Here is a 72089-nt window from a genome sequence, read left to right as displayed (position 1 = left end):
TACCACCAAAATCCGCTAAACCAAAGAAAAAAAGGAACAAAGGTATGTTGCAAACTTGCAAGCTACATAATGTATGCATGATGTTGTTATTCCAATCGAAACTAATTGGTTGAATTTTTATTAGCAGCCACAAAATAAAAATGATGTTGTACATCCCCAAGTTGAATTGGAAAATGATGGCAGCAACAGAGATGAAGTTCTGGAGTCTCAAGATTACAATGTCATTGGCAGGTTTACTCAGCTCATAATAGCTCCAACTTGTGCCGAAGAAAACCTTCAGTTCTAGTGTGTATAGGCTGGTTAGATAGCATTTTGGACAGGGCTAACTATAGTCTTTTGGGGTCTAATTATAGTCTTTTGTGACTTAGCTGTATATCTAAAATGGCCTATATAATTTCAGTAGAAGCACATGTGCTGGTTCAATAATAGCACAAGTTGTCAGGGAGCAGCGTCAGATCAATTCTTCCAGTGTGTCCGGTTAATGGAGTCAAAGTGCTTTTAATCTTCTTATTCTGTCTGACGCATAGGAACCACACTTCCCAATTTAGCAACCGCCCTATGTTTACTCTCTCCTCTATCAATCGAGGCCCGCATCCCTTTCTTTTCCTCATTCGGAAGCAAGCCGCGCCTAGCTACCCCTCTGTATGCCGCCGTGCGCCCGCTTGCTAACCTTAACACCGTGCTACCATGATTTTTGTCTGTTCTAGCCACCGTGCCTGTGCCACCACATCTGCCTACCATGTCCATGCCTCCCCTTGCCATAGCAATCGCCCACATACACCTCACCCATGCTGAGCCACCGCACACATGTGTTCGCCGTGCCTTCACCACCACGTCATGCTCGCCAGTGTTGCCGGTGCACTTCCTTCTGCTAGCTCGTCGATGGCTAAACTCACCCTGGTGACCTCACTCCTACCATTCTCGACATCCAGGGCTCTCTCCCGGGTGTTTTCTCTCTGGCTATTGTCCTTGCCCTAGGTGAGTTCCCTAAACGCCCGTTAGGTGCTCGGCATAATGTCTAAACCAAATTTAGTGCACTGTCTTGATCCCTTTCTTTGCTGACTCTATTGTAGTGTCCTATTCTATCATCTAGTAGCTGTGCTCTGATGTTTCCTTAGCCATAGTAGCTATTCTTCGGGTGATCCTCCACCTTGCCCACTTTGTTTGGTCAATTGCCTAAACCAGCGTACAACTCTGTTTACCCCCCTGTGCCATTGTTTCTACGTGCAGTGGTTTTGCCTTGACCTTGTGGTGCCCCCATGATCAACATCTTATCCCTTTGTAGGTCCTAGACTCATCCTAAGGTAGCAAGCCATATTCGCTCTTTTCTTCCCTATTGCTTGCTTCCAATAGGTTCTTGCTTCCCTAGATACATATGTTGCTTACATGTATATCTATCTTTCTATCTTCTGTGCAGCGAGTTGGGCAGTGAGGCAGTTTGATAGTTGGTAGTGATAGACAACTCAAGGCCAAGCCCGCGAGTATGGATTGAGGCCAAGCCTCAGTGAAAGGTCCTAATATGGCTAGAGGAGGGTGAATAACCTATTTAAAAATCTACAAGATCACTAGAGCAATTTGATTAGTATGACAAATAGCTCAATGCAAACTTGCTCTAGCTTTGCAAGGGTTGCAAGCTACCTATCCAATAATTCTAGTTGCTATGATCACTAAGCACGTAAATTGCTAAGTCACTACTCACTAAGAGCTCTCACACTTGCTCCACTAAAGAGCTCCACTAGATGAACTTAAACTACAAAGCAAGCTCTCAATTCTAGCTACACTAAAGAGCTTGATACAACTAGTTTGCAGGAATATAAATGAGTGAGTAGGGTAATTATACCGCAGCATAGAGGAGTGAACCAATCACAAGATGAATACCAATTCAATCACCAGGAGAATACCAAAGGGCAAGAGACAACCAAATTTTCTCCCGAGGTTCACGTGTTTGCCAGCACACTAGTCTCCATTGTGTCAACTAATACTTGGTGGTTTGGTGGCTAAGAGGTGTTGTATGAACCTCGTCCACACAATTGGACACCGCAAGAACCTACCCATAAGTGAGGTAACTCAATGACACGAGCAATGCACTAGAGTTACCTTTCGGCGCTCCACCAAGGTAGGCACAAGACCCCTCACAATCACTGGGAGATGGCCACGAACAATCATCAACTCGTGCCAATCCTCCACTGCTGCTCCAAGCCATCTAGGTGGTGGCAACCACTAAGAGAAACAAGAAATCCACAGCCAAAATGATCTCCAAGTGCCACTAGATATAATCACTCAAGCAAATGCACTTGGAATCACTCCCAATCTCATTATGATGATGAATCAATGATGGAGATGAGTGGGAGGGTTTTCTTAGGCTCACAAGGATGTCAAGTGTGTCAAAGTGCCAAGAAAGAGAGCCCCAAGCCAGCCACCAACTATTTATAGAGCCATTGGCTCTGTCGTGGGCTCACCGGACGCTGCGACCGGACGCCGCCCTGCGCCTGGTCGAGTGAGTCTAGTCACCTAATGGCTACCACATGTCCCACCGTTCAACTATGTTCGTTAGATTTCAACGGTAAAAAATGGTCAGCGCTTAAGTTAAATGATGACCGGACACGACACTCTGGTGCTCCTGACGCTGAGCAATGCGACATCTGTTCATTTCCAGTAAGGGTCCAGATGCAAAAATTAGTGACCGAACATGTTTGATCAGAGGTGACCTGACACACCTGGCATCTGGTCAGTGTCTCGCCCTTCACCGCACGCCTGCGACACTTATGTCACCTTATGTCAGCCATGACCTGACGCATGCTCTGAGCATCCGGTCGTGCGCTGGCGCTTGAGTCCGTTCGATTGAAAAAGTGACCGGTCACTCTTGGCCATGCCACTGCTCCTCGGTATAAATGACAGGAGGTGCCTGGGGTGAGTCCGATCACCCCGCGGCCAGTGGCCGGTCATGGACTGTGTCCTCCTTTTCTTTTTCTAAGTCCACAACTACTTCACCCTTGCTTGCAACTTGCTAACCACAAAGTGTAGAACTTATGTGCACGTGTGTTAGCATTTTTCAAAGCATTTTACTAGGGTCAAGGTTAGCACACTAGGTTCCTAAATACATATGCAAAAGTCATGTCACCTAGTGGCACTCGATAAACCATTTAGTCAAAGATTTCCCCACTTTATAGTACGGCTATCGATCCTAAGTCACACCCTCTATGGCGTCTTGAGTGCAAAATAAAAGCCTATCTTATACCTTTGCCTTAATCTTCTTGGTTTTTATTTTTCTCTTTCTTCTTTTCTAAGTTAGAGCTTGATCATCGTCAACACATGTCCATCTTCATCACCATGGATCTTATCTTGCTCAATCACTTGGATCGCACCAACCTAGCTCATATCACCGCTCATGACAAAGGTTAGTGCTAGGTTTCATCAATTATCCAAAACCAAACTAGGGCTTTCAATCTCCCCCTTTTTGATAATTGATGACAACCTATTTACAAAGATATTCAATGAAATTTTCTTGGATTCATGTTGCTTGCCAAAGCATATTACCATGTGTAAAAGATTATGGACAAGTTTTATCAACCCAAATTGGTAGTATTAGCTCCCCCTATATATGTGCTAAGAGTTTGGATTTGAAAGCTTACACATATGCATGAATAGGAAGTTTGGGAGAGTAATAGCTACCAAATGGTGCTAAGATATAAAGAAAGGACCTTTGAAGCGTGATACCAATTAGAGTTGTCAATATACACCATCCTTAGCACCATTAGTAACTAGACATTCACAAAAACTAGAAAACCCTATGAAATCAACATTATAAGAAAGGGTCTAGTTTTTACATGATAAGCACAAGTCTAGTTACCTTTCCTATGCATGCTAGTTTTTCATTTCATCAATCATGTTTTATGATCTAGCATACACCACACAAGCATGGATATAAAATTTTAAAACTTGTGCCATGCAATCAAATATATGTAATGCACATACAAATGCCACATACAAGTTTATGAGCTTGCTCCCTCTACTTGTGTGCTTTAAATTTTAATTGATCCCCTTACAGTGTCTTTTCATTTGTTTGCTCCCCCTATCTCTTGCTATCTTTGTGTATTCTCTCCCCCTTTGTCAACAATTAACACAAAAGTTGAGCTCAAATTTTAGATAGGTTGGGGTGAAACCATATGAGGTGAGGATCATTTTCACAATTTGGTTCAATCTAGATCACTTGCAAAAGATATTTAACTCGGTTTGATCCAAGGGTAAGCTTCTTCACACCTCCAAATAAGGGTTATCATGCACCATGTTGAGTTAAACACTTATAGCTCATTTTCTAGATCAAACACTAGGTTCACAAGCCCACAAACATGTCATATGCTACCACTAGATAATTTCAAGCATACAAGCAATAGTGGTACTATACAAGCATCAAATTCATTTGATTTTCATGAATGAACCTATTTAACATGTGAGGAAGGACTAGATGCACTAAACAAGTCCTTAGCAATGGATGAATGACATGTCAATCAACTTTACCTTGCTTTGCTCAAAGGATAGGCATGTCATATATGGTGGTGCATCAACACATATTCAAGAAGTCAAGTATATTCAATTCATTTCTTAGCTTGCAAAACCTCTTCTCATCAAGTGGCTTGGTTAAGGTATCGGCAAGTTGATCATCGGTTCCCACACTCTCAATACAAATGTCATCTTTTTGTTGGTGATCTCTAATGAAATGATGGCTGACATCTATGTGCTTTGTTTTTGCATGTTGAACCGGATTGTTGGTGAGCTTGATAGCACTCTCATTGTCACAAAGCAATGGCACTTATTTCAACTTGATTCTAAAGTCACCCAAAGTAGCCTTCATCCAAAGTAATTGAGCACAACAACTACCGGTCAAAATATATTCCACTTCAGCGGTTGAAAATGCTACACTATATTGCTTCTTTGATGACCATGACACAAGTGATCTTCCCAATAGTTGACATGTGCTCGATGTGCTCTTTCTCTCAACTTTGCATCCCGCATAATCAGAGTTCGAATATTCAATCAACTCAAATCTTGCTCCTTTGTGATACCACAATCTAACATTTTGTGTATGCTTCAAGTACCTCAATATTCTTTTTGTTGCCTTCAAATGACTTTCTCTTGGTAAGGTTTGAAATCTAGCTCACATGCATACACTAAACATCACATCTAGCCATCATCCATTTAAAACTTCTTGAGCATGTCTTTGATGTACTTGACTTGACTCATAAACGTGCCATTCTTCATTTGTTTGATTTAAAGACCAAGAAAATAACTAAGCTCTCCAATCATGGATATCTCAAACTCACTTGCCATCATCTTTCCAAACTCCTCACAAAAATCTTGATTAGTTGATCTAAATATGATATCATCAACATAGATTTTCAACACAAATAAGTCATTACCTAGCTTCTTGGTAAAGAGAGTGGTGTCAACCTTTCCCATCTTGAATCCCTTAGAGAGTAGGAAATCCCTCAATCTCTCATACCATGCTCTTGGTGCTTGTTTCAATCCATACAAAGCCTTCTTCAACTTATAGATATGGTTAGGTTTCTTCTCATCTTCAAAATCGGGAGGTTGCTCAACATACACAAGCTTATTGATGTACCCATTGAGAAATGCACTTTTCACATCCATTTGGTACAACTTGATGTTGTGGGCACAAGCATAAGCTAACAAGATCCTAATTGCTTCCAATCTTGCAACCGGGGCATATGTTTCTCTAATGTCAAGACTTTCAACTTGAGTGTAAACTTGAGCCACTAATATTGCTTTGTTCCTTACTATTATCCCATCTTGATCTTGCTTATTCTGAAAGACCCACTTTGTTCCAATCACATTATGATTCTTAGGCCTATCAACTAACTCCTATACTTGATTTTTTGTGAAGTTGTTTAGGTCTTCATGCATAACATTCACCCAATCAACATCCTTCAAAGATTTATCTATCTTCTTAGGTTCAATAGATGACACAAATAAGAAATGTTCACAAATGATGCTAATATTGATCTTGTTTGCACACCTCTTGAGATATCACCAATGATAGAATCCAATAGATGATCTCTTACAACATTGGTTGGTTGGAGCACTTGCACTTGATTGCTTGCATTTGATTGATCATTTGGTTGAGATGATGAACTAGCCACTTGTTGATTTTGCACTTGAGAGGATGGACTAGCTTGATTTGTGTCAACTTGCACATTTGAGTTAGAGAGCACTTGATCTTTGTTATCTTCAATATCAATCACCTCTCTAGGCCTTATATCACCAACATCCATATTCTTCATTGCATTGACCAATTGAGTGCCTCTCACATCATCTAGATTCTCATCTTTCTCTTAGGAACCATTGGTTTCATCAAATTCTACACCATGAACCTCCTCAAGAGTACCACTAGCCAAATTCCAAACTCTATAAGCCTTGCTAGTAGTGGAGTAACCAAGCATGAAACTTTCATCATATTTCTTCTCAAACTTGCTCAATCTAGTGCCTTTCTTCAATATGTAGCTTTGCAACCAAAAACCTGAAAGTATGCAATATTGGATTTTCTTCCATTCAAGAGCTCATATGGTGTCTTCTCCATCATGGGATGTCAATAGAGGCAGTTGCTATAATAGCAAGCCATATTGATTGCTTCAGCCTAAAATAAATAACTCACATTGTACTCACTCAACATTGATCTTGCCATGTCAATCAAAGTTCTATTCTTCCTCTCAACTAGGCCATTTGGTTGTGGAGTGTACTTGACCAAAAATTAATGTTTAATTCCAAACTCACCCAAATCATCAACTCTTATGTTCTTGAATTCACTTCCATTGTCACTTCTCATTTTCTTGATGGTTGTTTCAAAGTTATTGTGAATTCTCTTGATGAATGTCTTGAAGGTTACAAATACATCACTCTTGTCAACAAGAAAGAACACACATGTATATCTAGTAAAATCATCCATAATCACAAATCCATATTTGTTTCCACCAATGATATTGTATGTGGTTGGTCCAAACAAGTCCATATGCAATAACTCGAATGCCTTAGATGTGCTCATCATGCTCTTCTTAGGATGTGTATTATCAACTTGCTTTTTGGCTTGACATGCACTACAAACTTTATCCTTCTCAAATGTGACATCTTTCAAGTCTCTAACTATGTCATACTTGATCAACTTGTTCAATTGTTTCATTCCAACATGATCAAGCCTTCTATGCCATAACCAACCCGTGCTAGACTTAGTGAGCAAACATGTTGATAATTGAGCTTCTCTATCATTGAAATCAACCAAGTATAGATTCTCATATCTAAATCCTTTGAATATCAAGTTAGAGCCATCTACACTTATGATCTCTACTCCATCCACACTAAATATACACTTGAAACCAAGATCACATAATTGAGCTACCGACAATAGGTCAAAGTTCAAGCTCTCTAGTAGTAGCACATTAGAGATGCTCAAGTCATTGGATATTGCAATCTTACCAAGACCTTTGACCTTGCCTTTGCCATTATCACCAAGTGTGATACTATCAATCCCATTGCTCTCATTTTCATTGATTGAATTGAACATTCTTGAATCACCGATCATGTGTTGTGTGCACTCACTATCAAGCACCCAATACCTTTTTCCGGCTTTATAATTAACCTATAAAAGAAGATCAATTCTTTTTAGGTACCCAAACTTGCTTAGGTCCTTGAAGGTTAGTTACCAAGGTCTTTGGTACCCAAATGACCTTCTTCTTTGAGCCCACAATTGGTGTACCAATGAACTTAGCCTTCACACTATTGGCACCCTTAACAAGCAAGTAATAAGAATCAAATCTAACTGAGGAAATATTAGGTTGCTTGTTCTTGTTAGTCTTGCAATATTACTCTATATGCCCAACTTGCTTGCATCTATTGCAAAACCGACCATTACCCTTCACAAAGCTAGCTTTGGGAGTAATAAAGGCTGCATTGCCTTTCTTGGGGGTATAGCCTAATTCCTCTTTATTGAAAGAAAACATTTGGCTACCCAAGCACTTTAGCAAGCGGGCATCTCCACCATAGGCATTGCCTAAGGCACGAGTGAGCTCATTCACCTCCTTTTTGAGGGTCTCATTTTTCACCATTAGTGAGGCATCACAAGTAAAACCATTACTTAAAGGTGAAGTAAAAGTGGTAGTGCTACAAGAAGGATTAGTGGGAGCAACAATAATAGACTTATAAAAAGATTCATCAATAATATCACAAGTTAATCCCACATCACATATAACAATCACTTGCTCCTTCTTGGCTTCCTCCATCTTGGATTGCTCGATGAGAGAGGAGTGAGCCTTTTCAAGCTTAGAGTAAGCTTTGCCAAACTTCTCATGGGCTTCCATTAGCCTCTCATGAGTGGCATTGAGCTCATCAAAGGATTGCTCAAGAAATTTAACTTTCTTGCACAATTCTTTGCACTCCTTTCTCTTCATCTCAAAGCAAGTGTACACTTGCTCACATATGTCCATGAGCTCCTCCTTGGTGTACTCCTCATCATCATCATCACTCACATGATATTTTACCTTGGTAGGCTTTGCCATGAGGCATGTCGATGGAGTGTCGAAGATGGAAGGCTTGTTGTTGATGGCGATGCTTGCTAGTGCTTTCTTAATGGATTTCTTGTCATCATCACTAGAGTCATCACTATCCAAAGAGCCATCACTATCCTAAGTGACCACATAGCCTCCACCCTTTTTCTTCTTTTGGAAGGTCATCTTCTCCTTCTTCTTCTCCTTTTTCTTCTTGTCCTTCTTGTGCTTCTTCTTCTCATCCTCGTCATTATCACTATTGTAGGGATAATCCACTACAACGTGATCGGGTCTCTTGCAATTATAGCATCTTCTCACATATTGTTTGCTCTTGGTGTGATCTCTTCTCTTTCTTGCACCATAGCTCTTCTTCTTCATGAATTTCTCATCTTGCGCACAAAGAGAGCCATAGCTTCATCATCAATGTCACTAAGATCTTCATCATCACTTGATTCTTTCTTGGACTTGCCCTTGTTCTTGGATGATGAGCTAGACTTGAATGCCACACTCTTCTTCTTGTCTTCTTCCTTCACAGGCTCTTCACCATCACTATTGTATTGGTCCTCAGTCATCACATCACCAAGCACCTCATTTGGAGTGACATCCTTCAATCCACCTCTAAAGATGATGGTTCTCAATGTCTTGAATCTCTTTGTCAAACACATCAAGAACTTGTGAGAGAAGTCCTCATCCTTCACCTTGTCACCAAAACTCTTAAGATCATTGATGATGACTTGTAGCCTATAGAACATATCCGTAATGGACTCATCATCCTTCATCTTGAAGTTTGATAGCTTGTCCTAGAGCATATAGAGCTTGGCACTTTTTACCATTGAAGTGCCCTCATATGTTTCTTCTAGTCTCACCCAAACTTCACTTGCCTTCTCAAGATCTTTGATTTGCTCAAATACTTTTGAATCAATGCCATTATATATTGTGTTAAGTGCCATGGTATTGCATTGTTTGTTGATCTTATCATTATCGGTGAGATTGGTAGGGTCAAGAATGACAAACTCATTCTCTACCACATCCCACACCTTGTCATTGATTGAACCAAAGGTACATCTTCATCTTTCTCTTTCAATAATCAAAAGATGTGCCATCAAAGAATGATGGTTTGTCCCCAACATGGTTAAACGCTATTTGAGCCATATTTTGCACCGAAGGTTGTTAAGCCTTGAATCAAACAGTGACCATGGCTCTGATACCACTTAAAAGGTCCTAATATGGCTAAAGGGGGGTGAATAGCCAATTAAAAAATCTATAAGATCACTAAAGCAATTTGATTAGTATAACAAATAGCTAAATGCAAACTTGCTCTAGCTCTACAAGGGTTTCAAGCCACCTATCTAACAATTCTAGTTGCTATAATCACTAAGCACACAAATTGCTAAGTCACTACTCATTAAGAACTCTCACACTTGCTACACTAAAGAGCTCCACTAGATGAACTTAAACTACAAAGCAAGCTCTCAATTCTAGCTACACTAAAGAGCTTGCTACAACTAGTTTATGGGAATATAAATAAGTAAGTAGGGTGATTATACCACCGTGTAGAAGAGTGAACCAATCACAAGATGAATACTAATTCAATCACCGAAAGAATACCAAAGGGTAAGAGACAACCAATTTTTCTTCCGATGTTCATGTGCTTGCTAGCATGCTAGTCCACGTTGTGTTGACCAACACTTAGTGGTTCAGCGGCTAAGAGGTGTTGCATAAACCTCGTTCACACAATTGGACACTACAAGAACCTACCCACAAGTGAGGTTACTCAATGACACGAGCAATCCACTAGAGTTATCTTTCGACGCTTCGCTGGGGAAGGCACAAGACCTCTTGTAATCACTGGGAGATGGCCACAAACAATCACCAACTCATGCCAATCCACCTCCGCTACTCCAAGCCATCTAGGTGGCGGCAACCACCAAGAGAAATAAGAAATCCACAGCCACAACGATCCCCAAGTGCCACTAGACGCAATCACTCAAGCAAATGCACTTGGAATCACTCCCAATCTCACTATGATGATGAATCAATGATGGAGATGCGTGGGAGGTGTTTGCTTAGGTTTAAAAGGATGTCAAGTATGTCAAAGTGCCAAGAGAGAGAGCCACAATCCGGCCACCAACTATTTATAGATGGCCTAAGAAAATAGAGCCGTTGGCTCTGCCGTGGGCTGACCGGACGCTGCGACCAATCGCCACCCTATGTCTGGTCATGTGAGTTTGGTCACCCGATGGCTGCCATGCGTCCCTCCGCTCAACTGCATTCATCAGATTTCAACGGTCGAAAACAGTCAACGCTTAAGTTAAATGATGACCGAACATGATACTCCGACGCTCCTGACGTTGAGCAACGCGTCGTCCGTTTGTTTCCAGTAAGGGTCCATAGGCGAAAATTAGTGACCGGACATGTCCGGTCAGAGGTGACCTGATGCACCTAGTGTCTAGTCAGTGTCTTGCCCTTCACCGTGTGCCTATGACGCTTACATCACCATATGTTAGCCGTGACCTGACGCATGCCCTGCATGTCCGGTCGCTCACTAGCACCTGAGTCTGTTTGATCAAAAAAGTGACCGGACACGCCTGTGGCAGTGTCTGGTCCTTCACCTCACTCTCAGCCATGCCACTGCGCCTCGGTATAAATGATTAGACACGCCTGGGGTGAGTTCGGTCACCCCACGGCCAGCGTCCGGTCGTAGACTGTCTCCTTTTCTTTTTCTAAGTCCACAACTACTTCACCCTTGCTTGCAACTTGCTAACCACAAAGTGTAGAACTTGTGTGCACATGTGTTAGCATTTTTCAAAGAATTTTACAAGGGTCAAGGTTAGCACACTAGGTTCCTAAATGCATATGCAAAAGTCATGTCACCTAGTGGCACTCAATAAACCGTTTAGCCAAAGATTTTTTCTCTTTATAGTACGGCTATCGATCCTAAGTCACTCACACCCTCTATGACGTCTTGAGTGCAAAACAAAAACCTATCTTATACCTTTGCCTTGATCTTCTCGGTTTTTGTTTTTCTATTTCTTCTTTTCCAAGTTAGAGCTTGATCATCATCAACACATGTCCATCTTCATCACCATGGACCTCATCTTGCTCAATCATTTGGATCACACCAACCTAGTTCATATCACCGCTCATGACAAAGGTTAGTGCTAGGTTTCATCAATTATCCAAAACCAAACTAGGGCTTTCACTCAGCGAGTGTCAGTTGTTAGTGATTTTCAGCGACATTGGTTCTCTTGTTAGTGTGTAGATGATGGGCAGTTGATCTTGTCAGTGGCAGTGATTCTATGAGTCAGGGGGAGTATTTGCTTGATTATTTGTTCAGTGGTAGTTGGTCTTTACAGTGTCAGTATGGCTCATTACAAGAACGTCGAGGGTGGTCCCAGCGATGATGAGAGGCGTTCGCCTTGTCTGACAGCAAAGGAAAAGGATAAAGGTCCCTAGAAGTTGACAACTAAGAAGAAGGACAAGCGCGTTGACATAGAGGCAGAGAGGGACGTAGCAGTAGCAGTAGCAGTAGCTACAGAGTGTGCTGAGAGAGGTGGTAGAGGCAGTGGTATTCACATTGGTGAGGCCTAGTTTCACCTTGAGGGCCAAGAGCTAGGCACTAAGGGGACAGAGCAGTCAGCAATAGAGGAGCCTACTCCACAATTAGAGGAGCAGGCAGAGCAGCCATGACTTTGATGTTCCAGCCATACTCGCACTCAGGTGTCACCAAGGCCCAAGACATAGAGATGTGGCTCTCATCTGTGGCAGAACCACCTAATTTAATGCCTCACGGGAGTGCTTGTCTTCCATTAGACACTAAGCACTCAAGGAAGAACACTAGATTACTCGATTCCATCGAGCACACCCCAGGGGAGAACCCGAAAATCCACATTTTTGCCATCAGGATCACAAATGAGAGAATAAAGCTTACATCATTCGTAGCCATTTCTTACATCACTTTTAATACAACATCAGAGTATAATATTTATTAATATAACAGCGGAATGAAATCATATTATAAGAGTTGTAAACAATTTAATTGAACAGCGGAATATAAACATGTGATCAGTGTTACAGTGGAAATAAACATCTATTAATGACATGATGAAGTATTGATATATAGCCTACGGCAATAGATTATGAAACTTTCATTTATAAAGTATTTGGTGAGAGTTATAAATAACAACTACGATCGCAGTGTAAAGGAAATCCTCGCTGAGCCCACCAGGAGGAATCCACACACAAAGGTTAGCTCTAGCATCCACCTGTCACCTGCAACAGGGGGAATAAAACCCTGAGTACTCAATTGTACTCCGCAAGACTTACCCGATAGGAGAAAAGAAAAGACTCCAAGGATATGCAAGGCTATCTGGCTTGTGGGTTGCATTTGCAGAAAGCATTACTAAGCGTGCATCCTTATATTCGATTTTTATTAAAAGCCGCATTGGTTCATTAACTAACCATTCTATGTAAGCACCTATGCTACTTTCAAGCAGGTGGTAAGCAATTAGATTTCCTTTTCCATCTTTCATCTTTCATCTTTAGTTCTTACTACGATGCTAAACCGTAGACAAGCCATACCGGATTTCTCGGCGATTCGCGAATCAATGCCCCTAGCTGGGTACCCCGAAAACACACGCCCCGCTTGTACCCCAGGCACAAGCAAGACTAACCCATCACTCTCCTATCCTGGGTGTCCAGGTCCCCGTCCAAACTAGGACTCCAAGCCCCCGCCCCTGAGTCCCGGACTCAGTGCGATGCAAGGACCTCCTCCACCAAAATAAAACCCTAACAGTCAGTCCGGAAAGAGCCAGATCCGCGACAAGAGAGCAACAAGTCTTCCAAGCGCCCATACACAAGTATGTGCTCGGGATAATAAGTCTGTGACCTGCCTAGAGCCTTATGCAACGATCGGTCCTTAATCGACCAGACAGGGAAAGCAGTGTAACCAAGCCATGCCCCGTGTCCACGACGACATAACTCCTTATACTCATCAATACCCAAACCATATCCCTGCCCAGTCACCATTTTTCTTTCCACCATTTTGATATTTTCCAAGTGATAGTAATCCAATAATATATTTCCTATCTCTCGTGAGTGACAGGCAATCACTCGACTTCTACCGGAGTCCTGTAGCATAGCATTCTACACGATCCTGAAATACTAGTAAGACTCATAGGAATAAAGATATATATGCAAGTGGGTTTTATTCAACTCCTTAAACTTAATGCACAAATATAATTTAAACTGCAGAAAAGTAGAGGTTATGCACCGGGGCTTGCCTGGGTAAAATATAACCAAAAGTTAGCATTCCATCTTCGTGATATGATCACTATAGCATCATCTTATAGCTACTCCAGTTGATACCATCGATCCACCATCGTTCCTATTATGATATGTATTGATGCAAATGCATAGATGTAAATAATCAACGACAGCCAAAATTCTTAGAAATCCAATCACGCTTCCAAAAGTACCATTTCTCCAGCAACTCCCGATGACTCCGCGATCCATCGACGTCCCTCCGTCGGCGTCGAACTCGCGGTACTCGGCAAACAGACACAAATGAATATTCACATAAATTCAACTGCGTTCTAAAAATTATGAAACTTTATGGATAGGTGGGGTTTGATTTTAGATGAATTTAGGAAGAAGTGATGGAATCGGAGTTAGCATAGTAGAGATATTAATTGTGCAAGGAGGTCGTAATTTTAATCATGCGGAAAAAGACTAATACGTGATTAGGGAATATTCATTGCTCTTCACGTGGTTGTTTGGCATGGTTCTTTTGCATGTGCTGTTGCTCAGGGCCCACGCGTCATATACACATGCATGGGATGGGAGAGAGAGAGAGAAAGCTACGAGCGTTCTTCTTGCTTCATGCATGAACGCCATGGCCGAGCTTGTGGAGCTTGTGGGCAACTCGGGTTGGAAGGAGAGGAGCAAGGAGAAGGTCACGGGGAAAGAGAGGAGAGCGAGGGGATGCTCATGAGTTGCTCACCTCGCCCGACAAGTAAAGGTCAACTCCGACTCACGTGTAGCTTGCGGACAGAACAGGAAAGACGAGAGAGTGAGTAGAGAGCTGGAGCTATGGAGAGCGGAGGCTCAGCTGCTGGACTGTGCGGGCTCGCATTTTATAGGCCGCGAAGAGAAGCTGGCAAGCTTGTCCACCTACCATCGTGCGCGTTATGGACTGGAGCCAAAAACTGAGCCGCCGGAGCACAAAAGAAGTTGTAGCTACAATGTTTTCTGCGTGCAACAGTGTTTCCACGGCGATACAGTGATTCCGCGCTTCTACAGTGATTCTGCGCGTTGCTTTTCCTACGTTGATCCTGTGCGCTACAGTGTTTCTCGCGCTACAGTGTTTCTGCACGCTATAGTGCCCGACGTGTAAGACGGTGCCAGACGCAGTGAATCGTGTTTTAATTTCAGGCGATGGACTTGAGTAGTCTTTTGACGTGTCAACTGGGCTAGTTGATTTATGATAGACTTGGACTCGAGTGTGTCCTTGCCGTGCCAATGGGGCTGATCAGCAATAAAGAGTGTATGCGTGCTAATTAAATTAAGAAGGGAGAAGGAGAAGATCATTCGCAGACTAGCCCAAGACGAACAAGCAAGGAGACGCGTACGGGCTTGGTTACTTTTTTTTTAAACACAACGGCAGGATGGCCAGGCCCAATGTGGCCGGCAGGGCGTGCCGGTTGGCATGGACAAGACCACAACCGCAGAGACAAACAATGAGGGAGGAAAAACAAGGAGCGGCTTGGTAAATGTAGACAAAAGTAATCAAGTCAGAGAGAAACAAAGCAAAACCAAATAGCATGGATGTGGATGGATGAGGAGACTTTGCAATGCAGTGAATTGCAGGGCCACGATGAGAACGAGACAGTAATCAAAAGTAATGTCAGGCGAGTACGGTGCACGCCAGAAAAATAAACGAAGCTGCTGCGCTCTTCTTTCTCGTCAGTTCGTGCTTAACAAAATAAATCCGTGAGTTTATATATATGTATCGTTCTATTTATTAATGGATTTTATTTTATTATAAAAGTTGATTTTCATGCTTAATCTAACTGAACAACCGTTTGCTAGAATCGTCATCGGACATTACTAAATATTTCTACGCACTGAGTAATTTAACTTGGGCGTTCATTTGAGTCCACGAAACTAAGTCATATGGGATTCACTTATCGCAGCAAGTACGTTTTAAATTAAAAACCCGAGAAACTCGTTTCGGAAATTTTTCTTAGGCCTAAATCGCAGTGCTAAATAAACTCGTAACACCAGGGGTGTTACATCATCCACCTCCTAGACCATAGGGTCTGCCACCAATGGTCCACTAGACTTGAGGGTAGCCACAACAAGGGAGGTTCGGTAGCTATGCCTTGTTGAGTTTGAGCAGTGGTTCCCACCTCGGAGGGATGAGAGAGCTTTAGAGCAGTTCTATACAGTGTTGCAGGAGGATTTCTACAATGCCTAACTCAATAGTGATGTGGCATTCAGGTCTTAGAGAGTGTGCTCCTTAGATGCTATAGTTGCAGTTGCAGGAGAGTAGATCCATCCCCACCTCAGTTACCTGCTAGGTCTGACAGATCTCTTAGGACAGACTGGTCGGTATGTTCTGTTATGGGTCAGAGAGTTCTATACTTCTTTGTGGTTTGACCCGGGGCTCAAGTACATTCACTTTGCTTTCAGAGGCCGTGACTACAGGCTACAGAGCTCGAGGGATAGAGAGATATTGAGGATTCTAGAGTCTTCTATTTGGATTCACGAGATTTGTTATGGAGAGACAGAGCCATCGAGATGCCCTCACAACGGATGGATACCACCCATAGACTTAGTCAGAGCTTGCTTCACTAAGCCATTTAGAGAGGGGTCGAGCCGCACACCATGTGACCTTACACCTATAGCTCATATCCTTGACTCAGTCATGAGGAGGACTTTGCTTTCGAGGGGTGGCTACCGAGAGGGATTGACACGTATTCCGCTGTGGTTAGTCCACCACTTGATCTCTCAGACAGTGTTTGATATTTAGGATGAGATACTCTTAGAGATGGAGGACACCTTAGTAGAGAGCTTCAAGGGCCATCATCAGTTGTCTTATGCTCATTGGATTACTTTTGCTCATTTGAAAGGTAGTTTCACATATGTCCCTAGAGACAGTGGTTGAGTGGAGTGGTGCTACCATAGAGTTTCTGAAGTACGACATGAGCTAGTTGTTACGTCATAGTCATGGGAGGACTCCTAGGCAGCGGAGCCATAGACCAGAGGTGCTAGAGACTGCAGCTGAGCAGGATGATGCCATCAAGGCCATTGCAGAGGTAGAGCTAGAGCAGCTTGAGGCACAATAGGAGGACATGGTCGAGAGTGACTTAACTGATAGCTCAGATGAGGACTACCAGTTGATTCCATAAATGCCCCATGAGTTTACGATAGAGAGGCTAGTGGCTCTAGCTCAGCTCCACTCCAGCCACCTCAGACTGACCCTGCTTTGATTGCCATACTTGAGAGGATGTAGCAGGATCAGGCATGATAGGCACATGCTACTGTAGCTGCTATTGCTCAGATGCAGGCATGTCAGGATCAGTTCCAGCAGCAGCAGTAGGCCATTCATTAGCAGCAGCTAGACACTCAGCGGCAGCTCCTTGGTTTCATGCAGCATGTCCTTATAGCTATAGGGATTGCTCCTTACAAGCCCACATTATAGCTTGGTCTGACTGTCACTAGCACACCAGTGACTCTAGCTATATAGCCCAGTGGGCTTCAAAGTTAGGGATAGCCTACTCCATAGTTTGCCTCACCTTCTGAGCAGGTGTCTCAGTGCTTTGCTTCACCAAGGATAGAGCAGGCTCAATGCTTCACTCCTATAGTTATAGGCTTCACTCCTACTCAGTTAGAGTTCGTGCTAGTGATAGACACTCCAATCTCTAGGAGTTTGGGTGCTACCTTCAGTGAGCTCACAGGACAGCCTACACCTCCAGAGTTTCGAGTCCTTGCTCCTACTTCAGCCGCTACGGTTACTGGGACGACCAGGACTCTCCCGTCTTCTGTTGCTTCGTTAGAGCTACCCACGATAGTCACTCCTACTCTTGAGGCTTCAACAACAGTGATAGAGGCAGTTGTGGCTCCACTTCCTATAGAGATAGTGATAGTAGTGGCTCCTACAGAGACAACTTCTGAGCCACCAGGTCAGGCCACCATCTTAGCTTTCGAGTCACAGTCGACCAACCCACCTACTAAGTCCATCGAGCAGACCTAGACCACTTCACCTACACTTCTAGCTCTAGAGGGTTCGACCGCTCAGAGTTTAGGGTCCAAGGATGATGCAGCTCAGTTTCAGATCTCTCACCGTACCTCAACGTCTGACTCGTCTGCTCCTATCCTGTCATCCGACCCTTAGGTTTTGGTGCTTGATGCTAAAGGGGAGAGGGTAAATCATGTGCTGATGATGTTGCCTAGCTTGTACTTGTAATAAACCCCAAATGTTAAAAGACGTGACCATAAACTGATGTTGTGAAAGCACAGTGAATCTAGGGAGTAATGATAAATCCATGGTAGAATTCAGAACTTAGAATACCAGAGCTTGTATTGTCACTGCAAATTCGTAAAAAGAACAAAGTGATGCAAGCATGGCACTTTATTATTGCCTAGATTTCTCCAATGCATCCTAGCAGCCCCCTTTTCCCAACTATCTAATCCAGCAAAGATGACAAAACTGAGCACATATCCTAACTTGCCAGCAAGGAGATTACTGAGGACGCCGTAGCGTTCACCAGCGACCATGTCGTCGTCACCGCACAGAACCTGAGAAGCAACAGTGCAGATATGAACGAGAGTTGAGGCTAGGAAAATTGGGAAAAAGAAGGAACTCTGCCTGAGGAAATCCAGCATCCACGGAACATAGGAGTGGAAGCACTAACATTCCGCAGCCGCCGGAGAGGGCTTGGTCGGCGGGGTCCATCCACTTGTCAAAGCTGTGGGAGGGAAGGGGAGGGAGGGAGCGTCAGAGCACACGGAAATAGGATCTCGACGGCGAGCGAGCGAGTGAGACAGAGATGGGGGAGTTGGCTGGGGGTCGTGTGTGTCTCTTACATCCAGCCATAGCGGCGGTTGAAGACGAGGCGGTGGAGGGGCGGAACCAACGAATCAGTGGAGGACTGAGGCGCCACCATGGCTAGCGTTGACGCCGCCAGGACTCGCTCAGGGTCGCGTCGCAGCGGCTCTTGTTGGCATAGTTCTAGGATGCAGTTCAATAAGAGAACATTTCTTGTTCTCTGCAACATGTTGTTGCTTAGTGGATCTTGAAAACGCATAGCAGATGTAACAAGTTTGTTATGTCCCTGTTCGCTTGTGTTATAATCCATACTTTTTGGCTTATTTTTTCAGTCAGAATAATATTTTTCTCTTACAATAAATCAGCCGGAACAATATTTTAGCTTGTTTTTTCAGCAAAACGAACGGGGCCTATAATGCAAATTAGTCAAAAGACAACATTATACGATCACGAAAAAACATAAAAAGGAGATTAAGAATAATAACACACACACCCAAAGGAATCTCGAGTACTCTTCTTCAGTTTAAGCCAGCAAAAACAACCTTGTTCTATTCTGCGTGGTAGCCCTAGGCAAATTTTACCGAGAACCGAGAACCGAACCGAACCGAACCGAACTAACCGAGAACCAAAATTTTGGTTACCTGCTCGGTTCTCAGTTCTTAGGAACCAAACTTTGTTCGGTTAAATCGGTTCCTCCCTTCGGTTAACCAAAATAACCAAAGAACCAAAACCGATGGGAGGAACTTGTAAATCTGTATCAAGAGATCAGTAATTGGGTGTGAACTTGTGATTTGTTAATGTGCTGATGTGTTGGTTGTGGTTATTTGGTTGTGACTTATTGATTTGCATATGTTGCCATGTCATTTATGCCTTGAAAACAACCAAAATGCTGCTGAATTTTTCTAATGTAACATGTTCAATAATTGGTCGGTTAGTTTGGTTGGAACCGAGAACCGAACCGAACTAACCGAAACCAAACTTGGTCGGTACCGAGTTTTTTGAAGAACCGGTCGGTACCGAGTTTCCTAAGAACTGAACTTCCTAAAAAACCAAAGAACCGATCGGTTCGGTTCGGTTGCTAGACCTACTGCGTGGCGTTGCGCTAACGTCACTATTCTGGCTCAGGTACGGATCATCCCAGATTGCCTTGTCCTGTAAACCAAACATGCTGCTGGCCTAAATCATTGTTTGACTCTTCTTAATGAAGAAAAACAAAAGAAAATAAATTTGCTTGTGCTGGGCTATTTTTTCATGGAAGCTAGTTCAGTGTTTGCAGGCCCACTGAGGCCATGTTCGGCTTACCTCATATTCAGCTTATTCGGCTTGTTTTTTCAGCCGGAACAGTGTTTTTCTCTCACAACAATTCAGATAGAACAGTGTTTTTCAGTCAGTTTCAGCTAAGTTTTAGACCAGCCGGAACATGAGCCCTGCATAGGCCCATGCTAATATTGCTGGGCCTTACTGGGTACGTTTAAGCAGGCTGAATATAGCGGGCAAGGTAGGAAATTAGACCTATTCCTTATTATTTTTGTTTGTTTTTTTGTCACCTGGTCATATACTTGGCATTTGAAAATGTCCTTCAAAGGTTGAACAAAAAGAAAGAAAGAAAATGCCCTTCAAAGAGTTTTCTGTCACAGATAATCGGACTTTGCTGATAAGTTACAGGTTGCATGGAAGACCTTGAAAGAAAATCTCATTACAAAATATACTACTGCCGATTTCATCTTGTATTGTACTACCCTGGTAGGTATTGGAACTTCCAAATGCAGGGACGATTCCTTGAGCAGATCTTCAATCCTTTCTGCACTAACATCATCTCAGATTCTCGAGCATTCATCATGTAAACTTATTTCAAGATATCAAGAGGACGCCGAGTACGGAGTATTTGTGCAATTGTGCATGTTAATAACTGTAGTGCCAAGGGACTCGGAAAACAAACCTACTACAGCTAGAAATTTCCTGGTCCATTCCAGGAGTTCAGTGAGCCGGATTTTAATTCCTTTGGCGAAGGCGATGCAAGAACATATTCTATCAGGTGTCAAGTGATGTTACCAGGCGTATCAGGCTTGGTCCCATTGGATGGTCCTTGTTTAAAATTCAATGGTTTCTAAGTACCCCTAGATTACAATTTTTCTTTTTACAATATTGCAGATTAATCTTCACAAGTGACCTGACTACTTACGTACATAGCAATGGCTTGAAAAACTATTATTATCCATTTACTTTTGCCAATGTTGCCATGCATGATGATAGCAGAATTTTGAGAACACAACATCAACATTTATGCCAATAAAGGCTCTGTAGTCCTTTCAGGTTTCGTCAGTAATGACACTCCTTACACAGTCTCCAACAGAAACCCATATGGACACATAAGCCCAAAATAAATAGCAAGAGATCCAAAATCAGCTTTCAATAGAGTACCTATACGGGAGACTTATTTTGGGTTGTCTGAGAGGCACAACCCAAATGTGGACATCCTCTCTCCTAGAAACCCATTTGCAGAAAAGATTTTCTTTTGGGTCTTGTTGTTGGAGAAGATGCTGAATAGGTATTGAACCTTTTGCCTATAGCGCTACCCAAAGAACGAATGTGTATTATATTTTGGGTGTTGTTGTTAGAGATAGCCTTAAGCTTTCAATTCCTGCTGTCCCCCATATGACTGTAGTACCATCTCTTACATATCCTTCTCAGCAACTTAAATATGGCCCCGTTCGGCTGACCTTAAAAATGGCACTATTCAACTTGTTTTTTCAGTTTGAATAATATTTTTCTCTCACAACAATTTAGCCAGAACAGTATTTTTTAGCCAATTTCAGTCAAACAAACGGGCCTATATGTGTCCCTTAGAACCAGGACACAGGCCGGTCTCTCCATTACCTATCTAGAGAAAAATACAGACTTGGATGTGTAATCTGAATGCCGGAATGAAATGGACAGCCACTGCACTGCAATGCCCTGCATGATAGGAGTAGTTATATGATTTCATTTGATTTGATGCAGCAGCAGGCATCGATCAGACTTGAGAGGGGCTGAGCCTATGCATGTGTTGGTGCGGGACCCACGGAATACCTCGCAAGGAAGGGAGAACTAGTCTAACTAGGATTCTTCCCTGTAATCTTAGTAGTAGTATTATTCTGTAATCCTACTAGGAACACTCATTGTAAACCGACTAGGACTCTGACCTCCTGACTATATAAAGGAGGGCAGGGCCCCTTGGATGGGGAGTTTAGAGAACAATTATACAACACAACACTTTAAGATCAATCCAACGCAAAGACTAACGCCGACTGGACATAGGGCTATTACTCGATCAAAGATCGAGGGTCTAAACTAGGATAAATCGACTGTCTCTTGCGTTAACCGTCGAGTTCCGCATACGCTGAAGCCCGAACAATACTGCCCCGGGGACCCCCATGGTAGGCTATCGGTGGACAAACACCGACAGCTGGCGTGCTAGGTAGGAGCTTTCGGCGACTTTACATCTGAGAGCTCAATGGACCTCGACAACATGATCTTCTCGAAGGGATCAACCTTCATCTTCGGTTCATGGATCTGCGAGGCAGGCGATGATGGCAAGCTTCAAAACCGTCTCCTCAGAGATTCAGATCATCATCAGGACTTTTTCATTTCGGCGACAACGACAGAACAGCTTGCCAAAAGATTCGCGTAGCTCATAATGTCCAATCCGACTTAGATTTCGTGACTTCGCGCATCCGATTCAAACTCAGGTTCCGCTTCCGAAACGGAGTCTTATTCGAGTTCTTTCAGAAACCCAAGTTCTTTTCTGACAAAGCTCCAGAACATGGCATCAACCTATCAGAATACTACTCGGAGTACACTCAGAAGAAGTCAGGTCCTCTTCTGTTCAGACTCCACAACAGGGCAACGTCTTATCAGACACGAACCGAAGGATCCACCAATCCGGTGCTTAGAATGCCACTGAAAGGAGCCCAGGAAGGTCTCGTTTTAACTATAACATCTCTGGACTGCATCATCCACTGGCCAGGTTCCGTTCCTGAAGATATTAACACCCAACTAGTCGACAACGTGACAATAATAGCTCTACCCTACCAAGAAGGAGACTCGATCTGTGACCTTGAAGCCTCTACTGAAGTTATCAACAACTCTGGCAGTACAGAAGCCATAGACGATGACAGAACAACTCACGCTAGAGAAGTATTCGTGATTCGCCATCCTCAATCACCATTGGTCCCCCCAAAAGCACCCGACGTCAGGTCTTCAGATGAATCCAAATCCAACATATCACCATTTATCCAAGGGCACGATGGTGAAACTGAGAGTCAGAGGCAGGCTAGAGAGAGAAAGAACAAATTGAAACAAGGACGGCAACGCCGTGCTCAGTAGTGAAAGGACACTTGGATCAAATATGAGTCAGACCTAGCCGAGTATAATAGAAGAAAATCAGAGCGAGAGGTCGAAGAAGGACGAGCAGCGAATACACCCTACGATAAGATTCGAGAAGCACTAGAAGAACTCAGGGTGACTTCATATCCTAATAAAAAACAAGAACAGCTCTGAGACTTCCTTCGATCAATAGTCCTTAGGACACACGATGGAAGGGCAACATCTCATAAATAGGAAGATCAAAATCAAAGGAAGTCCACTTTCGAAAGACTTGGACCAAGTGAAAGTCACAACAGAGAGAGTCGAAGGAATCATAGTCAAAACGACTGAGTCGAACAACCAAGAAAGGCCAGAAGCAAAGCACCTACTCGGACAGCCATGCAAAACTACCTTCACCAAGACAATAGTTGGCAAGAAGGGGGCGCCGATTTGGAATACACAGAAGCCGAAACGCATGATAGATTCCCTTGTTTCATAAACAGACTTGCTTCAATACGACTGCCTCATAAGTTCAAGCCATCCAACCACTCCAAGTATGACGGCAAGACCGAACCAAAGCAATGGCTCAGGATTTACTTGCAATCGATTGAATTGGTCGGAGGAGACGATGACATCAAGACCTTGTTCTTTCCCATGGCCTTAGAAACCATGCCACTACAATGATTTGACAAATTGAATCTAGGATCAATCAGAAATTGGAAGGACTTGCAAAGAGTTTTCTGTGAAAATTTCGCAGGTATCATTACACACCCAATCACCCACGCAGAGTTAAAAGGACTCAAGCAGAAAGGAGGTGAAAGTCTAAGAAATTACTATCAACGATTTGGTGAACTACGAGCTCAAGTACATGATATCACATAACGAGAAGTAATCAAACCTTTCTCTCACAGAATCATGGCTAGGTGGCAATTTCAAGATTTCTACAAAGAGAACCCAAGAAACAATGAAGAATTTAGACGAATAGTGGAAAAGATGATTACTATAGAGGAAAAAATAAGAGAAAGATTCCCAAATAGAAACAACCGAGACAACCCAGACAGACAAAATCATCGAAACAACAGACAACAGGAAAGAAAACGTGGACCAGACAACACAGTAGCAATGGCTGACAAATCAAAGAAATTTACCAAGCCCAGAAGATATGACAATATTGAGAAGATACGTTGCCCCTTGCACCCCAATAGAAAGCACACCATTGGAAATTGCTACACCTTCAACAAAAGATACACTAGAAAAGATAGTAAGGGGAACAATAAAGAAGACAATCAGAAAAAAGAATGAGACAACCATAAAGACAAGGGATTCCAAAAATCTAGAGGGACAGTAGCAATAATCTTTGCCAGAGTTCCAGATTCTAGAAGCAAACATCAAGAAAAGCTAGCGTTACGAACCTCTAGTGACCTCTTTTTGCCTCCATTTCTTCACCGAGTTGATCCGTTTCAACTCCAACTTCTTCAACTTTGTAAATGTGCCAACACCACCAAGTGTACACCACTATGTGTATGTGTGTTAGCATTTTCAACAAACATTTTTCAAGGAGTTAATCACTCAATTCACTTCGCCACTCGATCCTAACACGTATGCAAAATTAGATCGCTCAAGTGGCACTAGATGACCGATATGCAAACAAGTTTGTCCCTCTTGATAATACGACCATCTATTCTAAACCCGGTCATAAACTTCTCTACACACCTATGACCGGTGAAATGAAATGCCCTAGGTTATACCTTTGCCTTGCCCATTCCATTCCATCTCCTCCAATATTGATGCAACACATGCACCAACCATGTCACAAATGATATGATCCACTTCATATCATCACATGACCGTATTGGTTCATCGATCTTGACTTCACTTGCTCTTCACCGTTGCTTCAGTCCATCGGCGCCAAGTCATCACTCAACTTGCCCTTTACACTTGCAACCGGTCCATCGAGCCAAGCCTTGTCTTGATCTTCTCCATCTTAGTCATATGACTCAATGTCAAATCTCATATGCAATGAGCCCCTTCATCACATGTGTGAGCTTTGCAACATCTCCAAGCCATTTTTACCTCCATGGCATATGTTGCTCATACACATGTATCTGTGGACTAATCACATATGTATCTCACATTAAACACAATTAGTCCACCTAGGTTGTCACTCAATTACCAAAACCAAACATGGACCTTTCAATCTCACCCTTTTTGGTAATTTATGACAACTCTACAAAGATATAGAAATTAAGCTCTTTTGGATTCATGTTGCTTGCCCAAGCAATTTTATCATGTGTAAATAATTTTGGACAAGTACAACAAACCCGAATTGATAGTATTAGCTCCCCCTACATATGTGCTAGAGTATTTGGTTTAAAGCTCGCACATATGCATAGATAGGAATTGTGGGAAAGTAATTACTACCAATGATGCTAAGATGTAAAGAATTAACCTTTGATGAGTGATACCAATCGGAGTGCATATTTTAACACTATCCTTAGCACCATGAGTAGCTAGACAACATAAACACTAGAGACCTCATGAGATCAATATTATAAACAAGGTTCTAGTACCACGTGTAGAAATATAAGTCTAGCTACCGTCTTATGCATACTAGTTATCAAATCATCATTCAAGTTCTACAACTAGCATACACCACACAAGCAAGCATATCAAATTTAAAAACTTATGCAATGCAAGCAAGCATATGAATACGCATATATCAAATGCAATCAAACAAGTTCATGAGCTTGCTCCCCCTACTTATGTGCTTCTCTTGTCCAAGAATTGTGATCCCTCAATTCCTCAATGTTGCTCCGTCTTTGCCTATGTCCATGTCCAAATCCAACTTCCCATGATATCTTTGTACTAATCTCTCCCCCTTTGTCATCAATTTCCATAAAAGGTGTGCATCTCTTGATACAAAAGGTTGCTCTAGGGATAGATGTTTGACACTTGAATCTTATATTTTTTATGGATGCCACCATATGTTGGAATGACACCACTTGTAGCCCTTGATATCACTCATGTAGGATCTTTTGACCTTGATACCGATTGGTAGGGCACCTCCCCCTATGTCATAGCATGGGTCATCCATTAATCTTGAACTCTTATAGATGAGGAAAGCATTCTTCACTTAATGATCATTTAAAGTTGAGGATCACTTGTGGAACCACCATCTTGTATGATTGATACCACGTGTATGATTGTTTTGTCAATAAGAGCTATTTCTTGAACATTTGCTATCTTCATGAGTACCACTTGTAGGATATCACTTGTAAGTTGATCTAGACACTACTTGTGAATACCACTTGAAGAATCAATTGAGTCTAGATACTACTTGAAACAACCAAACTAGATATCCATTTGCATTGTTGTCGTGTGCCTTGTCTTGATCTTCTCCACCTTAGTCACATGACTCAATGTCATATCTCATATGCAATGAGCTCCTTCATCACATGTGTGAGCTTTGCAATATCTCCGAGCCATTTTCACCTCCATGGCATATGTTGCTCACACACATGTACCTGTGGACTAATCACATGTGTATCTCATATTAAACATAATTAGTCCATATAGGTTGTCACTCAATTACTAAAACCAAACAAAGACCTTTCACGCGCCCGCCACCACCCGCATACACCCCGTGCCTGTCGTCAGACTCTGCCAGAGGCTGCTCCTCCCTCACCGGCGACGTCCACCCGCCTAGGGGTCCGCCTACCCCATAGGCCAGGCGAAACCCCCTCGCCTACCGATTAGTGCGCCCAGGCGACCGCCTAGCGCCGCCTTTTTTAACCTGGATACTATCCACTGAGACTGATCGACCACAAAATTAAGGCTAATGCGTTAATTGATCAGAAGGGCCGGCCTCTAAAATAAATGGATGGGTTAGGACCTATTAATCTAAGATCAAGTTTAATAATAAAGCCAAATATTTAGCAATCAGCCAAACTGCAAGATCCAAACTATACGATAGTGATCTTTTATTCGTGTATAAGAACATTTTTATTGTTACTTTTACCTTTATGCCACACCTTCTCTTTACTAATCTCTTTACATTCACCTTGATGCATGGAACTATGGACCCACCACTGTATAGGCTCTCATGTCCAAGTCCAATTTATTGCTTGTACGAGAGCCTAACTCTCAACTCTCTCCTCTCTTCTCTCCTCGACTCACTTGTCATATAATAACTTAGTCTATTTCCCTTTCTCATATAATCGGCCATTCAAACGTCACGAGAAGCTGAGACTTGGTGTCAGTTTGGTTTAGCTGAGCCGTAGAAAAGCTGTTGTAAATTGCGAGGTACGAAAAAAAAACAGTTGTAAGCTGCTATATGTTATGAAAAAGTTTGGTTGAAACATCTAGAAAAGCCTACCTATCTATCTGTATTGAAATAGCTATGAACATCTCCACAAAATCACACATTTGGAAAAACAGAAACCGAAAGTAGGATCTAATATACCGCGAAAATTATAATGACACCTTTTTAGAATTATCTTATAAAAGCCTAGCAAACACAACATTTGCCTCAACCGCTATACTGATGGTCCGCGATTCTGTCCATCTTTACCTCAACGGCTATAGTGATGGCCCGCGATTCTGTCTCGGAAAGTGGGGATTGTTACATGTCCCACTAGAACGCGAAGCCCTTTTTCAACCCCGGTGACTCCTACTTGTCAGAGACAGAAACCAACCCGCGGCGGCCGTTGTCTCTGCAAGCCGCCGCTCCTTCGTGCTCGCCGCCGCTGCACTACCGACCGCCACCTCCACAAGCCGCTGGCGGAGGACCAATTACCCTCGCAATCGCCGTAGCGCCACCGCATCGCGCACCCACTGGGAGTCGTTGCGCGATGGAGGCGGAGCAGGCGGAGGCGGCGCGCCGCGCCAAGGAGGCCGTGGAGCACTACACCCTCGGCCCCAGGGACATCACGTTCCTCACCAACCGCGCCGCCGCCTCCTTCCGCATTGGCAAGGTCTCTCCCGGTTCGCGTTCCCCCTCTCCATTCCCTCTTTGATTCTATCCCATACCCTCGCTGCGACCCGCCGGCCGCTAACGCTTTGGGACATGTTCAGTACGAGGAGTGCGTGAGGGACTGCGACGAGGCCGTGAAGCGCGGCAGGGAGCTGGGCTCCGACAGCGAGCTGATCGCGAAGGCGCTGTCCCGGAAGGCGTCGGCGCTGCTCGAGCTCGCGTGCAGCGCCGCGGATTACACGCCGGCGATAAGGGCCCTCAAGCTGTCGCTGGCCAAAAATTACAGCGAGGAGACGCTCGAGAAGCTCAACGAGGCGGAGAGCGTGAGGAAGGAGGTTGAGGAACAGGAGCGATTGGATCAGGAGGCCGCCAACCAATACCGCGAGAAAGGTTTGGATGTTGCTCGATTACAGCACTATTGAAATGTGAAATCGGGCAATGTTTCTTTGAGGAAGTCGGGAGGGGAGGCCCCTACCTAATTTAAATAAATTAAAATGAAATGCAAGCTGTACATATGCAAAGCCAAGGCGGCAAAGAACAAAAAGGACAAGGACCACAAGAGAAAGAGAAAAGAAAACAACAAGAAGAAAAAGAAAGTAGAAACTAAAGGAAAATAAAATAAAATAAGACTATCTCTTCTCAATATGTTGGCGCTGTTGAACTTCCATATCCTTGTTCCCAATGTTAGGTCCATGCTTGGATATCTTTTCTCCTTGATTCTTTCTTTGTTCTGCATTCTTTTATATCAATCACAAAGGAAACACACATTTTGGTCGACAATGAAATACTCTCAGAAATTTCCATTTAGTACTTTTGTGTGTATATAGTATGGGGATTTCCATGCGAAAGAAGACAGAGCACAAAAGAAAGGGACGAGTAGATACTTCTCCTAGTAATCTGTGTTTTTTAAGCATCATGTATCCAATTCCTAAGTACTAGTTATATGCCATACAATGATACAATTGCCCCTTACTGTGAAATGCTGCAGGCAATGAATTTTCAGAAGAAATACCATGAAGCAGCAATACACTACACGCGAGCTACGAAAATGAACCCAAAGGATCCAAGAGTAAGCATATTCATTGTTCCCTTGATTTTCCTTCTCAAGTAAAGGCAACTCCAGATCCTTAGTAAAGTAGTACTATCTTCAGTCAAATATAGATGACGTTTCAGGCAAGAAAACAAGAAGAAAATAAGCTAACTCCCCCATGTCTGAATGTCAAATAAATATGACCAGACCCTCTTTTGAAATTTGTAAAAGTTTTGGTAAATTAAAATTTTGCATTGGTAAAACGTCATCTATGATCGGTCATATTTGGCATGCATTGTTCGCTGTAAAGACATGCTGTGGAACTGACCCATTTTTTCTTTGGCACTCCTGGATGTAGCAATTCATTTAATTTATGGTTGATCTTACAGGCATTTAGCAACAGAGCTCTATGCCACATCCATCTGGGAGCCTTTTCTCAAGGTCTTGAGGATGCAGAGAAATGTATTGAACTAGATCCAAATTTTCTGAAGGGCTATGTGTGTAAAGCTAAAGTCCAGTTCCTGATGGAAAGTTATGAAAATGCTTTGGCAACTTACCTAGAGGGCTTGAAGTGTGACCCAAATAATCTGGAGGTTCTTGATAGCTTAAGAAGGTAGCTTTCCAGTTCTCGTCTAGTCTTCTTGAGTCATGGCGTGATCTAAATTGACATTGTGTTTGATTGAATTAGATGTGCAGCACGCGTTAAGGGGTCTAATGCAGGTGATGTTGAGCTTGAGGATTTGAAATATGTTGACATTGAGGAACTAAAATATTTCTCGGTAAGTCTAGTAATAAAAACAAAATACAGGATTATCATTTTTCAGAGGGTAATCACACTGTCATTGCCACAGTACCATTTATTCTTGGCATTTGAGTTGGTGTTTTGCATGCTTAAACAATATTTCTTTTATTTCCGAAGGAACACATTCTATATGAAGTAGAGCAAGAGAACTAGCCTGATGAAAAGCAAGCCGAATGTTCATCGAAACTTCGAAAGTCAATCGACCCCTATCCTGCATGCCATGCCATCATGAACAATCGCCCATTCGGCCTGACTGAAGGTCTCGGGTCTATATCTCCTTTGTTTATCTTCTCCAGTCCTACCACTCCTTTCCCTTTTCTCTTCCTTCACCTCTGGCAGACCTCAATCTCACCGTCGGTGCTGGCCTGATGCAGGTTTGAATCTACATCGGTATTAACAAGATCTGGGGGGGTGGGGGGGGAGGGGGAGGAGGAGGGCGGCCACAGCTGCGCCGCGCCGGCCGTGCGGTCCGTGCACCGTCGCCATGGTGGCATGGATCGAGAGAGGGAGAGGGAGAGAGAGAGAGAGAGAGAGAGAGAGAGAGAGAGAGAGAGGCCGTCGGGGTCGGGGAGAGACGGCGAGGGTTTCCTAGCGGGTGGGGTGTACTGTAGCGACCGTTGGAACCAATACGGGCCGTCGATCGCAGAATCGGACGGGCAGGGGAATTCGGGTAACGTGGACACCCTGAGGAGCGGCCAAACTTCAGAAATACTGCCATTAACATACAGTGTTTTCCATTTCCCTCTCCTTTTTGTGTCCATATTGTGCATGTGCTTGTTCAGACTGCCGGCTCCACGGCTGATGGTCTTAATTCCATGTTTTGTAATTTAATTTAGTAAAACATTAAATCCTTGACAGCATATTCAGAAATCCACAATCTAGATTAATATTTAATTCTAAGCAAAATTTTACCTTTTCAAGATAAAGGTTATGATTTTTTTAAGTCGAATCCATGCGTGCAAGGTCATCCTCTGACACGTCATGTAGATCGCCTTATGCGTGCATGACTTCATTTAGGGACTTAGGGTAGTAATATGAGAATCTCAGCGGCCCAGCCTTTGACAACCTCCCATGACAAGAGATTTATTTTCTTTAAAAAATAAGACAAGAGACTGGTCTTTCTCGAAAGGAAACTGATGAGGATCCTCCTGGATCAATATGTGTTACTCCTGAGGAGTTAGTACATTTTTCACTTGAAATGTTTCGGTTTAGTGTGCGTGATTGGCTATTTTTGGCAGGGTGATGGTCCAAACACTGGACACCAGCAGAGGAGCAATGAGGTGCCTGCTAGCAGAGTGGTGACTTCTCAGTGTCAATGCAAGTAAGATGCTGCACTTTTCCTTTTTTTTTTGAAAAAAAATGGCAGGAGTCTGCCTGTCAATTAAAAGTAAGATGCTGCTCGTTGTTGCTTCTTCAGATAATTGCGAGAATCTTCTCCCTGCTCCGTTGATTCAATTTTATTGTCTTCACTCATTTTGCGTTCTGTGTCCATAGCACCAAGGACATCGACGAGTCATCCGCCGAGAGGCTGTACGATGCAATGAGCTACGCCATGGCCAACATGATGCTAATCCAGGTCCCAGTGCTAGGAACAACGAAAGAATTCTGGCGATTATCTGACAAAGCGACTAGGATCAGCAGAAAACTTGCATTGATACTGAGGAGCCACCACTCAGTTCAGTTGGCAAGTATCTTGCTGCTCCTCTGCAGGTGTCCAACATCTGGATTGGGAGCAATGGGAGTGTCAAGCTAAGGGGGTTCAGTTTCACTGGTAAAGGCTTCAGTATTGAGGGTGTAAGAGATGACTACAAACGCCTGTCCAGGATCCTGACAGCGTTAATTACTATCTCGGGTGGGGATAGCACCAAATTGCCTCCGGACTATGCAGAATTCCTCCTGCTCTTGGAATCGGACACCCTTACAATGAAAGATGAGTTCTTGATTGTAAACAATGTTGCACTGCTGCCCATTAAAAACCGGTAATGTCTTTACTTATTTTACCCATTTTTTGCTACAGGCTCATTTTGTTACTTGTGTTCACACTTCACAGCACTGAGGTCTTCCTGATGCTACACGATAGAATTGTCGATTATCTTGGGTGTACAAACAACAAGAAGAAGAAGAGGAGACTCTCTAGTCTCCCCTACAAGGAAGACTGGTTGGATACTGCCAAGGCAAATACAAAAATCAACCGGTGGGTTGTCAATGTTCAAAACGAGTACAGAACGAGTCCACATGATCTACTGCGGCTCAACAGAAATATAAGAAGCCACTTGCATGGGTACAATGACGGTGACGACATTGAGGAAGTTCTGTATTGTGAATGGCCCGAGCTGCTCATGGTCATGCAGAAGATGTTGCATTTGGAAGGTGAGCTCGAAGGCACTGACATTCAGAACAAGTTTGGCTAGTCGTCCTACACTCCTAGTGCAAATAGATGTACATATTCCACGTTTCATTCGGTTGTTAAGCTGCTGTTCTTCGATCGAGCTTCAGTGCGAAAGTTTATGCTGAATTGCTGATGTAGTGCTATGTTACCTGGTCGATGTAATATATAGCTAGGCTTGTTGCTTTCTTCGCTTCTCTCATCTTGAAGGTAAAGATGGATCAGCTTATAAAAGTATGCTATAAAATGTTGCCTTAAAATTCTAAACTACGCTGTAAAATTGGGTTTGCATTCATCATTTTGACAATGCCTGGATTCCATCAGTAAGCGACGTTGCCAGACAGGGAGTCACCCTCGCGTATTAGATGCTTGCCAACAACCGAAATAAACAACGTTGTCAGGAGACTCTGAACTGGTCCACAGAAAATTCAGTTCCAAGTGCCCCATCAAACAAGCTGTTCTCAGTCCTTCTCTTACGTTAAAACAGCATGTTCTCTTCATTCAAATTTTCTTGTCGCGGCGCTTGGTTTGATTACCATTTGTCACTCTCCAATTATCCAATTAGAAATAAATTACTCCCATGGGAACCGCTACGCGTTTTCAGTAGCATAATAATGGTCACTTCACCAGTCTTGTTCAGGATATAAGATGACGAAAGGAGTGACCTGTAGTAAATCCAGACGTCAGTGACAAAGGTGGTTTTCAAATCCAGACGTCAGTGACAAACTTATGGCGTCGTTGTTAATTGGGTTTGATGTAGAAAAAACAATCAGAGCTACTGGTTGTAGAGCCTCGTCAAAATCAGCCAATGATACTTTTCTCTCACAACAAATCAGCCAACAGTACTTTCAGTCATGGCTTATCAGCCAAGCGAACATGCAATCTTCTACCACAAAAAGATTAAAAAAAGAGTGGGATTGGAGTGACACCTAATCCTAGTGGGCGAATCAATTAATTTCTAGAGATGCAAGAGAATTCAGTTGAATCGGAAAACCAGATGACAAAATCTTGACTTTCTTTGTTTCAAGTTAGCGTTTGACAACCCCAGGAAACTTCAGCTCTGCTTCCACCTTTGACAAATGTATATAAAACAATAATAAACCTATGCAAGGGTCATGCTGCTAGATATATCTTCCAGAATAAAATATATCTCTGGTTTACGTTATTATTAGCCCATTTTTTTATTAGAAAAGGAAAATTTCTGTCGTTGGATACTCTGTCTTTAATTAGCTTTTCAACTACTGTGCTACTCTTCGTTTTTTTAGAAAAAAAACACAGCTTAGAAATCTAATGATCTGTTATGATACTCTAGATGTTATATCGAGTAGGTACACTTGTCACCTCACAGTGTATCATATTGTGGTGAAATTAAATTAATATAGCCAACTACCTACCATGAGCAAATTTTTAGGTAGTGTTTAGTTCCCAAAAATTTTCAAGATTTTCCGTCACATCGAATCTTTGGACGCATGCATGAAGCATTAAATATAAATAAAAAATAAAACTAATTACACAGTTTAGACGAAATTCACGCGACGAATCTTTTAAGTCTAATTAGACTATGATTGGACACTAATTATCAAATAACAACGAAAGTGCTACAGTTCCATTTTAAAAAAAAATTCGTCAACTAAACACCTGTGTGGCAAAAGATTCTCTCTGCTCTTGTGACTTGTCCTCTATTCCCTCTTGAGGACAAGATTTTGTCAGTCAGTCCATGTTGGGTGGCGCAGCTCCACTTGGAGATTGGAGTACTTCCAGAAGAGAAATGCATATACTTGAACACTGAACGCTTGAGAGCTAACTAACCCCGTCTTATACGGGATACAGATTCCAAACACAGCTTGTATTTTATTTTGCAAGTATAATAGAAGTGCTCAGTCCGTCGTCGTAAAGGTCTGCTTTGGTCAATATCTGCTATCAGTATTCAGTAGCAGTACACACAACTTTGTGGGATACATACATTGATACATACTTGTTTTCGAACGCAAAAAAAATGTTCTCCAATGCAAGCGCGTATTGGATCCACTGAGGGCACCAGCCTGTCGTTGTAAAAGTCTAGTGCGAGAGAGGTCAATTTTTACAAGTACTACATTGTCGGTCCGCTGTCGGCAACCATACGTACATTCGATTGGATTTGTTTGACTGTAAGATATGGCTAAAAGTACTATTGGCTGATTTGGTGTGAGAGGAAAATATTGTTTGTCGGTTGAAAAAATACGGCTTATAAGTCTTAGAAACCCAAACGAACAGTACGATTCATGATGCATCCGGTGCAGGCAGTAACGTGTGCTCGATCGGTTCTTCCAATAATTTTTTCTCTCCCGGCAAAGGCCAATACACGGGCGGACGACCAAGACCAGGAGCACAAGGTAGCCATGGCATTGGTCCCGGAGTTTCCCCGTCGCCGTTGGGCTTGGTTGGATCCGTTCCGTTCGATTCCATGCATGGCGCGCTTGCTGCCACCGTGACACGTCCGTGTCACGACCATGTGCTCCACCCCCACGGTCCCACGCCTCATGGAATGGGAGTCAAGTCAAGGCCGCCTCAGCCCTGATCACGGGCATATGGTCAAACGTCGTAGCACCAATGCGACACTCCACAGTCCACGTCACATTCACATCACGCCGGCCGGCTCCGCGGGTCGCCTCCGATCCATCGGATGGGCGCCCCGCCACGCTCGGTTCTCGCGCGGCCCGGGCATAAAAGATCGCTAGCTGCTGGGAGAAGCAGCAGCTCACGCGGCTGTAGTTATTAGGTAGCATCAGAACAGAGCCGCCGGCCGCGCCTGCGCTGCACTGCTCACCTCCCAGACAGCTGCTGAGTGCCTGAGTGATCCATCCAGTGGTGGTAGGTAGGCCGTAGACGATGGGGAGGCTGCGCTACTACTCGTCTTCTGCTTCCGTCTCCTCCCTCCGCCGCCTCGAGCTCGTTCTGGCGGCCGCGCTGCTGGTCTGGTGCCAGGCGAGCCTGCGCGTGGCCACGGCGCAGCAGCCGGCGCCGGCACGGGTGCGCGTGGGCGTCATCCTCAACCTGACGTCGCTGGCCGGGCAGCGGCGGAAGGTCGGCATTGAGATGGCGGTGGAGGACTACTACGCCGCGCGCCCCGGCTCCAGGACCAGGGTCGCGCTGCGCTTCCGGGACTCCGCCGGGGACGTCGTCGGCGCCGCTTCCGCCGGTAATATATATAAGCTCGAATGCTCGATCGTCTCTCCCCACCTCATCACGCGCTGCGTGCGGCGCCGTTTCGGAATTCAGATGCATTCATTCATGCGTGCTTCAATTCGGTAGTAGTTTGATACTCCCCTAGTAGTAGATATGCATGCTCAATTTTGATGATCAGTAAACTGTGTAGATATGCATGCTCAATTTTGATGAGTGAACTGTGTTTTTTTTTAAAAAAACTTTATGAGTGAACTGTGTAGATATGCATGGTGGGCAACTGGGCATAGCTTGTCTTGCCTGTCCATGCATACCTTCTCTATAGCAGTGCAACTAACCGCCACCACCAGCCGCGTTTGTGTAGCTGCGCCGTCCTGTGTGATATGAGCCATGAACAAGCACTAGTTCCTGTGGCTCTGCCCGCCTGCTCCATCTCAAGCAAGCAGCCAACAAGCAGGGCCATAGCTGCATGCGTAGCTGTGCTTGTCATGCTGCACCGCGCGTCCCCATCTAACTTGTTATCTCCTCGGATCGATCTGAACTCGTCGCCGGAGCTCCTGACCCAACTCTTCTCCTTCAGTTGTCCAGTTGCTTTCGAGCTTTTAGTGTAGTCGTACGTACCGCGAGCGTCGTGTTATCGTCTAGCCATACGACACCGACCCAAGAACCAGTACATCTTACGGGTTTATCTCTGGTCCACATTTTCACCGGCTCTACACTTAAAAACGCCTTGCTGAGTTGCTATGTCTCCCGGTCCCCCCACCAGCAGATTTTAGTTTCCTCACCAAGCAATTGGAAATTAACAGTTCCTGCACCAACCGATTAAACTGCCATTTGCACTACCTACTACTAGTACATGTCATGGTCGTCTTCCCAAGAGGACAAAAAAACGTAAGTACTGTATTAGATTTCACAAGATACTCCATATACGTGTCTGCCTGTCAGCCCGTCGACACGATAATAATAATAGGTTTATTTATTTACTAGAGACCAACAGGGCGCCATGCATATGTCGCCTTCTCCGATCCTGGGCTGCTATGATCCATGCCGCAGACTTGGACTAGCTAGCTCTTGGTGTTCCGTCACCGAGGCACGTGCCTAGGCGAGCGACAAGTATGCATGGTCCAGCTCGAGGCCCGCTCTGTGCAAACCTTCAAACATGCCAGACTTCAGTCCAAGTACGGAAGCAGGTGAGGTGACAGAGATTGATTAGATCCTAATCTTACTGCCCAGTTTTCACCACAAACTTTTACGGCTGATTCATTCTCCATGCCAGTTTCTTATACCAATCATAATTTACCGTGGAGGGCATATAATTGTGCTGGTTCCATTCAAAAGTAGTATACTTCCTTGGTCCGCGTATCTAGATTCAAAACTAGAATTACTCAGATAGAAATAGAAAATTCTGAACCAGTACGAGTACTATTTATCTAACACAAACATATTTTTGTTATCCGTACAGCTCCCTCTCCTGGTTGGCCTGACAAGGTCAGTATCACATCCTACGACTTTTTACGACAGCACGGGATCAGTTTTACAGCGGACGTCTTGCGTCTCTTTCGCTAGTGGCGACCTAACCAAAACCAAGCATGTAGACGGGGCAGTTAGTTGCAATTATGGGTTGCGATCACTGGTGTCAGTCGTCAGACACCACACCAGTGACAAACAACTGACGAAAATTCCTGCGGTTTCCGCGTGGAAATTTTGAGCCCGCGCGCCGATCGGATCTGCTGGGACTGACCACCAGTAGCCTGCGTGCTCTCCGAATGCGCGTTGGCGGCGGTTGGCCGATGGGGACTCAGCTCCATGCTATGCAATTGGTGCATAGACCTCTCTCTCTCTCTCTCTCTCTGGTCGGTTGGTCCTTCGGAATAGTCGGCCGGTTTTCCATTGATAGCGTCTGAAAACGTAGTAGCTCTCGATCGGTCACTGTCAGTAGCTGTGATTATTGTCGTAAACCCATCTATCACCTGCAGATATATGCATGGTGCTTTTTTATCTTAGAGGTCAATTTTGAACAGGAGAACACCTGTCTTTACTTTCTATATAGGATTAACTGATTATGACGTGGAGTGGCGGTGAAGCCTAGCTAGTGGCAGTCATCAGTCAACCAGGGACAAACCAGACTGCTTGGCAACCAAGCAATTTTTGAGGTCTGCTGATCATTTGGTCAACGAAATTAAATGGGTGTAGAAGAACCTAGTATCTTTCTGTCTACAGTCTTCTCACCAAGAGAATCAGCTACTCATCACGAATAAAGCCATCTTCTGTCAAGGAATTAATCAGGATTCGATGCTTTATTATGTCAATGTCTATGGAATTGAACTTCTTTCACACGACGAGCTTTTGTTCTTGTGCCATACAACAAGCAAAGCATCAAACTAGGTATTTATTTAGCAGGTGAAATGAAAAATATTTCACACTAATATTATATGAAAGGAATTCAACTTTCTTTTTACCAAGAATCTTGGAGAAAAAAAAAATCTATCTGGTGCAGAGGTGCAGGTGCTGCATAGAATCCTTTTCTGTTCCAATTCCAACGCCTGTTGCCGGTCTATGGACCAGATTATCCTTTGGGCCGAGATGTTTATGGGCTTCTGCTCCATCATATCCATTCCTGAGCGGGAAGCATTTGGTTTCTGTTTGCTTGCAGCGGTGGACCTGATCAAGAACGAGCAGGTGCAGGCCATCATCGGCCCGCAGACGTCGGCGGAGGCCGAGTTCGTGGCCTACATCGGCAACCGCACCCACGTGCCCGTGCTCTCCTCCTCCGCCACCTCCCCGGGGCTCTCCCCGTCGCAGACGCCCTTCTTCGTGCGCACCGGTGCCAACGACTCCTTCCAGGCCGCGCCCGTCGCCGCTGTCCTCGCCGCGTTCGGGTGGCACGCGGCGGCCGTCGTCTACGAGGACTCACCCTACGGGTCCGGCATCCTTCCGGCGCTCGCCGGCGCGCTGCAGGGCGTCGGCGCCAGGATCATGGACCGCGCCGCCGTGCCGAGCGACGCGGACGACGACCGCATCGACGCGATGCTCTACGGATTCAAGGCGATGCCGACGCGCGTGTTCGTCGTGCACATGAACCCGTTTCTGGCCGCGCGGTTCTTCCGCCGGGCGAGGAAGGCCGGGATGATGACGGAGGACTACGCGTGGGTCGCCACCGACGGCGTCGGCAGCGTCGTGGATGCGCTGAGCCCCGACGACATCAGCGCCATGGAAGGGGTCGTCAGCCTCCGGCCGTTCGTGCGGATGACGGACCGAGTGAGGAACTTCTCCGCGCGGTTCAGGGCGAGGCTCTGGCGGGAGTACCCGAGCGCCGCCGCCGACATCTACCCGCATGACCCGACCGTCGTGATGCTCTGGTCGTACGACACGGCGTGGGCGATCGCGGCGGCGGCCGAGGCGGCCGGTGTCTCCAGCCCGGCATTCCAGACAACGCCGCAGAGCGCGGCGGTCACGGATTTGGACCGGCTCGGCGTGTCGGCAACCGGAGCGACGCTCCTCAAGGCGGTGCGCGAGACGACCTTCCGCGGCCTCGCCGGTAACTTCGCCCTCGTCGACGGGCAGCTGCAGCCGCCGGCTTACGAGTTCGTCAACATCGTCGGGAGAAGCTCGAGGGCGGTGGGGTTCTGGACGCCGGAGGCTGGGATCACACAGACTCAGGGCGCCGACGGCGCCAAGGGGCTGAAGAAAATCCTTTGGCCAGGTGATTCCATATCCTCCCCAAGAGGCTGGGTCGTGTCGCCGAACGGACGGCAGCTTCGCGTCGCCGTGCCGGTGAAGCATGGATTCAAGGAGTTCGTCGGCGTCGACTCGACCAACCGAACTGCAAACATCACAGGATACTGCATCGAGGTGTTCGACGCGGTCATCCGCAACTACATGCCGTATCCAGTGAGCTACCAGTACGTGCCATACGATGATAGCTCCGAGTCCTACGACAACCTCGTGTCCCAGGTGCCGGAACAGGTCAGTACACACCAAGCAGGACAGATGGTAGATACCAGCCATGCATGTAGGGTGTGTATATGTGCTGATCGAGAAGCTTTGTCGGTTCGTACCGATGGTGACTGCAGCTAGCGGACATCGTCGTCGGCGACGTGACAATCACGGCGAGCAGGTTGGGCAAGGTGGACTTCAGCATGCCGTTCACGGACTCGGGGTGGTCGATGGTGGTGGCGGTGCGCACGGAGACGAGCACGAGCATGTGGATCTTCCTGCAGCCGCTGACCACCAGCCTGTGGCTTGCCAGCCTCGCCTTCTTCTGCTTCACCGGCTTCGTGGTGTGGGCGATCGAGCACCGGATCAACTCCGAATTCCGAGGCACCCCGTGGCAGCAGTTCGGCCTCAGCTTCTACTTCGCCTTCTCCACGCTCGTCTTCTCGCACAGTACGCGCGCACGAATCCGCTTCAGCACCAATAACTTTAGTTTCTTTCTTGAACAAGAACAATGGCTGAAAGATTGAGCTTTGCATCATTATCGTGCAGAGGAGAAGCTGGAGAGCAACCTGTCGAGGTTCGTGGTGATCATCTGGGTGTTCTTTGTCCTGATCCTGACGTCGAGCTACACGGCAAGCCTGACGTCGATGCTGACGGTCCAGAAGCTCCAGCCGGCGGTGACCGACGTGAGGGAGCTCCAGCGGACCGGGGAATTCATCGGGTACCAGGAGGGCTCCTTCATCAAGCAACGACTCCAGAAACTAGGCTTCGACAAGGCCAAGATGAGGAGCTACAGCACGGCGGCGGAGTACGCCGACGCGCTGTCCAGCGGGCAGGTCGCCGCCGTGTTCGACGAGATCCCGTACCTTAGGCTCTTCCTGTCGCAGTACTGCGACGGCTACACCATGTTCGGCCCGGTCTACAAGACCGACGGCTTCGGGTTCGTCTTCCCGATGGGCAGCCCGCTGACGGCGGACGTGTCGCGCGCGGTCCTGACGCTGGCGGAAGGCGAGGAGATGGCGCAGATCGAGAAGAAGTGGTTCGGCGAGCCGGGTAAGTGCCCGAGCCAGGGCGGCGGCGGCGGCACCGCCCTCGGCTCCTCCAACCTCAGCTTCCGGAGTTTCGGCGGGCTGTTCCTCATCACCGGCGTCGTGTCCGGCCTCATGCTCCTCGTCTACCTCGCCACCTTCGTCTACCGCGAGCGCGGCGAGGTCCGGCCGGAGGAGGAAGGCTCGGGGAGCTCGTCGATGCGCCGGCTGCGCGCGTGGCTGCGGCACTTCGACCAGAAGGACCTCAAGGGCCCCACGTTCAAGACTGGGAACGGCGACTCCATCAGGGATGGGAACCAGACGCAGAGATGGGTTGAGTTTGAGTCCGTCAGCAATGGCCGTGGCGGGAACGGACCGGTGCAGGCGGCGGCCGAGGAGGAAGCCATTGCCATTGGCATGAGCCCGCTCAGTTTCAGCACCTCCACTCCATCGGAGACGATCAACGCCGGTTCATCGCCGGCGTCAGAGCTCGGGACCTCGTTCGAGCAGAGGATGCAGGAGGCGCCACAGTCTGTGTCGGTGGACATGCCAGGATCAACGGCCCCGTAACTGTACATTACAGGAGAATTGCTCCCTGGCATGCGTAACAAGCCAAGTCAGTATGTTTAGATAGTGTACATACATCAGCTCAGCGAAGTGCTGACAACGCACTACTTGTATCGTGGAACAATCTGTCCAGAGTGCATCATTAGGAGAGTATGTGTTGCAATCCGAAGCCAATACATGTTCAGTTCGATAATATGGTTAACTGACTAGCAAATTGAGGAAGAAAAATATCTAGTGCCACTTGCATGTTGATTCATCTTGACACTGGCTGTACATGTTTGTAACTGACAAACTCTTACACCACACCAACAGTAGACCTGAACCAGAAAAAGCAGCGCTTCTACGATGATATAGTTGTCACGGCAAAGAAAATTTTGAGATCGAACCACGTCGCGTACGCAAATGAACATGCTCTAGGACAGTGCAAACAGCAAACTGTCCAATTTGACAGTTAATAAGGTGTTATTCACCAGATTATTCTTTTGCATTGACACACAACGTTACAATACAAACAAATCAAGCTTTTGTTTCCTTCAAAAAGAACTTAGGATACAACAACGCATATGATACAATACAACAATGCATGGTGCCATATCATGCGCCTGCCATGACTTCGACCATGGCACGGTAAAGGCCAACGAACATGCATCCTCGCGGCGGTCCACCCAGTTCTAAGAATCTAGTGCCCGCTTCTCCTGAACTGTACACAATTCTAACGATCTATGAATGCAACCCTGATACAATTTGCAATGAGACCAGAGGTGATATCAGGAAATGATATGCCAACAAGGAAATGGTACCCTAAAGAAACACAGGACTTTGGAATTTTACCTGATTGACATAGGGAAATCTCATTGCTCCCCATTTATCATGAGAGAATGATAGGGAACTTTGTTTATTTCCACAATGGTTGAGTGCTCCTGTAAGAGTGGTTGTTTCCATGGCTCTCCATCCATTTGAATATATGCTCGATCCCACTCGCCACCCCTCATTTCAAATTTGATAGCTGCAGCCTGATAGCAGGAAATGGATTTGGATCATATAGTCCATTAAAAAGCATTCGTAGGACAAGACGTGTTCGGAACAATTCAGGACATTGACTAAACTGCTCAATAACATCGACCAAACTAAGCCCCACAAATTTCTACAACCTTAATATACCAAATAATTATGACTAGCAAAAAAACCCAACATCAAGGTGTCTCATAAAAAAAAATCACAACAACACAGTTGCTTATCACTCTGATTATCCCAACAGACAAATCTTTTGCAGACACATGATGCAAAAAAGTAAGGGAACAAAAATAAAGTACCTGGGCAATGTGCTTTGCTTTGATAAGCTCAGCCATAACAAATGAAGCATGCCAACCTTCCTTCAGACCAAATATTTCAAGTAAGCCATCATCTGAATGAGCTTCAACAAAGCCTCTCTGCAAATCGGTAGAAAATGCTAACATCACATTCCATTGTGCACAAAAGAAACAAAACCCTTGTACAAACCCCACTAGTTGAAACTGATTCTGGCTACTTCATATTCTTGAAAGAAACAGTAATAGTTCTAGAAAAGTAATGCTAAGCTGACCCATTTTTTAAACCATTTTGCAACATCAAAGGCATCTACTTGAGTTGTCAAAAGATCTCAAAAGCCTATATTTAGGAACAGAAAGTAAAATTGTCAAATCATATGTGATTCACATGGCAATCCAAGTACTAACCTTTTCAAGATACTCAGGTTTAAGATCACCCCATGGATGCCTTCCACTGCCATAGTTGTATAGATTTAGGACAACTAGGGATCTAACACTGCATTATCAGAGAAAAGGATGTGAGTGCAGTTCCAGGGCATCCTCCTCAACAGTAAATAGTTTAGACGATAATTCTCTATAGGCATGCTCATCTAGCATTCTAGCATCTGTTATGAGCGGATATACCATCCAGTTTTCACAACGGTAGGATGAGTATCCAAGGCATTCAGATATTGATTAGTAAACTAGAATCTTCTGACATAATATAGATAGTAGTTCAAAGGTTATGTGCACTTTGAATAATACAGCTGTGACTATGCCAGTGTAGTTGCAAACTGATATGAAGAAGCTCCACATACAACTTCATGCCTTTACATAGGACATTTGCAGCTAAAAAGAATTGTGAGCCATATAGGTGTCTGCCATATCAGTTCATGTACAGTAGCAAATCAGAGTCATTGCCATGTACTACCTCGGTAATCCAAAACTAACTGCACCTGTACATAGTCATTCTAGATACTAATCAAATATGTAAATCCAGCAGGGCAATTCCTCTCCAGCATTATTTGATATACTCTGATTTGAATTATAAAAAATAATAACTTTGTTCCAGTACAATTATACCAAAACTGAATATCCAATGCAACAACAGAAATTTATTTGTAATGGCATAGTTGCAGTGCCCCATCTTTTTGTTATGTACAACTGTATTGTAAGTACTAAGTTTTTGCTCTTTTATTCATTTTTGTGATTTTTTTAATAAAGGGTATTGATCTTATACCAAATATCTAAGAAGCTTATATTTACCATCAAAGGGATTATGATGATTAAAATAATAATGTAACGAGTCTAACCGTGCTATTTGCAGGGGCCAACTTGCCAGTTTAGACGACGTTGTGAAGAGGCTAGCAATTAAGGTACTTTGGTCCCTAGTAGTAATTAGCTAGCTAATCAAGGGATGATTGCAACAGTTCATTTGAGCGATAAATAGTGCAAACTCCGAAGTTGGAACCAAACATAGAAAACATAAAGTATTCTTGTACTCTTTCTAAAAACCTCAAACATCATGTAAATATGACTAGAGGGAGTATAAGTATAGGTGCGAATGTCAGAAACTAATTCCTAAACTACACAGAAATTCGCATACGAAGTGGCAAAGTATCACAGGAAATTTTCAAGGTTCTTAAGGCTCTTTGCCGTAGCCTGTTTATACTTTATAATGTTAAAGATATCAATAACTAACCTTGAAGGCATTTGAACTTGCTCCCACTCTGAACAATTGGCCTTTTTAATGGAAAGTCGCAAAATGTTCTTAAGCCCCCTGCATCAACAAAGAATTATGTGAGCTTTGGATAGGTAGCAGGACAATTTTGAGCAGCTTAGAGAAGGAATAGTTCAAAGTTCATGTAAAAGCATATCGTTTACCTTAGCTGAGGACTTGCTGTACAAGGTGTACAAAACCACCCCTGAGTGCAGCTATATCCAGCATAAATCAGCTGCATAGGGTAAGAAAACAAAGATCATCAGCAGAACCACTTTATGTCACGTAAATACCCAAGACATGAATCTGGCATACCAAATGGCATGCAACAACAAAGCCTTTTAGTCCCAAAGGAAGTTGGGAGGTACCAGAGGAATATGCTAAAGGAAATGAAATGGAAAAAAAAACTTGCATATATATAAGCCTTTGAAGCCTATTTTCTTTTTCCTTATTCGTAGGTTATAATGTTATACTACCTCCACCCCCGAATAAATCAACTTCTAGAGTTGTCATAAGTCAAACTTTTGTAAGTTTGACAGAACTTTATAGAAAAGAACACAAATATTTATGACACAAAATTAGTATTATTAGATACACCATGAAATATATTTTCATAGTGTACTTATTTGGTATCATAGATACTGATATGTTTTTCCCTATAAAGTTGGTCAAACTCATAAATATTTGGCTTATTTGGGTACGGAGGGAGTATATTTACAGCTGCCAGCCCTATCTTTTGGGCGAGCTGGTCACCTACAACTTTTTGTGTGGCAAATCCTTTCCAGTTTCTCTCAGGGTATGTGTTTGAGGTGTGTTCAAGGGGTTGTGTTTCGGGGGAGGGACTTTCTGCCCTCTCACCTTTACTAATTCGCTTCTTCTTAATAAAATGATACACAGCTCTCATGCTTGTTCAAGAAAAAAAATGTTATAGTCTAGAAGAATTTGCAGTACCATCAGCTCATCCAACAGATATATAACAATATAAGGAGATTAAGAATTTCCTTTTTTTTCTGTGTGACATTACATGGTATTTTATCATCATAATTATGAGATTCTGATGAAACAGGCAACCTACAAAGATATTGCTAACCGGCAGTCTCAGTGGAAGGATATATGCTGCTCACTCAGTAAAATAATTTGCTATGTAGTTCCAACAAAATGAGCTAGCCAATAATCAATTCTCAAAAAAAAAAAGAGCTAGCCAATAATCACACTTCATACATAACAATGATGAAACATACAGCAGAGTATTTAAGCGAGACAATATTAAGATTACACCATTGGAGGGTTCCTATTAGAACCTTATTTGCAACTGGTCCTTGTGCAAGATACGGTTTTTCATCACGAAGATGATGGAAGCCATATGCAACCTGAGCATCCATCCCTATTCAAAGTAAATACAAATTTATCAATGAAAATAAACTATAACAACTAAAAACATTAATCAAAATTCAAATTCTTGATGAAACCTAAGGAAATAGAACATCTGAGTCTATCTACTGCACTAGCTTCAAACTTCTGAAGGATTCATATTTGAGCATTATTATCTCAGCAAATGAAACCTTTGAGACCTTTCAACTGATAAAAAAGAAAACCCTTAACAAAGAGAAAGGTAACAAACGAAATACCAATGCTAAGGTAGTTGTAGAATACTCCTTTATAGAAAGAAGCCTTTTCGGATAACTCTGTGCCGTTCTCCTGCACCATATAAGATTAGCATTTTAATAAATCCAAATCAGAAATCACTAAATGTACTATGGCATACTCTACAAAATACAACCTCCAGCGCCTTTTTAACAAGCAACCACATTATTTTTATGTTACTATCTTGTTCTAACATTACTTTTCAGATTCTGTTATCATTTGCAATCTTAGCATTTGTAAGGTATAAACAAACTCGATAAGAGGAGCTTAGATGGAAAGAGTAGTGAATGTAGGCGACTTATATTTAAGTAGCATATAAATCCAGACGAAGACATGAAGTGATAGTCAAACCTGGCTGACCTCCAACCGATCTCCAGGTTCCACTTTCTGAAGTGCATATGGCAACTCTTTTATTTCTCCTTCTGGCATCTGAATTACAGTTTGCCAGCTGCATGGACAACAGTAGAGGTTATCAGCATATAAACAGATGAAACACCTGCATAGGAACATAACATATACAGTAGATACTATGTTATGATGCTATCATATAGACGTACAAACATACCCATTAATATCACAATACATTATTCTGCCCATCTAGAGTAAGTAGTCATCTCAGGTACTAAGGGTGTGTTTGGTTTGCACCCTCCTAGGAGTGACAGCAGCCACAGGTATCCAAAATGGGACACTTGGGATCGCTGCCTGCGCCAGGCAAGTCTGCCAGGGCACAAAGCAAAGACCCCTAAGAGATCAAATGTGACAAAGACGTGCACAAGTTATATGGAGCAATAACTTGCTTCACTATTGGCGAATTTATAGCAGATAAGCAGATAGTAGATCAGAACTTTTATTAAGGTGGAGTAGAAGACCAGCTACTCCACAATATTAATTGTTTTCTCCTCTAGATAATCAACTAGTCAAACTTGAATGTGTATAACCAAAAAAAAAAGGTGCCAAAAAAACAAACAAAGATCAAACCTGTCAAGACGGCAAATGGGAGCAGTGGAAGCTTTGCTGAGATAACGCTTTACAGCTGAGCGCCAGCCAAAGGGAAAAGAGCCACCCTATGCACGAGCTAATTAGTTGTTTGGATTGAAAACAGAGGATTTACATAGAGAAGTAAAAGAACAAATATATATAGGTCATTACCCATCCAAACGATCTAGCAAGATCATTTCCTGTACCAAGTGGAATGATTCCTGTAGGTGGAACTGGTTCCCTTTTCAACTTATAAAGATCCGAGAGACATCCAAGCACCCAACCAACTGTGCCATCACCCCCAGCAACCTGCCAGGAAAAACTAGCACATGGATGTTACACAAAGTAGTTGGAGGATAATGTGTAAGCAACATCACAAACCATTTATTGATGAGGAGAAGAGACATGGATGCTCAAATTAGTGAAGAAAGCCACAGCCTTTCATAAATTATTAGATAGGGAAAGAAAATTGGATGTGTGCTGTTAATATAAAGAAAGGCACTATTACAACAAAAGGAATCAAGCACATACCACAATTCTCATTTTCTCACGAACGGCCTTCGCACGGTTATCGCCTTGGTCAGCTAACTTCTCCAAACAACTCAAACCATAGTGAACAAAATCTGAAGGCTTCACAACAGAAAGATCAAAGACCTGGGAAAATGGTTGTCAGTATATACTGTTCAGTTTCGACCAATTGATAGTTCGTATCAACAACAGAAAATGCTAGATGAGGTGTCCAACCTCTTAAGCAGTGACGGAGCCAGAAAAAAATTATAGGTGGGGCGAATTGCAACGAAGAAATGAAACAAAAAGACACCATATTTACAATGGTGCCGTACTACAATCACACAAATCATTGCGAAACCACTGCAATAACATATTATAACGAAAAGTAGACAAGAAACACAAGATGTTACTTCAAATTGAAAAATAAACTAGTAGTTCTTTATCGGTTGATCCATACATTGCAAAATACAAATAACAAATGGATGAACCTGTAAATTGAGGTGCTGCCGCTGGTGCTCTCTAGCTAACTGTCCACGCCCGCGGCTAGCCCCAGTGCCGGGTACACCCTCACCCTCCTCGTGGTGGACCTCCTCCTATCCTCCTCCGGTCCTCCCTACATCGCAGCAGCCAGTAGAGAACAGAGCACCAGCAGGCCAGCAGGCAACAACGGCCGGCCACAAACGCATCGCCACAACGGACGAAGGCCGGAGCGGCGTGGGCCAGCGGGCGGTGACCAGCTCTCACAGTCTCTCCTAGGGCATCTGCGTTTCGTCGATTCAGAAATTGGGGATGGGGACAGGGGAAAGATTCCAACGGTGGGCTTTGGTGGGCCTCTCGCCTCTACCGAGTTAAAGTGAATGAAAAGGCCTCTTGGTTTCTTCTTCTTCAGTGCTGCAGTGGCTCTGCCCATGCTCGGTTGCTCGCTCCTCATCGCCGCGACACCGCCGGGGTCCGGGGTTAGGGAAGAAGCGGGGGTCCGGGGGTCTGGTGCCAGCTCGCCAGTAGCTGGGGCGGCCGCCCCACCCCGCCCCTAGGGTGGCTCTGCCAGTGCTCTTAAGAGCAATGCACAAGCCTATCAGATTCCATGGAATTGTTTAAATTTTCTACCTATAGTTTTTCATCAGTTATAGCCCTTTTATACTCCATAGTTACATCAGCAACCAACAAGTTAACCAAATTCCCAAAGATTTAATGCATAAGAAATTTAGATAGATTCAAACAGTGTCAAAATCAGTGTCGCTGACAGCTCTGGTTTCCTATCAAGAGAATGTCAAGCTAAGAAGTAGAAGGACGTCCCATCACTGCCCTCTGGATGCTATCACCCTGAAAGCATTGTGCGTGCCTTTTCGCTTGGTCGTAAACGATCGTAAATTTCCAGCCAGAATAGTATTTTTCTCTCGTACCAAACCAGCCAGCAGTAATAATTCAACGGATTATTACTGCTGGCTGGTTTGGTGTGAGAGAAAAATATTATTCTGGCTGAAAATTTACGATCGTTTACGACCAAGTGAACAGGCCGTTTGTTTCCCCCAGAAAGACCACAGAACGATCATGCTACATGATCTCTATCTAGGTCATCCATGATCCATTCGTCCCCTGCCTGCTACCAACCAAATTAAATATTTTTCATCTGCTATGTGACAAAGCGAGATGCAAATAGCTACAGCCTTCCCAACAGCCAACGGTACAAAGCATTTATTATGCCAACAAATAACAGTTTTTTTTAAGCATCCAACAAATATTTGTCTTCCGTCGAACCAATATCAATCTATCATGTGAATTCCACAAAAAAGGCAGTGGCGGCCTGCTAACCTAACATGTAACGTTTGAATTGATCCACACAAGGCTTTACTGCTTTATTAGAGAGCCGTCATACAGATCGCGTGACGCTAATATTCTCTTTCCAAAAATACCAATGTGCGTACTACTCCGACGGATGTCCACCTAACCCAGGGAATTCGACTAAAAACACGTCTCTGAGGTCAAAATCGCTGTGAAATTCCACTAGAGTGTCACGAGCGATCACTTGCAAGCTCAAACACCAAGCGACCGACAAAGCGGCATCGACAAACGCGAAAGCAAAACTACGATTTGGGGAGAACAAAAAAAGGGGGAGTAAAATTGGGGTAAGCAGAGTTGCACGAGCGTCGAGAGAATCTCCATGGCGTCACCCACCTGCTCCTCGGTGATGAGCTCGTGCAACCGCACCTTGAGCTCGGGCCCGTGGCGCCCGCCGCTCCGCGAGTTGACGAACACCACCACGGGCGCCACCGCCGGGCCGTCCGCGTCCTCCCCCGCCTGGTCCTCCGCGGTTGCCGCCGCCACGCCGGCGGCCTCGTCCTTGGCCTTGACGGCGGCCGCGACGGCGCGGCGCAGGTAGAGCGGCATGACGACCTGCCTCCGCAGCTCGGCCTTGTCCACCTCCTTCGACCACACCCCGCACGCGCGCACCGACTCCCAGATCGACACCCGCGCCGACGGCGCCGTCGAGGGCGCCCTCCGCACGACGGCGGTGGCGGCCGGCGCCTCCCCCTCCCGCTCCATGGCTATACGCCTCGCCGCCTCCGGGGACAAAGCTCAGCAGCTCCGAAATTTTTTTTCCCTTCGTCTCTTCTCCCCCTCGCGCTTGCTTGGTGTGCTGCTCTCTGGTCTCTGGTGCGAGCTGGTGGACGGAATTGGGGAAAGAAATGAAATCGCTGTGGACTTTATTGGTGGGCGAGACAGAGGTTTTACAAACGGAAGGGTAATCAAGACGGTGGCTTTGACTGGTGCCGATGCCTGCCTGCGCTCTTGTTTCTCTTTCCTACCGCTCTCGCCAGACGCCAGCGGCAGCCGCGTCCGTCTCTCGGCGTCTGCAGTGGATGCCGCGTTGGCCGCTGCCGTCGCTCCGATATATTTGAGGTGTACTGTAGCTTACGTTGGATGCCTCCTGCAGGACGGCCCGTACAATTCGGGGACCGCGTTTTCGTCGCGTAAATGGGTACACTCTCTCCTGGTGTTGAGTTTAGAAGTTCTAGATTTCTTTTTTTTTCTTTTTTTAGATCAGGTCTTGGCACGTTTTTCATTAAGCAGAAGTAGAAAGTTTTGTTATAAAATTGTCAAACCCACAGCACACATCTCTCACACACCGTCGTGATTATATAAGATACAATTTTGCTACTGAGACAAGAATATACCTCAAACCTCATCCAAGTTCATGGCCAACGGGTCAAATTCCCCACCGAAAAGAAATTGCAGCGCCTCCTACGTGGAGGCCGATAACGGCGCCTGGAAGGTTGATTTGTACTTGCGCACCGTCTCAAAGTCGACGTTGGGCAAGCTTGCTGTGACTCCCAGCTTCTGCATGAGCACGCACTGAGCCTGCTTGGTGGAGTCCGCCTCGCGTGGCTTCGCAGCAAGACGGCCCATGGATGAGGGGCGTCTGCAACGTAAGGCAAAACCGCGCCTCCAGTGTTTCATGAAGTGTAGGGGGTACAGGCCCCGACGACGCTGGCAGACCCGTGTCGTCAACGCTCGAGGAGTCCCTCGATGTGCCCAGCATCTCCATTCCCCTGGGTGAAGTCAAGACCGGCTGGATATCGCTAGGATCGCCGACCACGATGGTGCCCATGTCCCCATGGCCTGGTTCTGAAGTGGAGCGACGATTTGGGGGCGGAACTTGGATTGCCACTTCAACCAACATTGGGTCTAGCGCTGAGACGACTGTGGGTGGCAGTTCCCTCGGCCGGCTCCACAGCACTAGGTCCGCCTTAGCCTCAAGACCAACAACCTCGCACGACGAGCTAGGGCGGTCGTCCAGCTGACGCTCACGTGCAAAGTTGCCCCCAAGCCTGGCACAGACGCTGGCCGCGCCCTCCAACACCTCGAACGTCGAGGCAAGGTGCGCCTAGAACTCCTCTAGCGAGACAGCTGGCTGCTTCCCACCAACGAGCGCGACAAAAACAAGGGAAAAGTCCGCTTCAGACGCGACGAGCTCCGTGTTCTTCGGGACAATGAAGACCTTGATCTTAGGACGGCTATCAGTGTCACCCAGAGGTGGTGATAGCGGTAGGCTGCTGCTATGGTGACGATGACGGCGTGATCGACTGCTGCACACGACGAGGTGACGACGGTGTCGTCGCCTGGCCTGGCGCGTCGCAACCATCGAGGCGACTCGCCATGGCAACCCGGCCGGGGTGATGTGCCTCTGAGGACAAAGGGTTGCACGCCGGCAAAGAGCCTCGCTTGCACGCAGGCAAACGACCACGCTGAAAGGTTCTTGTTTGGTTTTGGTAATTGAGCGACAACCTTAGATGGATTAATTGTGTTTGAGTAAGATACACAGATAATTAGTCTACAAGTACATGTGTGTGAGCAACATATGCCATGACGGTGAAGATGGCTCGAAGATATTGCAAAGCTCACACATATGATGATGAAGGAGCTCATTGCACATGAGACATGACATTGAATCATGTGATCAAGGTGGAGAAGATCAAGACATAACTTGGCTCAATGGACCGGTTGCAAGTGTGAAGGGTAAGTTAAGTGATGACTTGGTGTCGATGGACCGAAGTAATGGTAAAGATTAAGTGGGGTCATGATCGATGAACCAATACGGTCACGTGATGATATGGAGTGGATCATATCATCATTGATCATGTTGGTGCATGTGTTGCATCGATATTTGAGGAGATGGAATAGAATGCGCAAGGCAAAGGTATAACCTAGGGTATTTTATTTCATCGGTCATAGGTATGTAGAGAAGTTGATGACCGGGTTTAGGATAGATGGCCGTACTATCAAGAGAGACAAACTTGTTTGCATATCGGTCATCTAATGTCACTCGAGTGATCTAACTTTGCATCGTTGCTAGGATCGAGTGACATGGCAAGTTGAGTGATTAACTCCTTTAAAATGATTGTGAAAATGCTAACACACATACACATGGTGGTGTATACTTGATGGTGTTAGTACATTTGCAAAGGAGAAGAAGTTGGAGTTGAAACGGATCAACTCGGCGAAGAAATGGAGGCGAAACAGGTCACTTGAGGTGACCGGACACAGGCCTAGCTTGGACCTAGGTGTCTGGTCATGTGTTCCAAAGAGGGCATGGTCTCGGTCATGTGATCGGACGCTAGCGTGAAGAGGTGACCTGATGCGCTGAGGCTACGTCTGATCGGTCGTGACGTACACTGATGTCTTGGCGTGAGGAGCAGCAGTGACACGTGGCAAGCAGTGAAGGACCGGACTCAGGTGCTGCGTCCGATCGTGACCAACCTGACACGTCCGATCGTAGTTTAGAGGCTTCGGGAGCTCTCTAGAGTTGACCTGACTCAGGTGGTGGCGCGCAGTCGCGTCCGGTCAGATGGTGGTCGAGCATTGGCACGCGTGATCTGATGCGCCGTGATAGCATTAGGCTAGGGCTCGGCGCGTCCGGTCATCACTTGACCGTTGGGACGTAGCTACCGACCGTTGAAGATCAACGTGCATGGTTGAATCCATGCTGACATGTGGATGGTGGATTATGACCGAACGCTAACCGGGTGTGTCCGGTCAAGGTGATCTGCGCGTCCGGTCGCATCACAGAAAGTCTAGTGAAGGGGTAATGACTAGTTTAGCCCATGGGGCTATAAATAGAAGTGTTGGCCGGCATTTGGCCGGTTGCTGAGCACACTAGAGCCTTGGTGTCTATGTGGTGATGCTTGGGATCCCTCTAACCCACTCTTGCTTGATAGTGTTCATTCAATTGAGTAAGTGAGTGAGTCTAGTGTGATTGTATCGTGAGGTTGCTCCGAGTGGCACTAGGTGATCGTATTGCAAGCCGATGGTGCTTGTTACTCTTTGAGGTTGCCACCTCCTAGATGGCTTGGTGGCTTGTGACTCTGTTGAAGCACGCGAGAAGATTGTGTGGTGCTCCGGAGGAGGATTTGTAAGGGAGATTGTGCTCACCCCGCGGGGATCGCGAAGAGTAACTCTAATTGAGCGTGTCATTGAGCTACCCTCACTTTTTGGGGTAGGTTCTTGCGGTGCCCGACGTGCGGGCTTAGCGGGTGATGCCAATTAGCCGCCAAACCACCAAGTGAGTGGTCGACACAACGGGGACGTAGCTTGGTGGCAACCAAGTGAACCTCAGGAGAAAATCACCGTGTCAACATTGTCTTCATCATCTTCTTGGTGGTTTGCATTCCATGAACACAAGCTTGTATTACTTTTATTTACATTGTGCTTGTGTAGTTGCTCTTGTGACTAGTTTAGCTTTAGTAGCTTGCTAGTTGCCTTCTTGCTTGTGTAGCGTAGAAGTAGCTCCCTTGCGTGGCTAATTTGGTTCTAGTAACCTTGTTAGTCACATTGCTTAGTTTATGTAGCTAAGTAATTTGTGCTCTATAATTTGACTTGTGTAGCCTTGTTATTGAGCATTGCTAGTGAGCTTAGGTGGCTTTGTGCTTTTACTTCACTAGTTTTTGTAGGTGCTCCCCTGTTTGCTTGAAGTACTAGCTGCATAGGTTGATGTGACCTTGCAAGCTAGAATTAGATAGGTGGGCACTAGTTAGCCCGACACCTTTGTTGCCTCTTTAGGATCTTTACAAGGTGCTTGTGAACTTAGATAGAGAGGTGTAGTCTTGACTAGACGGATAGTTTTAATTCCACATTTGTTAGCCGACACGATTAAGTTTTAGAAAGGACTATTCACCCCCCTTTAGTCCGCCATCTTGACCCTACACACGCTTGCATGCCTTGGCCCGATGGCCGGTACCCTGGCAACGGAAGCAGCGGGACGGGGAGCGACACTGAGCGGCGATGTGGTCTTGTGCGAGACGTTGAAGCAGAGACCCGCAAGCTCCGGCAGGATGGGGCGGTGGCGTTTGGGTGCCATTTCCCCCGGGTAGTGCCGATGACGATGACTCACAATAATCTAGAAACCATTGGCGTCGATGTTGGGCCCTCGATGGGGCTGTCGGGACGTGTTAGGCACCGACGCCCTATGGCGCAGGGCGAGGCGCTGGTGCACCGGGACTCTTGCCGCCGGCTAGGTACCAAGGTGACGCATCGCGAGCACTCGCATGGCGTTCAGCGGTGGAGTCCCACAGCCATTGGGCACACCGGTCCTGTGTCGACGGCGCCGCTCCCCCCTCGTAGGCACTGGATGAGTTCTCTCCATGGCGGCAGTGCACTGCGTCGTGTCCGAAGCCCCAACAAACGGTGGAGGCGTGGCCCGGAGAGCCTTACGAGCGGCATCCAGGTACGACAAGCGCGTGGCAGAAGAAGCGAGTTCGTCGTCGGAGCTACCCACACCGGGGTCCTTCTCCCAACATCGGAACTTGCTCCTGCCAGCTGACCAACGGGTGGGGAAGAAGGAGGGCAAGCGCGGAGAGGGAGGATGGTGAGAACCTGCCCGAGCGTGCATCCTCCTCCTCCTCGTCCTCGTCCTCGCCTTCTGTGACATCCTCGACGATGACTAGTGTCTCGTCCGCAATTCTTCCAACTGTGTCAGGCATAGGCAGGACGACAACGGATTTGGGCCCGGTGGGGGTGTGCATGGCGACGGTAGCGCCCGGCGGCAGTTGCGTCGCTAGTGTTGAGGGAGCCCGCAGCGTCGCCCTAGCCCTGGACCTGGCGGCGGTGAACTCGGTGGCGGCCGCGACAGCTCCGGATCCCAGCCCCAACCCTAGCTCTAGCTTCGGATCCCGCAGCATCACCGGTGTTGTGGGACCTCCGAATCTGAGTGGAGCGGGGAAGGAAGTGGAAGCCTGTGTCGGGGCGGCGGATTGCGGTGGCGACGACAGAGAGGTGGTGGCGGCGCAGGATCTGGTGGTGTTGCATTCGGGAGAGGCAGGGCTTGTGATGGTGGCAGTGGGGTCTACAGGTGTGGATGGAGCAGGGAGGGGAAGGGAGGGAAGGGGAGCCGCCGGCGCCGGGTTGGAGTCCGGCGGCGGGGAGGAGGTGGTGGCGTAGGTTCGCGCGACGACGCAACCGGAGGAGGCAGGGGTTGCAGTAGTGGTTGGATCTACTAGGCGGTGGGGGTGCGGGGGGCAGCCGCCAGGATCGTCGCCCAGGCTGGCTAGCTCATGGGGAGTTGTTCTTATGTACTCTGCCCCAAGTATAGACGTTCTAGATTTCAAACTTTGAACATTGCAGTATTTTCTATAAAAGGTTTCAAACTTGAATACTGCAGTGGATATCGTGTTTACATGGAATAGTAAATCTTCTTTGACCCCGGCGCAGATCTATATCCACTGTGTTGTGCGTGGCCATACCCATAAAAAAAAGGTGTTAAGAACTAAATTTTCACTCTATTTACACCTGTCCTAAAACCTCGTAGGCAAGCGCCTTCTTTCGGACTCAACCAAACACAATTACCGCTTCCACCTCCAAATCAAATGGCATAGGAGCCTTTTCTTTTATACCCTATAGGCTGACAGATTCAACCACGTTATTATCGTGAGGGTGTTGCTTTGAGAAGAATTGAGAACTTGAAATCCAAATATCCCGTTGCCTCTTAGGCCTTGTTTAGATTGCAAATATTTGCAATCTGGACACAGTAGCATGTTTCGTTTGTATTTGACAAACTTTATCTGATCTTGGGCTAACTAGGCTCAAAAGATTCGTCTCGTGATTTACAACCAAACTGTATAATTAGTTATTTTTTTTACCTACATTTAATGCTCCATGCATACGTACAAAAGTTGATATGATGGAGAGAGAGCGAAAAAATTTAGAATTTGGAGGTGATTTAAACGAGGCCTTAGTCTCTAGACCAAAGGAGAAAAAGAATCTATTCACGATATGACATCTAGCAATATTCCTTTTAATTTGTGGATGGCTTTTTTCCACGTGGGTTATCTTTTATAAATTGCTCGTATCATTTTACTAGGTTGGATCTTGTCTTTTTTAGAATGTGAGTTCCAGCACAGGTCAACAGTCACATCATTGGCATTTTAGTGCGCCACTTTTGCAACAAGCAATTTCCTTTGAGTCCAAAATGTGTTATTTTAAAATAATGTTTCAAAATTCTCCACGCTATGTTGTTCGAGAAAGCTGGACGAACGGTTTTACACGCAATTATGTCCGTTGAGCCTTTTCTTTAAAAAAAAATAAATAAAACTCCCAATGATCAATCTTCATCTCGCTATTGTGCTCTGGATGTAATAATATGCTCAAAATACTTTCTCCCAATTAGTTCAAAGAAAAAAAGTAGTCTTTTCCACGAGAGAGGGCAGTACTATATATATATATATATATATATATATAGTATACGGACTTCGTTCGGCTTATCTTATATTCGGCTTGTTCGGCTTCTTTTTTTAGCCGGAAGAGTATTTTTCTCTCACAATATTTTAGCCAGAACAGTGTTTTTCAGCCACTTTCAGCCAAGTTTCAGCGAGCCGAACGGGGCCATAATAATGTTGGGCTTTATTATTTAGATCATTTGTCCATCTACTTTAACAGGGCGGGATGGAGAGGCCTTTCCACTCCACTTCAAACCGGCGGAGCAGCAAATCTCTTCTCTTTCGAAGGCCTTGTTTAGATCTCCTTCAAATTCCAAGTTTTTTCACTCTCTCTCTATCACATCAATTTTTAGCCGCTTGCATGGAGTATTAAATGTAGGTAAAAAAAACTAATTGTACAGTTTAGTTGGAAATCACGAGATGAATCTTTTGAGCTTAGTTGATCCATGATTGGACAATATTTACCAAATAAGACGAAAGTGCTACTATTCATCGGGTTGAAATTTTTTGCAATCTAAATATGGCCGAAAACAGCAGCAATCTTTACGGTTGGAATCAAATGATACGTGCGCGTTTATTTCCCTCTTGCTCTTGACGAGTGCACCTAACCATGGTCTCGTTCGCTGATCTAAAACTTAGCTAAAAAATATTATTTCAACTAATTTGTTGTGAGAATCTCCAGAGGAGAACCAGCCGGCTGGTTCGCTGGAACCAGACCAGCGAACATCTCGCATGTGTCCATATATATGCGTTCCTTTGGCACATTAGCTTTGCCTACCTGTCTGTCATGTGTAACGGTTGGCAGAATGTGGTTGGCACCCATACAAGTTACTCAATGCAACCACACGCTTTATTCCAGTGTCTGGTTACGTTTTATTTATTTAAAAAAATCCAGTGTCTGGTCTGCCTGTGACCTCAGCCTTGAAGCGCACGTTTGGTTGCCATGTGGACCCGGAATCATGCAGGCCTACCTGTCATGTAAGCGAATCGGGTTACGAGAGACACAGAGAGAGAGGGTTTGGAATTTGGAAACGCGCGGCTGGGCCAGTCCGAGAGTGGCCCCGGGGAGACGCCAGCGGCACGTGCGCGCCGACGCGGTAGCCTCTAGCCTGAAGGGGCCCGCCGGCCCGGATGGGAGCTCCATCGTCGGACACGTCGGTTGATTGTGGAGTCTAGATCCGATCATTTCAGGCCCGGCCCGGCCCAGAACAAAAGCCTTACTAGACAAGGCAAGGACAGCAAACCGCGAGTTCAAAAGCAAAATCTCGGCTCTACAGCACCTTCGCTCGGTCGATCCTAAATTTCCGATCAGTATTTTTCTTTTACATCAAACCAGCTAACAATAATAATCCACGATCATATACAATCGTTTCAGCTTCAGCCAAACAGGCTGCTAGCTCTCGAGCCAGGGCTGATGTTTACATATTGAAAAATAGCACACGTTTTGGACTAGACCTGTGTCCGGTTTGAAAAATAAATTTGATGTGGTCCGTGAAAAATAGCAGACGAGTTTGGACTAGACCTGGGCAGGGATTTTCGACATGAAATCGGACTTTTTTCGTCTCATATAGCAAGATGCTTAGGTTATTGGATTTTATTTTGAAGGTGGAAGGAAAACTTACATGATCGTTTGTTTTTTATGAGTTTCATTCATAAGCCCTCTTTGGAACGTTAATTTTAATTTTTACGTTTTTCATGTAAAACTAAACTTATTTTAAAAAAATTAAATTTCTATGTCCAAGAGGCCCTTAATGTTTGGTTCCCATGGATCATTGGATCAAGTAATTAACCAAATAGGGAAACAAATAACTAGGACGCAAGAGTAGTCCCCGAGATAAGAAAAGCAGTGCAAAGTAGCAAACCCAAATTACATCTCGCTAATGTGCTCCTCCAATCACCAATTGTCCGATTAGTGTTCGCTTTTTTTTTTTCAAAACACAGTACAAATGCAAATACTCCTAAACATGGACACACTAACCATATGAGCACCTCGAATTGACGGAGTCAACACATGTATCTCAGCCTGCCGTTGTTGGTTGTCAGTGAGATAAAACTTGGAACTGCTATACGCAGCCGGTGAGATGAGCACTAGAGTCTTTGCAGCGAAAAAAGCTAAAATAACCAAATCCGAGCGGAGCCTGAATGGACAGATTTCGCAACAAGAAATCTAACTAGCTAAGCTACGATTAGTTCGTGTCCAAATAGTACTCCATACCTTACATATCTATATCTATATCTATATCTATATACCTAATAATAAAGATGCAAAATTTCAATCATTTTGTTGGACCGTCCATTTGTTTTGGTCTGTTCCTCTCTAACTACCGAACCATGGAGAGTTTCTTCCGTCCAGACATATATATATATATATATATATATATATATATATATATATATATATATATATATATATATATATATATATATATAACCCATACTCTCATACGAGTTAGAATAGCGAGTTAGAATAGCTCTTGTCTAGTATGATACGGAATTTGATTCCAAAACGTATTGGGTCGTATATGTGGGGTTTCTTAGGATAACCTAGTTAGATAGAAATCCTAATCTAAATAGATCTTCTCAATCTGATCGAGTAACCTGAATAGGAATTCTAATTCAAATTATTTTTGTTTTTTCTTTTATTTATTATTTTTCCATTGAACGTCCTGGTGAGAACCCTTCTAATTTTTCAGTTCGAACTCTCCGTCCACATTAGCACGGTAGCAGCGGTAGCCAGTAGCCCAGGTGCTATGCGCAATTTGATTCTGTAACTTTTGTGTTGCTATATATACAAGCCAGATAAACAAGGCCATATACCTGTGGTTAGGTGTAGCGACGTGGGCAACCATAAAACATGATCGATTTATTTCGTGCAGCTGTATATGCAAGCCAGAAAAAAAAGGCCATATACATGTGGCTAAGTGTAGTGACGCGGGCAACAATTAATAAAACATGATTGATTTTTTATTATCCAAACCAAAAAAATTTATTATTTCATGGGACTCTTCATTTTATTTCCCGTTGCAACGCACGGGCATATTTGCTGATCAAGTTAATAAATAAAAGGCCGCCATACGTGGCAAATTTATTGTGCCTATCATAGAATCATCATCCAGTAACCACTGCACATTAGCACTAAAAAATGTAGAGTAGATATACACTTCTGTATACACATCCATTTCCTGTTACTAGTATCTCGCTAATTCACCGCTAGTAATTGAAGGGTTTAAATTACTTATGGCTTGTTTGGATGCACACTCATATCTATTTTAGTCTGCGTGCGTTGGAGCGGATTGAGATAGAAATTACACTAAGTTTTAGCTTAATCTACTCTAACACACATAGACTAAGTGAAAGGTCCTAATGGCTAGAGGGGGGTGAATAGTCTAATAAAATTTCTATAACAACACTTAACAAAATAGTTAGACAATTATGAGACGAAGCAAGTGTTGCGCTAGCCTACTTAAAATGCAAGCCACCTACCACAATTCTAGTTTAGATATTGTCGATTCACACAAGAGTTATGACACTACCCTATGTTAGTGTGCTCTCAAAGGCTAACTAAAGAGCCACACTAACTATGCAAGCAAGCTCTCACAACTAGCTACACTAAAGAGCTTGTCAACTAGTTTACGGTAAAGTAAAGAGAGTGATCAAGAAGGTTATACCACCGTATAGATGAAAGAACCAATCAATCATAAGGATGAATAACAATGAAGACCAATCACCTCGGAATCAATGATGAACACAATGATTTTTTACCGAGGTTCACTTGCTTGCCGGCAAGCTAGTCCTCGTTGTGGCGATTCACTCACTTGGAGGTTCACGCGCTAATTGGCTTCACACGTCAAACCCTTGATAGGGTACCGCACAACCAACACAAGATGAGGATCACACAAGCCACGAGCAATCCACTAGAGTACTTTTTGGCTCTCCGCCGGAAAAAGGTCAAGAACCCCTCACAATCACCACGATCGGAGCCGGAGACAATCACCACCATCCGCTCAACGATCCTCGCTGCTCCAAGCCGTCTAGGTGGCGGCAACCACCAAGAGTAACAAGCGAAATCCGCAGCGAAACACGAACACCAAGTGCCTCTAGATGCAAACACTCAAGCAATGCACTTGAATTCACTCCCAATCTCACAAAGATGATGAATCAATGATGGAGATAAGTGGGAGGGCTTTGGCTAAGCTCACAAGGTTGCTATGTCAATGCAAATGGCCAAGAGAGTGAGCTTGAGCCGGCCATGGGGCTTAAATAGAAGCCCCCACGAAATAGAGTCATTGTACCCCTTCATTGGGTACTGATCGGGGTGACCGGACACTCCGGTCCTACTGACCGGACACTGCTCCTCAGCGTCCGATCGCCCGATGGCGGCCACGTGTCTCCTGCGTTCAACGATAATCGTTTGATCTCAACGGTCGAAATGTTGACCGGATGCTCCGACAGAGCTAACCGGACGCTAGACCCTCAGCGTCCGGTCGTTTACAGTAAGGGTCCAAAACGTGTTTTTGCCGACCGGACGCGTCCGGTCAGATGATGTCTCCTCTATGCGCCTTACGTCAGCGTACGTCAGCACTGACCGGACGCACCCTGCCAGCGTCCGGTCGCAGAGCGACCTAGCGTCCGGTCATTTGACTGACGTCAGCATCTTCGCTGTTACACCTGACCGGACGCGCCGGTCCAACCATGGTCAGCGTCCGGTCACTCCCAGTAACCTCCGTCTTTTCTGTCTAGGGCGCCGGTGGCACCGTTGGACTGTCCGCACTCTACGGGCGGACACTTCACCGGTGGAGTTACTTACCCTTGCACCTAAACTTCACCACCCTTGATCAAATGTGCCAACCACCAAGTGTATCACCTTGTGCACATGTGTTAGCGTATTTTCACAAATATTTTCAAGGGTGTTAGCACTCCACTAGATCCTAAATGCATATGCAATGAGTTAGAGCATCTAGTGACACTTTGATAACCGCATTCCGATACAAGTTTCACCCCTCTTAATAGTACGGCTATCAAACCTAAATGTGATCACACTCTCTAAGTGTCTTGATCACTAAAATAAAATAGCTCCTATGGTTTATACCTTTGCCTTGAGCTTTTTGTTTTTCTCTTTCTTCTTTCCAAGTCCAAGCACTTGATCATCACCATGGCATCATCTTCATCATGCTATGATCTTTGTTTGCTTTGCAACTTAGAGTGTGCTACCTATCTCATGATCACTTGATAAACTAGGTTAGCACTTAGGGTTTCATCAATTCACCAAAACCAAACTAGAGCTTTCATTAAGGTGGATACAAGTATAACTAAACAAGGTCTTATGTGGTTATTTACTTATGAGGGCGCATGTGCCTTTGCTTATGTCATTATGTGGAGGCGGCGATGGAGAAACATAAAGGATCCCGCCAAATGCCACGCTTTGTTCCACTAGTAGAGAACAGACTTTCGGTTCGAGGCTTTAGTCCTAGCTATTTTTGGGTCCGGGACTAAAGACAGGATTAGTCCCGGTTGGAGCAACCAACCAGGACTAAAGTCCCCTGCCCAACGGTTAGAGATGCAGCTTTTGCAGGAGGGGAGCAGGAGGAGACCTTTAGTCCCGATTCGTGGTTCAAACCGGGACTAAAGGTCACCCTCTAGTACCGTTTGGAGCTAGCAGCCGTGACTAAACCTTTAATCCCGGTTGGTGACTCCAACTGGAACTAGAACGCTACCTGTAGTCCGGGTTTATACCACAAACTAGGACTACATGTCCCGGGCTATATACCTTCCCCTTCTTCCTCCCCCAGCCGACCCGAGCCATTTCAAGCTCTCTACCTCCTCTCTGTTCTTGCTCGTGGAAGGAGTTCATGCTTGTGGGATTGGTGAAGACTTCATTCCTCCATCCATTCTTCGGTTCTAAAGGTTACCAACTTCATCCTCCCCTGTTTCATCACTAGCATGGCTCATTTCTTGTCTAGAAATAGAGAAATTTATGGTTTTTTAGATTGTGAATGATGGTGGATTTTTTTATTTATATACCATTTGAGCTCGAAATCACTTGATAGTTTGAATATGAAGATGAAGGAAGTTTATAGTAGTTCATCAAAACTAGTATGCACCTTTCATTGGCTCATTTCATGGTCTAGAAATAGAGAATTTTTTTGTTTTCTAAATTGGGAATAATGGTGGATATTTTTTATTTATATGGCATTTGAGCTCAAAATCACTTGATAGTTTGCATATGTAGATGAAGGAATCTTATAGTAGCTCATCAAAACTAGTATGCACCTTTCATTGCCTCATTTCATGCATGGTTTAGTAAATTGAGAAATTAAAGGTTTTTTTAGTATATAGCTCATTTAATTTCATGGTTCACAAAATGAGAAACTTATAGTAGTTGATGAAAATGAGTATAGAGAGTCGTAGATGGCGACTGCTTCCGGGTCCTCGACCTCACATGGGGTCCCTAAGCGACTGAGGCTGGACCTCCCTCTCATTGCTTGTAGCAAGTGTCGACAGAAGATTGTGAGGGAGTACAGGGTGAAGAAGAAGGTTCCAAACCAAGGGCGCATCTTCTACACATGTCCGGATCGCGAAGTGAGTAATTTTTTTGTCATGTTTTGCTATGGTTTGTGGCCACTTTTCGTGATGATTTTGATTAAAGTTCTTGATTTGTTATTGTAATTTCAGTGGAATGGCACTGGATCATGTGACGGTTGGTACTGGAAGGAAGAGTATGTTGAGTACCTCTAAAAATCTCTTGCAAAGGAGACTGAGGTGGCTGATGAGAGTGCACCTATGTATGAAGAGGCAGTGAACCAGCAGAAGAGTGATTTGTCTATTTTAGTTGGAATTGGTCGCGAAATCCTTATTCTGCTGAAGTGCATTGTAGGTTTAGTTTGTTTAGTGCTATTTGGGATTGTCTACATTGTATCAAGGCTTTAATAAATTAATGTTTGAGAGTACGTGAAACAGCTATGTGGTATAGGATATTAATTAATCACGTTGATTGATGGATATTTTAGATCTTTTAATTAACTACTAACCATGCATGTTGTATAATATGGGTTATTACAAGTTTTTGATATGGTGTACGTCATATACGTAATGCAGATGAACCGGCAATGGATGTATAATGCTGACCGCTGCTCCCTAGAGTTCATGAGGGGCGTGCATGATTTCTTAAATGTGGCCAAGGCAAACACGTGGAATGGTTTCATGTGTTGTCCATGTGTTCTATGTAAGAATAGAAGGATTATTCTTGCTCAAGGAAAATTCACGAACACCTATTTATGTCGGGTTTCATGCCAAACTTTATTTGTTGGACTAAGCACGGAGAAAGAGGTATTATAATGGAAGAAGATGAAGAAGAAGAAGGGGATGATGACAACATGATTATTCATGGTTTTGCTGAATACGGTGCCTTTGATGATACTGCAATGGGGGAAGCTAGAGAAGAGGTAGCTACTGAAGAAGAGGTAGCGACAGAAGATGAGCCTGATGATGATCTTGGTCAGACCATCTGTGATGCACAAAGAGAATGCGAAAGTGATAAGGAGAAGATCAAGTTCGAGCGCATGCTAGAGGATCACAATAAATTGCTATACCCGACTACCGAAGAGGGGCAAAAAAAGTTGAGTACCACACTAGAATTGCTGCAATAGAAGGCAAAGAATGGTGTATCCAACAAGGGATTTAGGGAGTTACTGACTATCGCAAAGAAGATGTTTCTAAAGGCAAACAAATTGCCTACCACTACATACACAGCAAAACAGGTCGTCTACCCTCTAGGATTAGAAATCCAGAAGATATATGCATGTCCTAATGACTGCATCCTCTACCGCGGTAAGGAGTACGAGAATTTGGATGCATGCCCGATATGTCATGCATCACGGTATAAGATCAGGCGAGATGACCTTGGTGATATTTAGGGCGATAGTGAACGTCCTATGAAGAGAATCCCTGTCAAGATGATGTGGTATGCTCCTATAATACCATGCTTGAAATATTTGTTCAGAAACAAAGAGCATGCAAAATTACTGTGATGACACAAAGAAGACCGTAGTGGAGAGCAATCAATAGAGAATTCCTGAAGTTTGCAGATGACACAAGAAACTTAAGGTTTACTTTAAGTACAGATGGCATGAATCCTTTCAGGGAGTAGAACAGAAGTCATAGCACTTGGCATGTTACTCTATGTATCTACAACCTTTCTCCATGGCTGTGCATGAAGCAGAAGTTCATTATGATGCCAGAGCTCATCCAAGGCCCAAAGCATCCTGGAAACAACATTGATGTGTACCTGAGGCCATTAGTTGATGAACTTCTACTTTTGTTGAGCAGCACAGGCGTACATGTGTGGGATGAGTATAAACAGAAACACTTTGACCTACGAGCATTGTTGTTCGTAACAATCAATGATTGGCCTGCTCTTAGTAATCTTTTAGGAGAGTCAAACAAACGCATTGTTTTCATGACATGAAAGGTATATTTTTTAAAAAATGTCGAAAGGTCGTGTACATGGGCCATCGTCAATTTTTTCCATTGAATCACGCCCTAAGAAAGAGAGGCAGGCATTTTAAAAGTAAGGCAGAGCACCAAACAAAGCCTAACAACCATAGTGGTGAGGATGTATTCAATATGGTCAAGGATGTACAAATAGTCTTTGGGAAGAGACATGGCAGCCAACCTGTTCTGAATGATGCTAACGGACATGCACCCATGTGGAAGAAGTCCATATTTTGGGAGCTACCCTACTGGCAAGTCTTAGAGGTCCACAGCGCGATCGACGTGATGCACCTGACAAAGAATCTTTGTGTGAACCTGCTAGGCTTTATGGGTGTGCATGGGAAGTCTAAGGACACACTAGAAGCAAGACGGGACCTGCAGTGTACGAAAGAATAAGAGAACCTGCATCCAGAGAAGGTAGATGATGAACGCCAGTACTTAAGTCCTGCCAGCTACACTCTTAGCAAAGAAGAGAAGGAAAGTGTCAGTGCAGAAAGTGACCAACACGTAAATATTTATAGTTTTGTCGTATGTTGTGATCGGATGTGGCCTAGCACTCAATGACATAGTGTTTATACTAGTTCAAGCAACATGCCCTATGTCCAGTTTGAGTCGGTCGGTGACTTTATTCCTGAGCCCAGGTGCTCGAAGTTTGCTGTGGGGTTACAAACGAAAGGGAGAAAGATGGGGGGTGCAAGAGGTCTAGTCGGACTCTGGTCTGAAGGGCCGTGAGTGACGGGAGCTCCGCTGTGCGCTGTGTTCGAACGTCTGTTGTTCATTGTGATCCTTGGTCGTTTGGATCATGTGTGTTGTTTGAGTTGTGAACTGATTGATCTCCTTGTTGGGAGAGAGCGCGTCCCCTTTTATAGATGAAGGAGATGCCCTTACAAGAGAGAGAGAGAGAGTACGTATGCTACTAAGTCTTGTCGCCCATGTCGTCGGGTACAAGATGATTGTAGGCGTCCATAACACTGTTGATGTTTGATGCATGTGGGAGGTTTTTACCGTGTTCTCCATGTAGGGCAAATGATGGCGCCTACAACACTGTTGATGCCTAGAGGCATGTGGGGGGAGCCTTACCGTGTTTATCATGGTATGGGAGTTGAAGACGCCTACAACACTGTAGGGAAAATGTCGGCGCCCATAATACTGCTTGGGTTCTGACATGCCTGGAAGGTTGCAGGGCACCCTTCTGATATGTCATGTTGGTACTACAGGTGTATAGGGTTCGGCCCTCGGTATTGTGGTTGACTTGAGTGTCCTACTTTACTTGTCCTCACCGAGCGGGCGTTCCTGGTCGGTTGGTCTCAGTTGACTCCGACCGTGTCAGTCGGAGAAGAGCTATAAATAGAGGTTCGGAGTATCCGCGGTCAGAGACGTGGGTCAGAGTCAGAAGCGTTGTTGGCCAGGCCTTCTGGTCGGAGAGGTGGGCCAGAGTTAGAAGCGAGCATTGTTCCTCCTCGGCCAGGCCTTCTGATCGGAGAGGCGGGCCAGAGTCAAAAGCGAGCGCTGTTCCTCCTTGGCCAAGCCTTCTTGTTAGAGAGTAGGGCCGGAGTTGGAAGCGAGGCCTTCCGATCGGAGAGATAGTCTAGAGTCAGAAGCGGGCACTGTTTCTCTTTGGCTAGGCCTCTCAGTCGAAGATTGGATCACCCTTCTGGCCTGTCATTAGTTTTTTGGGTCGGCCCAAGAGTTGCGCGTTGTTCACAATATCATCTGCTTGGGCCAAGCTTTTGCTAGGAAGTAGGTCCATGAGGGACCCTAGGTTTATGAACCCGACAGAAAGCATGTTTGAATGCCTAAATAGCATCAAGGTCCCATCTGGCTTCTCCTCGAATGTAAAGGAGATAATAAATGTGGCATAGAAGAAATTTCTAAACTTAAAGTCTCATGACTGCCATGTGCTTATGATGCAATTGCTTCTGGTTGCATTGAGAGGAATTCTACCTCTAAATGTACGATTAGCCACCGTGAAACTCTATGCATTCCTCAACGTAATTTCTCAGAAGGCGATCAATCCAACGCATCTTGCAAAGCTATAGAATGTTGTGGTCCAATGTCTTGTCAGCTTTGAGTTGGCGTTCCTGCCATCCTTCTTTAATATTATGACGCACCTCCTAGTTTACTTGATCAAAGAGATTAGTATTCTTGGTCCTATGTTTCTACACAATATGTTCCCCTTTGAGAGGTTCATGGGAGTCCTAAAGAAATATGTTCACAACCGTGCTCGCTTAGAAGGAAGCATCGCCAAGGGCTACAGAACAGAGAAGGTCATTGAGTTATGTGTTGATATTATTCTTGACCTCGACCCGATTGGTGTTGCTGAATCACAGCATGAGGGGAGACTAAGTGGAAAAGGAACACTAAGGAAGAAAGCATATATTGGCAAGGAGAATGATTATTTTCGTAAAGCACACTACATAGTTCTACAAAACTCCTTCTTGGTGGATCCATATATCGAGATACAAAAGGACATTGTATGATCCGAATTCCTAGGGAGGACTGAAGCCTGAATTATGCGTCAGCACATGGAATCTTTCGACGGTTGGTTGCGAAAATGATGTCAGGGTGATGAGAGTCTGGATGACCAACTGTACTTGTTGTCTAGGGAACCATCTTGGCATAACCTGCCATTCAAAAGGTACGAGATAAATGACAATATATTTTACACGATAGCCCAAGATAAAAGGAGCACCAACCAAAACAGTGGTGTTCGCATAGATGCCACGGACCCAAATGGGAATAAGGAAACATATTATGGCCGCATAGAGGAAATATGTGAACTAGACTATGGACCTTATTTTAAGGTCCCTTTGTTTCGGTGCCAATGGGTGAAGGTAACCGGAGGTGGGGTAATAGTGGACCATCAGTACGGAATGACAATAGTGGACCTCAACAATCTTGGGTATAGAGACGAACCATTCATCTTAGCCAAGGATGTGAATCAGGTGTTCTATGTGAAGGACATGTCTACCAACCGAAGAAAGGGAAAAACAATGACAACAACTCAGACAATGAACCAAAGCGTCACATAGTTCTTTCACAGAAAAGAAACATCATGGGAATCAAGGACAACTCTAACATGTAAGAAGATTATGAAAAGAACAATAGAATTTCGTCCTTCATAGTAAACAGTGACCCAAGCATCCTCCTAAATAATGAGGACACTCCATGGTTATGGCGCGATCATAACCAAGGGACATACGTCAAGAAGAAGTTCATTGTTGTTTCCACTTGATATGGTGATGTATTAGACCTATTATGTAATAATTATGACTTCAGATTTTTTTTGTTATGTTTTTATATTTTCTATGGTTTAAATGAATTTTCTGCTTGACGGTGGATTTCCTATGGAGAAAGTGTGATGAAAAACCAAATGATCAACGTTAATAAGATGTGAAAACTAATTTCCTGTGGAGAATAGTTTTAATGAATTTAATTAAGTAGTACATTTTTGCATGGTGGGAATTGTGATTATTATTTACACTATGTTAAATATTTATACGATAAAATAAAAGAGTTTAGGTTATAGATTTTTCTTGTGTACAATAATGCAAAACCAGGTCAAGGAATTTTTTGTAATTTTTTGGCTAATATTTTATTTATTAGGCAATTAACAACTCTCTGCATATTTATATAAAAGAAATATATAAAAAAGAAAAAACTTCTGGAAACTGGCGGGAAGCCAAACTACAACACACCTTTACTCCCGGGTGGATCAACCAATCAGGACTAAAAATGGGTTGCGTTTTCACGGCCCGCCAAAATTCCCTTTACTCTCGTGCCTACACCCAGGGCTAAAGGTCAAACCTTTAGGACCTTTAGTCCCAAGCCGTGGCTTCACCCGGGACTAAAGGTCCCTCCTATATATCGCCTCCTCTCTTCTCCCCTTCCATCATCTCGTGTTCTTTGCCCGAGAGCCACCGAGCCGTCGTCGCCCGATCATCATCGCCTCTAGCACTGCCTCTACACGTGCACACCTCTCTCGCCATCTCCACCAGAGGACTGACTCACACCTCTCCTGTCCATGCGCAATGCCCAGATCTGGATCTATCGTCGTCGTCCTCACCCACACCCATATCTGATTTGGATACGCCGCCATCATTGATCCTTGTCCTCATCATCGTCGGCTCCACACGCCTGCCTCCAGCACCGCCTCTCATCACGCGCGCGCTTCGTCGTCCTCGTCTCTAGCCTACATCATCTCTGATCCAGCACCGGCCTCATCACCCCATCGGTGCCCTCGCCCGTCCTCACTGCCAGAGCGTGTCGTCCATGCTTGAACTTCGTCCCTGGCTACCTTTATGCGCACACGCTCGTCGTCCTCGACCCTCACCGTGTGCTCTTGTGCTCGTGCTCGCCATCCTAGTCCCTCGCCATGCTCGCCGGAGGAACTCCACCCCATTTGCACATGTGAGCAATTGCAACCGTGTGTGTGATGTGTGTGTGCATTTTATTTTTTTCGGCATAGAAAAAATAGATAGATTTTATTTGTAGACAAAATAGAAAAAATGTAGTAGTTTACTTGAATATATATATATATATATATATATATATAGAAAAAATGTTGAGTGCTATGAATTGTAGAAAAAATATAGTAGTGTACTACAATATATAGTTGTAGAAATATATTTGAATCTTCGTCACAATTGAAAAGATTGTTTTTATTAGTGCTATGAAGTTTTTGGTATATATATATCTGAATTTTGATATATTGACATTATTAGTGTGACATGAATTTTGATATATTTTGACATTAACCCGGCCGAGCTCCGCTCCAAACCCTAACCCGGCCGAGCTTTGCTCCTAACCCTAACGAAGGCGTAAATAATAACCCTAAATTCTATATAGTTATATGTATTTGAATTTGATTCTTCATAATTAAAGTGGCATGAATCCGCTTTAACCTATCCAATGCGCAAACCCTAACCAGATCGAGCTCGGCATAAATAATAACCCCTGAAGTCTATATATAGTTATTTAAGTTTAAGCCACTGACTCGCTACATTTGCATACTCATGACTAGTGTATGGTTTTTATTTATATATAGTTGTGGTAATTAAGATGGCCGAGCCGCAAGACAACTACGACCAGAATGAGGCCATGATGAACATTATCAACGCTGGCACTCAATATGGCCCCAACAACCAGAACAAGGCCGACCCGGAGTTCAATGACGGCTCTCAATACTTACTGAATTTTGAAGACGAGCAAGAACTTATTGTGCAAGAAAATGCTGGCGAGGTATATGTAACACCCTCGGTGTTACACCCTAAACAAACTACTAAACCCTGTCATGAGCATCATGTTTATGTGATAAAGCATGTGATAAAGTGTGTAGATCAATTTTTTGTAACCTAAAATAACTAATAAAAATGTAAAATGAAAGCTGATTCAATAACTCGTGCATGTCAATGACGGTTAAAAATCAATTTTTATTGAGCAAAAATATTATAGAACATGTGTGCGACACCTAAATAAAGTTAGAAGTACAAACTTTGTAGATGATAATGCAACTCTTACTGTAGAAAAATAACATTGCTAGCTAGTATTTCTAATAGCTTAGAAATAGAACTTGAAATTGAATTCAGCTCAAGACAGAAGATTCTTTAAGTTTATTGACAGCAAGACAATGTCATGTTTGGGGATTTATTTTGTGAAATTGAGTTAAGAGGTGGTGTCGTGTTTTAGCTCGGATTGGTAGCCTAATAGACCCTCTTTAGCATAGTGAAGGCGGTTTAGTGTCAACCTCAATAGTTTAATTGCTATCGACATTTTAAAATTCGTGCACGACACGGTCTCAGGTAGGTTGGCCACGTGGGCGCGGTCACCACGCTTTATTAGGGTTGCAAGAAATCTCAAGGACATGAGTACATTTGTGACTTTATTATATATGTATATATTTCATGCATGCATATTTGTATATATATAGTTTCATATATTTTTGTGTGTTATTTACGTATAATGCTCGAACGGAACCTTATACGTACGTATATATGGATGTATATTAGCAGCATAGGAATTCGTATACGAAAAGCTAATCGAAACAAAAAAGAATTGAATTAAAAAGAAACCATAAAATAAAAAGTAATGAAATGGAAAAAAGAAACCTTTTAGTACCGGTTAGAAACACCAACCGGGACAAAACATGCCACCTCGGTACAATGTCTAGGGGGCATTTAGTGGACTAAAGGTTCACTTTCAGTCCCGGTTCCTAGAACCGGGACTAAAGGGGGGGCTTTAGTCCTGGATTCGTAATCTCGGTTGGGAAACCGGGATTAAAGAGGGTTTCCCAACCGGGCCTGATGCTCGGCCGAGTTATTTGGACCGGACCGGACCGGCGGTCGGACCGGTAAAATACCGAACCAGAGCCTATACCGGTCCGGTTCAGTTCAAAGACCGTCTGTTCAAAGACCCTAAAGGACTCTGTTCAAAAACCGGTTGAACCGGCCGGTTTTTCATCAAACCGGTGAACCGGGCGGTTCCATACGAACCGGTGGGCTTTTGATTTTTTCCAAAGTTACCCCTCTGTGCACTCAGGACAACCTTATCTACTTAGGGGCATTGATGTACATCGATAAAAATGAGTCCTTTAGGGTTGTTTGCTGGCTGATGCTGAGGGAGGGAAAAAATCACTCTTATCCTTTTCGTGGTCATTTTGGGCGGCGGCGGCAGCTCTGCTCCTCCTAGCAGTGGCGCGCGCGTAGCCGGGGGCTCGGTCACTCGGGGCGCGGTGTAGAGCAGGCGACGGGCAGCTGTGCAGAGCAGGCGGGGAGCCGTAGCGGGCGCGGTGCAGACTACAGAGCAGGCGAGGGGCCGCGGCGGGCTGCTGCATGGTACGGTGGGCGGATTCGGCGGGCCGCCGTGGGAAGGATTGGCCGCGGCGAGCGGCAGACAAGGAGCCGCCTCGGCGGGCAGATCCTGCAGTGCACTGCACTTGCAGCGGCGGGAAAGGAGCCAAGGACAACGAGCGGCGGGCGGATCCAGATTCCTGCTCTACTTTTTCAATCTCCGGCTTCCAGACAGCACCTCCACTCCACGACATGGCTGCTAATGGTGAGCTTGTTTAGTATTTGTCTGCATTTATTAGATGACAACACCTCCACTCCACGACACTATATGGCCTGCATTTATTTGGTATTTGCCTAGTGAGATTTTTTATATGCTTTCAATAAGATTTGTTAGATATATTCAGTAAGATTTTTTAGATACATTCAGTAAAATTTGGTAGATATATTCAGTAAGATATATGGCATGCATTGCTTTGTTAATTGACTGATAGAATTTTGATTGAGTACCATCTACCATGTGTTCTGTTGTGTGTTTGGAACTCTTAGCATGTCAGTATGTTATCAGTTATCACACACTTGATATTTTGTATGAAAGAACCTACGAAGTTGTGTCCCTGTGACTCCGTGACTGTGA

The 72089-nt window shown here is 44.7% G+C and overlaps 2 protein-coding genes and 1 pseudogene across 2 annotated transcripts; 2 read left to right on the top strand and 1 right to left on the bottom strand.

Annotated features, from left to right (window-relative positions):
* The first annotated feature begins 27625 nt into the window (after positions 1-27625).
* Positions 27626-32394, top strand: LOC136475045 (uncharacterized; annotated as a pseudogene).
* A 2365-nt stretch (positions 32395-34759) lies between these two features.
* LOC136478238 (glutamate receptor 2.8-like) lies at positions 34760-41023 on the top strand. The gene is made up of 4 exons (XM_066476591.1): positions 34760-35315; positions 37953-39265; positions 39373-39685; positions 39785-41023. The coding sequence occupies exons 1-4, from the start codon at positions 35006-35008 to the stop codon at positions 40831-40833; spliced, it is 2985 nt and encodes a 994-aa protein (XP_066332688.1). The 5' UTR covers positions 34760-35005; the 3' UTR covers positions 40834-41023.
* Positions 41024-41256: 233 nt separating this feature from the next.
* Positions 41257-49825, bottom strand: LOC136478239 (diacylglycerol kinase 7-like). The gene is made up of 13 exons (XM_066476592.1): positions 49144-49825; positions 46990-47112; positions 46630-46767; positions 46459-46544; positions 45832-45928; positions 45465-45534; positions 45138-45220; positions 44001-44071; positions 43819-43896; positions 42546-42633; positions 42144-42260; positions 41662-41843; positions 41257-41564 (listed from the first exon to the last, which is right to left on the bottom strand). Exons 1-12 carry the CDS (start codon positions 49510-49512, stop codon positions 41682-41684), a joined length of 1482 nt encoding a protein of 493 aa, XP_066332689.1. The 5' UTR covers positions 49513-49825; the 3' UTR covers positions 41257-41564; positions 41662-41681.
* Positions 49826-72089: the final 22264 nt, after the last annotated feature.

Source organism: Miscanthus floridulus, chromosome 8 (assembly GCF_019320115.1).
Source record: "Miscanthus floridulus cultivar M001 chromosome 8, ASM1932011v1, whole genome shotgun sequence".
In the NCBI taxonomy this organism is placed as follows: domain Eukaryota; kingdom Viridiplantae; phylum Streptophyta; class Magnoliopsida; order Poales; family Poaceae; genus Miscanthus; species Miscanthus floridulus.
This window is presented reverse-complemented; position numbering and strand designations above follow the sequence as displayed.

Coding starts and splice junctions, on each gene's coding strand:
- LOC136478239 (XM_066476592.1), bottom strand. CDS start 49,512: ATGGAGCGGGAGGGGGAGGCGCCGGCCGCCACCGCCGTCGTGCGGAGG. Junction 45,221..45,464: donor CTACAACTACCTTAGCATTG/GTATTTCGTTTG, acceptor TACTTTGAATAG/GGATGGATGCTCAGGTTGCA. Junction 41,844..42,143: donor AAGCAAAGCACATTGCCCAG/GTACTTTATTTT, acceptor TCCTGCTATCAG/GCTGCAGCTATCAAATTTGA.
- LOC136478238 (XM_066476591.1), top strand. CDS start 35,006: ATGGGGAGGCTGCGCTACTACTCGTCTTCTGCTTCCGTCTCCTCCCTC. Junction 39,266..39,372: donor TGTCCCAGGTGCCGGAACAG/GTCAGTACACAC, acceptor TGGTGACTGCAG/CTAGCGGACATCGTCGTCGG. Junction 39,686..39,784: donor CACGCTCGTCTTCTCGCACA/GTACGCGCGCAC, acceptor ATTATCGTGCAG/AGGAGAAGCTGGAGAGCAAC.